A 71,774-nucleotide genomic window follows, 5' to 3' on the forward strand; every position below is an offset into this window, starting at 1 on the left:
GAGTCATCTTTTTAGGGGTGAGTGACACACACACACTTTCACTCCCTCCGTCTCTCGCTCTCTCTGGTCATAAACCACTCAGTCAGTCATCATGTGTCTCAGCAGGTCACCTTTACTCCACATCATGTCAGAATGGTGGCAAGACAGAGTGTGTGGGTGACTCCACTCTCAAACTGCAGTGGCCTTAGGTAGGTAATGTCATAGCACCCTATTCCCTACATAGTGAACTACTATTCAAAAGTAGTGCACTATGTAGGGAATAAGGTGCAATTTAGGGCACAGCTCTCGTTTCAGGTGGTCTTTTGAGGAACCACCTCGGAGACGGGCATAGTGGAAAGGAAACACACTGTCTGTGTGTAGGTGTACGACCCGGTCCATGTGGTACCTTACCTTTTGTCAGAAGCTCGCAGAACTTTGGCAAAAACCTCCAGCTCACAGAACTCCCCTCCCAGCTGGCATAGCTGGCCCTGTTGGTATAGCTGAGAGCAAGAGAGGAGAGAAACCTTTGAGGTGAAGAAACCAAATGGGATGCAGGAATGCCCACGTGCAGGAACGCCCTGAATTGCAGGCTGCAGTTGCACACTATAGCTGTTTTTGTCCAGACAGCATCAGATACAGTGCATTCGGAAAGTATTCAGACCCCTTGACTTTTTCCACATTGTTACATTACAGCCTCATTCTAAAACGTATTAAAATTCGTTATTTCCCATCAATCTACACACAATACCCCATAATGACAAAGCGAAAACAGGTTTAGACATTTTCGTAAATGTATTAAAAATTTCTTATTTACATAAGTATTCAGACCCTTTGCTAGGAGACTCAAAATTGAGCTCAGGGGCATCCTGTTTCCATTGATCATCCTTGAGATGTTTCTACAACTTGATTGGAGTCCACCTGTGGTAAATTCAATTGACTGGACATGATTTGGAAAGGCACACACCTGTCTATATAAAGGTCCCACAGTTGACAGTGCATGTCAGAGCAAAAACCAAGCCAAGAGGTCGAAGGAATTGTCCGTAGAGCTCTGAGAAAGGATTGTGTTGAGGCACAGATCTGGGGAAGGGTACCAAAACAATGTCTACCGCATTGAAGGTCCCCAAGAACACAGTGGCCTCCATCATTCTTAAATGGAAAAAGTTTGGAACCACCAACACACTTCCTAGAGCTGGCCGCCCGGCCAAACTGAACAATTGGGAGAGAAGGGCCTTGGTCAGGGAGGTGACCAAGAACCCGATGGTCACTCTGACAGAGCTCCAGAGTTCCTCTGTGGAGATGGGAGAACCTTCCAGAAGGACAACCATCTCTGCAGCATTCCACCAATCAGGCCTTTATGGTAGAGTGGCCAGACGGAAGCCACTCCTGCGTAAAAGGCACATGACAGCCCGCTTGGAGTTTGCCAAAAGGCACCTAAAGACTCTAAGACCATGAGAAATAAGAATCTCTGGTCTGATGAAACCAAGATTGAACTCTTTGGCCTGAATGCCAAGCATTACTTCTGGAGGAAACCTGGCACCGTCCCTACGGTGAAGCATGGTGTTGGCAGCATCATGCTGTGGGGATGTTTTTCAGCGGCAGGGACTGGGAGACTAGTCAGGATCGAGGGGAAAGTAAAGAGAGATACTTGAGGAAAACTTGCTCCAGAGTGCTCAGGACCTCAGATTGGGGCAAAGGTTCACCTTCCAACAAGACAACAACCCTAAGCACACAGCCAAGACAACGCAGGAGTGGCTTCGGGACAAGTCTCTAAATGCCCTTAAGTGGCCCAGCCAGAGCCCAGACTTGAACCACATCAAACATCGATGTAGAGACCTGATAATAGCTGTGCAGTTGACAGAGGTTGAGTGACCTGCAGAGAAGAATGGGAGAAGCCCCAAATACAGGTGTGAAAAGCTTGTAGCGCTATACCCAAGAAGACTCAAGAATGTAATCTCTGCCAAAGGTGCTTCAACAAAGTACTGAGTAATACTGAATACTTATGTAAATATGATTTCCGTTTTTTTTTAAATATACATTTGCAAAAATGTCTAAAAACCTGTTTTTGCTTTGTCATTATGGGGTATTGTGTATAGATTGATGAGTGGAGGAAACAATTTAATCAATTTTAGAATAAGGCTGTAACAACAAAATGTGGGAAATATCAAAGGGTCTGAATACTTTCTTAATGTCCTCTGCCTCCACGACGATTGCATTATTATTAGCGGCACCTGTATTTTTACTAAAGAAATGCGTTAACATTGAATTTTAACTGAAAAATGTCTCATCTTTTCTTTTCTCTGCCCCGCTCCGAAAGCACCTCATTGCTGCAACTTAATCTCAATGAAAAACACGTTTGCAATCACATCGTGTTAAACAATGCACGGGCGGTGCCATTGATTGTGTACCAGTCTGTGCGTGATTAATGACATTTGTTCTTACTATTATGAAAAACGTGGAATATATTAAAATTATGAAATGATTGATCTATTATGAAGTATTATTTCTGACTGTAACGTTATTTGTTTTTCAACAATGTGGCACAGACTTTGCTGCTGCGGAACCAAATAAAATTGTGAAAACACTTCAGCAAGTGAAGTTCTTTATTTGACAAAATGTGAAGCATAATGTCTGTCTCCTAGCAAGCTTTTTAGAGTAAACAACTAGCGAGCTAATGTTAGCTAACTAGGCACAATAACAAACAAGAAACTGAGCTAGCTAATTTAGCTAACGGTAGCAAACTAAAATCACAATAGACTAACTAGCTAAAGTTTGACCAAACAGTGACAGTCCTTACCTTATAGTACACATCAAACCGTATATTTTCAGGAAGGGAGCGAATGTCCCTTCTAGATCGACTGTAGTTGTCCACCACTGCAGATATAGCAGTGTTGTACAGTGTTTCAGGGATCCATTCTAGCTCCACGGCCGCCATATTGTTTTCCTTCTTCAGCAACAGACTACTTCAAACCACAGATAGAATAACGAGACAGATATTTCACCACATGTATAAATGGGAAGCACCCGCTTGGCGTTTCCGCTCACTACCAAATATGGCAATGAGAAGAAGCCCAGAGACTGGCAGTGGGAGAAGATGGAACGAGATGGATTTTGGCTGAAATCCTGCTAATTTTCTCATCGATTAAACATTTGATCGGAATACCATTTTCTGTTCCCAAAACTAGAATCTGTTACGAACAGAGTGGATTTAGTTTTGTAGATTTTACCCTTTGTCAAAGTTTTCAAAAATTGCGTTGTTTAGAAGGCGTGAAAGGGCAAATTAGTTATTGCACACGCGTACTTCAGAGTAGGCGTTCCCTAATGGAAATATGCAAAAATAATACCAGACCGCGCCAATAGGATCTCGCTAACTCGTCCTTGCTTGTTCTGCCCACTATGACTCATTTGTTACCATTTGAAACGACGGGCTGTGGTCTATCTTGGTTTAGTTTTTAAAATCTTCGTTCCAAACTCTTACTACATACTCTTCACTACCTAACTGGTGTAAAAACACTTTCTCTGCGACTCCTCATACACCATTTTGCTACCAACTCAGAGGAAAACAGAGAACGATTCAAGGGGATTGCACAAACACAACCACTGGCTGTTATAATCCCATGTTTTGTCCCTCATTCCAGATCATTTGCAAGACTCCCCCCTCCTCCTCCTCCTCCTCCTCCTCTGTACTGCGCTCTCTCTCTGCTCCCGACCGATGAGGGGGTTCGATTAATCGCGCCCGTGTGTGCGTGTATTGCATGGCTAAACGTTTATTGCATTCGATTTGGAACTGGGCTGCCTCCTGGGCGTGAGCCAGGTGTCCTGCTCTGTCCGATGTTGAAGTCAGCTCAAAACAACAGTGACGTAATTAAGCACGTGTAGTAATGAGTAGGGTTTTGGGTTTTCACATGTTTTTTTTTTAATAAAAACGCTTTAGCTGGCTTCCCAATTAAAACTAGTTAGAAAATTCTAAAATGTATTTTATGGAAAATAAATGTATGTTTCTGGACGATGCACCATGCTGCCTTGTTGACAACATGACGGTGCGGCGCGGGTTACTGTTGACGTCACGTCCCAGTGCCTTTCCGCTCAGCAGAATCAAATCCGCCCAAAAAACGGTATTCGAAGCTCCCGACCAATACCGAGCAATGGGCGATAGATTTTTTGGAATGGTTGCCACCTTCTGTCGGGTACTAGTACAGGCACAGGTCACTTTGGTAGAGGATAGGTATAATACAATGCATTTGGTACAGGACAGGTATAATACAATGCATTTGGTACAGGACAGGTATAATACAATGCCGTTGGTACAGGACAGGTATAATACAATGCCGTTGGTACAGGACAGGTATAATACAATGCCGTTGGTACAGGACAGGTATAATACAATGCCGTTGGTACAGGACAGGTATAATACAATGCCGTTGGTACAGGACAGGTATAATACAATGCCGTTGGTACAGGACAGGTATAATACAATGCCGTTGGTACAGGACAGGTATAATACAATGCCGTTGGTACAGGACAGGTATAATACAATGCCGTTGGTACAGGACAGGTATAATACAATGCCGTTGGTACAGGACAAGTTAATACTATATCTTTGGCACAGATTAGGTGGCGTTCTTGGTTTACTTTTTTGCAGTCTCGCTGGTCATTGGGAATAGAGTGCCATTCGTGACGTACGTACGCTTTCTTCCGGGACAGTTTGTGCACATATTTATGCAGTGATATGCACATATTTAATGTCTTTAATCTGGTCTCATGCTAAAATGTGTTGTAACTGGTATTCTTTCAACTAGGTTTCAATCTTAAATTCCATGTTGCTAAAAGGGTATATCAAATTAAATCAAATTGTTTTTGTCACATGCGCCGAATACAACAGGTGTTGACCTTATAGTGAAATGCTTACTTACAAGCCCTTAAACAACAATTACGTTTTAAGAATAAAAAATGTATTTTTGTAATAAAAACAAAATATCATAAATAGAAAAAATAGAAATAACTAATTAAAGAGTAACAATAGTATGTTGACCGTATAGTGAAATGCTTACTTACAAGCCCTTAAACAACAATTACGTTTTAAGAAGATTTTTTAAATATTTTTGTAATAAAAATAAATATCATAAATAGAAATATAACTAATTAAATAGTAACAATAGTATACAGTAGTTGTTGATATGTATAAAAGCTGGAGATTGAGGAAATATGAATCACAACATCCACTTGATCTACTGTACGTTGTGTACGTTGCAACCCCCCAATAAGTCAAGAAGACACCACTCAGAAAACATTTTTATTTCTCATATTTTCAATTCAAATTCTCCACATGAACACTGTACACATGCACTAGTTGCTGTCAGTGCCAAGCGGAACAGGGTGGCATAACAGAATGAACCTGTAAAATGACTCACTTCACCTGGAAAAACAAAGGACACATCTCAAAAAATATATATATATATGGCAGTACTTTTGACCAGGGTTCCGGTCAAAAAGTAGTGCATTACATCTAGAATAGGGTGTGATTTGGGACACCACCAAAATAATGTTAATAAAAACATTATCCACAAAACAATCCCCAACAAAGTAACAGACACCAGTATCACTTCACCGTTTTTTCTTCTCAATCCAGTTAAAACATTAAAAAAAGGATATATAACTAATATTGGCCTACTAGGAAATACAACAAACACAAAATGTTACAAAATGTCATAAAAATTGCACTTTGGTCTAGAAAAACAAAAACTACATACTGTATGACTAAAGATAATGAATCATTTAACGAGAACTGTTCGTCAAGCAAATGTGGCAGTCGGCAGACCTTTCTAAAAACACTAGCACTGCTAAAAAGTCTGATGCACTGTAAAAAAAAAAAAAGAAGAAATCACAACAGCAGCTAAAATGAGGACAAACAGGTGAAATAATGAAACAATGCTTGAACTTAAAATCCCATCATTCATACAGGAAAGTAATATCCGTTTAGGTAACTGAAGACGAAGCGTCTGAATGCTTTTCAAATAGAACATTCATATCATTTCAAAAGATGTCAACAAGTCATAAGTAGCCTATCGGTCAGATTCCAAGTCAATCAACATGAGAATAAAATTTAAGTTTTTAGCTTATGATCCCCCCCCAACCAAGTACTCTTCCTGAATTCAAACCCCTCTAAACGAAGAAACACAACAACCCACACAGAGTGTACAGAACATTATCAACACCTGCTTGTTTCCATGACATAGACTGACCAGTGCAACTCTAAATGAGGAAAGTGTTCATGTTTTGTACACTCAGTGTTTTGACATCTAGCTAGTTTCCCCACGACCACTTCCTCTTATAAGACCACTGCACCAGAACTCATATTTTGGGCCATGACAGTCTAGTACAAATCAGTCTGACAGTACTTTTGACAGTATTTCAATCTGAACAAAGTATGGTTTGAAGTGACTGAAATGCTTTAGAAAAAGGTATTGTGGGAAGTTCAGAAGATCATTAGCCAATCATGTTGTATGTTCTTCTGTGTAGAACACAACATCATCATTGATGTCCCCCCCCCCCAGTCTGATTTAGTGGCTGGTCTTGTCCACTCTGTTGTAATGAGGCTTGTGGACATTGCAGAGGGAAACAGAATACATATTCCTGAGAGTCATATCTTTCAGTGACAGGGTCATAATATTTTGTAGCTTAAACGGTCCATAAAATAGAGCAACACTTGTAGGAAGAAAACAGAAACGGCTCCGTCTATTACAACCATATCTGACGTAACCCTGGTTCTATGAACCAAACCCGATTTTATTTTCTCTCGTAACCCCATTTTTCAAATCAGGAGACCCTACAAATGGGGTCGTGACCTCTAGTTTTGGAAACGCAGGCCTACACAGTTAATTGTCTGCATTTGGGACGTGGGTATTGTTGTTGGGGGTAAATACAGCAAAAGGGAAAAATAGGCAAATAATTGCAATTACAGGTAATGGCCACAAGGTGTCGTCTGATCTCATCGGACAGTGGGAACAACAACATCCTGACTGACTATATTACACAGTTCACCTTCATCAACTATTAATTAATTATTACATTGAACAAAAATATTAAAACGCAACATGTAAAGTGTTGGTCCAATGTTTCATGAGCTGAAATAAAATGTCCCAGAAATGTTCCATACTCACAAAAAAAAAAACGGTTTCTCTCAAATGTTGTGCACAAATTTGTTTATATTCCTGTTATGAAGCATTTCATTTCTCCTTTGCCAAGATAATCCATCCACCTGACAGGTGTGGCATATCAAGAAGTTGATTAATAAACAGCATGATCATTACACAGGTGCACCTTGTGCTGGGGGACAATAAAAAAATACCACTCTAAAAAATGTGCAGTTTTGTCACAACAACACAATACAACAGATGTCTCAAGTTGAGGGAGAGTGCAGTTAGCATGGTGACTGCAGGAATATCCACCAAAGCTGTTGCATCATCGTTTTAGATCATTTGACACTATACGTCCAACTGGCCTCAGACCACGGTGTAAGGCGTCGTGTGGGCGAGCGGTTCTTTTATTATTAGATTTTTTTGAGGTTGTATTTTTACCCCCCTTTTCCTCCCCAATTTCAATCTTGTCTCATCGCTGCAACTCCCCCAATGGGTTTAGGAGAGGTGAAAGGTCGAGTCATGCGTCCTCTGAAACATCACCCGCCAAACCGCTCTTCTTAACACCTTCCCGGCTTAAAATTTTAACCCGGAAGCCAGCCGCACCAATGTGTCGGAGGAAACACAGTTCAACTGACGACCGAGGTCAGCCTGCAGGCACCCGGCCTGCCACAAGGTGTCGCTAGAACGCGATGAGCCAAGGAAAGGAGGAAAGCTCCCCCCCCCCCCCCAAACTCTCCCCCAAACCGGACGACGCTGGGCCAATTGTGAGCTTCCCTATGGGACTCTGGTCACAGACAGTTGTGACAGCCTGGGATCGAACCCGGGTGAGCGGTTTTCAGATATCAACGTTGTGAACAGAGTGCCCCATGGTGCCAGTGGGGTTATGGTATGGGGCAGGCATAAACTACGGACAACGAACCATTGCAATTTAAATCGATGGCGATTTGAATGCACAGAAATACAGTGACGAGATCCGGAGGCCCATCTTATTTTAAGGTATCTGTAACCAGATGCATATCTGTATTCCCAGTCATGTGTAATCCATAGATTAGGGCCTAATTTATTTATGTCAATGGACTGATTTCCTCATATAAAACTGTAACTCAGTAAAATCTTTGAAATTGTTGCATGTTGCGTTTATATTTTTGTTCAGTAAAGTTAATTTCGGTTACTGGTTTAACATAACAGCACCTTCAGTTAGGGATGAATGTTCAATTGATCTCATTAAAATGTCAGTAAAAAAAAAAAAAACACACAATAGAAAACACAACACATTTAAATGACATGTAAAAACCAGGATCAGAATAGTAAGTCATGAAGGATAGAGGGATTGAATGCTGTGAGAGAATATCAAGATGATGACAAATATCAAGAGAATAGAGATAACTAGGTCAAAGGGTGAATTTAGGAGATGGTGGAAACTAATCCAAAATGGTAGGCTATTCTCTTCTATAGCTTCTACAATAGTAAAATAAAACAATGTATAAAAAATATATTGCTTTACTTAAAGTAAGTAACACATGTACTTATCAATGAACCCACGTCAAGATTATATTTACAGATTGGATAAATTCATACTTTGGGATGATTTTCTGTCCACAAAACAGCACTGAACAAAATCAATCCTTACTTCACATCAAAGTGAGAGAGATACAGTATCCTGTAACTTTATGTGGACTTAAAAACTGGGGAAATGTGTTTCATGTGATGCAATCACCAGACGTGGAAGTCCAATCTCTGTTTGGAAATGTTTTGGACCCCAACACTTTGTACGTGTTGCAAGAGCCGTTTTGCAGCCAGAAAATGTTACCCTTCGTTTGCATCACAGAGTTACTTACAGGTGTTAAAAAATTATTTAAAATGACAGACCACCACTTAAAAATCATTCTCCACCATCCGGGGGAACGGAGTAAGACAAAAGATAACAGAGACAAGTGAACTAAATGCCCACACTGGACTGACATGGACAAATGGTATGATGACCTCATTGTAGTGACCTTACTGAAAGTGACCGGTCTCTCAGTCAGGAGCGACCGGTCTCTCAGTCAGGAGCGACCGGTCTCTCAGTCAGGAGCGACCGGTCTCTCAGTCAGGAGCGACCGGTCTCTCAGTCAGGAGCGACCGGTCTCTCAGTCAGGAGCGACCGGTCTCTCAGTCAGGAGCGACCGGTCTCTCAGTCAGGAGCGACCGGTCTCTCAGTCAGGAGCGACCGGTCTCTCAGTCAGGAGCGACCGGTCTCTCAGTCAGGAGCGACCGGTCTCTCAGTCAGGAGCGACCGGTCTCTCAGTCAGGAGCGACCGGTCTCTCAGTCAGGAGCGACCGGTCTCTCAGTCAGGAGCGACCGGTCTCTCAGTCATTTGTAAAAAGTTCGGCGAAGCAGCAGAATGTTACTGTCTGTCTTGTATCCCTGTTTGTATGTATGGTGAGGAGGGTCCATCCGTCTGCAGAGTGAGTGTGTGTGTGTGTGTGTGTGTGAGAGAGAGAGAGAATGTGTGTGTGTCTCTCAGCACACACACACGGTGGTCTTGCCGTGTTGCTGTTGGAGTAGCGCAGGGGGCGGAGAGATGGTTTCTGGTCCTTTCCTCCACCGTCTTTTGCCCCCGCCACCCCCGCCGCCGCTCCCACCGGTGTTGTCTCGCCATTCTTCCTCCGGCTCCTCTTGACGGACGGGACGGGGTTGGGCGACGTCTCAGCCAGCGTCCGTTTGCCGCCGGGCGTCCTGGCATTGACATCACTAAGCTTCTCCCCCGGGGCGGGGCTGTCGGTCATCAAGGGAAACCTGGTGCGGGAGTCGTCATCCGAGTCAGAGAGGGGCGGGCCGAAGGGATCTGATAGGGCCAAGGCGTACAGGCTGCTCCCTGATAGGCCGTTTCGTCTCTCCAGGGTCGGGAGGAGCTCACACACAGCAGACGACATGTCCATGTCTGGAACCTAGAGAGAGAGAGACAGGGAGATTGACAGAGAGAGACAGAGAGAAAGAAAGAGAGACAGAGACAGAGAGAGAAACAGAGAAACAGAGACAGACCGAGAGAGAGAGACACAGAGAGAGAGACAGAGACAGACCGAGAGAGAGAGACACAGAGAGAGAGACAGAGAGAGACAGAGAGAGACAGAGAGAGAGAGAGAGAGACAGAGAGACAGAGAGAGAAACAGACCGGGAGAGAGAGACACAGAGAGAGACCGAGAGAGACAGAGAGAGACAGATAAATACATTTAATACAGTAGTAATAAAGTAGTAATTATGATTTAGCATGTGTCCCAGATTGCACCCTATTTTCCCCCATAGGACTCTGGTCAAAAGCAGTGCACTATATAGGGAATAGAATGCCATTTGGGACACAACCCTTACAAGTCCCTCTGCTCTGTACCTTGATGAGTGGTGTGTTGGAGCGGGAGTCCGATGCGGGGCCACAGTGTTGTCCCTCGGCCAGGTTCAGCAGCACCTCCTCATGGTGGAGGGGTTCCTGAGGGACACCCGGCTCCTGCAGGGCGATCACGATGGCCGACGTGTTGTCCGCACGCAGCATCCTCTGGCGCCACCGCAGGAGGGCGTGGCTCACCAGCTGGCGAGCGCTGGACACCCCGCACGGCGCCTAGGAGAGAGGTATTTACAGTAGTTAAATCAGACCTGGCTGAACACAAGCCTCGGTGGCCCAGTTAGAAAAGCCATGAGCCGGGTTCAGTAGGGAGGGAAAAGAAAGTTTCAAAACAGAGTGAATCAGGGGAGGTGCCACCTAAACCAATAAGAAACACTATTATATTTGCTACGGTGTGCCCTACTGAACAGGGCATCACAACTCACCATGGCCTCATCGTTGTCCTGGCACATGGAGACGGCGTCCTGGGGGGGCACCATGTTCCACAGCCCGTCACTGCCCAGGATGATGTACCGGTGTTTATTGGGGTCAAGGGTCAGAACACAGGTGTCTGGCTCTGGGGACACTACAAACTCTCCGCTGTAGAAGTCATAGCTCCACAGGTCCCCTATAGGGACAGAAGATCATTCAATAAAAAAGGTTATTTATCTCACAAGGGAACACTGGATAACAAGGGGAAAGGAGAAGTGAAGATGAGGGTTTTACACACATCCACAATATTTTACAGTAACTGGACAAAAAACAAGATGACATGCAGAGAAAAAAGGGAACGCCCAACTGCCTCATTGCCAGTCTTGCTGTTCCCAACTGACCCATTGCCCGTCTTGCTGCTCCCAACTGCCCGTCTTGCTGCTCCCAATTGCCCGTCTTGCTGTTCCCAACTGCCCCATTGCCCGTCTTGCTGCTCCCAACTGCCCGTCTTGCTGCTCCCAATTGCCCGTCTTGCTGTTCCCAACTGCCCCATTGCCCGTCTTGCTGTTCCCAACTGCCCCATTGCCCGTCTTGCTGTTCCCAACTGCCCCATTGCCCGTCTTGCTGTTCCCAACTGCCCCATTGCCCGTCTTGCTGTTCCCAACTGCCCCATTGCCCGTCTTGCTGTTCCCAACTGCCCCATTGCCCGTCTTGCTGTTCCCAACTGCCCCATTGCCCGTCTTGCTGTTCCCAACTGCCCGTCTTGCTGTTCCCAACTGCCTCATTGCCAGTCTTGCTGCTCCCAACTGCCTCATTGCCAGTCTTGCTGTTCCCAACTGCCCATTGCCCGTCTTGCTGCTCCCAACTGCCCCATTGCCCGTCTTGCTGCTCCCAACTGCCCCATTGCCCGTCTTGCTGTTCCCAACTGCCTCATTGCCCGTCTTGCTGCTCCCAACTGCCTCATTGCCCGTCTTGCTGCTCCCAACTGCCTCATTGCCAGTCTTGCTGCTCCCAACTGCCCCATTGCCCGTCTTGCTGTTCCCAACTGCCTCATTGCCCGTCTTGCTGCTCCCAACTGCCTCATTGCCAGTCTTGCTGTTCCCAACTGCCCCATTGCCCGTCTTGCTGTTCCCAACTGCCCCATTGTCCGTCTTGCTGCTCCCAACTGCCCCATTGTCCGTCTTGCTGCTCCCAACTGCCCCATTGCCCGTCTTGCTGCTCCCAACTGCCCCATTGCCCGTCTTGCTGTTCCCAACTGCCCCATTGTCCGTCTTGCTGCTCCCAACTGCCCCATTGCCCGTCTTGCTGCTCCCAACTGCCCCATTGCCCGTCTTGCTGCTCCCAACTGCCCCATTGCCCGTCTTGCTGCTCCCAACTGCCCCATTGCCCGTCTTGCTGCTCCCAACTGCCCCATTGCCCGTCTTGCTGTTCCCAACTGCCTCATTGCCCGTCTTGCTGCTCCCAACTGCCCGTCTTGCTGCTCCCAACTGCCCCATTGCCCATCTTGCTGTTCCCAACTGCCCCATTGCCCGTCTTGCTGCTCCCAACTGCCCCATTGCCCGTCTTGCTGTTCCCAACTGCCCCATTGCCCGTCTTGCTGTTCCCAACTGCCCCATTGCCCGTCTTGCTGCTCCCAACTGCCCCATTGCCCGTCTTGCTGCTCCCAACTGCCCCATTGCCCGTCTTGCTGTTCCCAACTGCCCCATTGCCAGTCTTGCTGCTCCCAACTGCCTCATTGTCCGTCTTGCTGTTCCCAACTGCCCCATTGCCCGTCTTGCTGTTCCCAACTGCCTGGCTTGCTGTTCCCAACTGCCTGTCTTGCTGTTCCCAACTGCCCCACTGTCAGTCTTGCTGCTCCCAAACATAGTTATATATGGGTTCTTTATGTTTGGAAACAGCAATACAGTGATCAGTGAGTCAAGTAGTTAGAGGAGGAGTAAGCTCTTTCAGAAGCTAACAGATTCATTACCCGCCGACACTACTCCCCGCCGACACTACTCCCCGCCGACACTACTACTCCCCGCCGACACTACTACTCCCCGCCGACACTACTACTCCCCGCCGACACTACTACTCCCCGCCGACACTACTACTCCCCGCCGACACTACTACTCCCCGCCGACACTACTACTCCCCGCCGACACTACTACTCCCCGCCGACACTACTACTCCCCGCCGACACTACTACTCCCCGCCGACACTACTACTCCCCGCCGACACTACTCCCCGCCGACACTACTCCCCGCCGACACTACTCCCCGCCGACACTACTCCCCGCCCACACTACTCCCCGCCGACACTACTACCCGCCCACACTACTACCCGCCCACACTACTACCCGCCCACACTACTACCCGCCGACACTACTACCCGCCGACACTACTACCCGCCGACACTACTACCCGCCGACACTACTACCCGCCGACACTACTACCCGCCCACACTACTCCCCGCCCACACTACTCCCCGCCCACACTACTCCCCGCCCACACTACTCCCCGCCGACACTACTACCCGCCGACACTACTACCCGCCCACACTACTACCCGCCCACACTACTACCCGCCCACACTACTACCCGCCGACACTACTACCCGCCGACACTACTACCCACCCACACTACTACCCGCCAACACTACTACCCACCGAAACTACTACCCAACATTACTTACCAACAACAGCTGCAGAAAAAGCCGTGGGGTCAGAGTGCAGTCCCACTGGCCACACACTGGTGGAACCAACGTTGAATTGACGTCTGTGCCCAGTGGGGTATTTATTTAGTTTGCTAGCAAGTCTCTCACACTATGAAACATCTGCACAACATAATCCCATGATCAGACCGAACAGCTCGAAGGCTTTGAAAAAACAAATCTGATTTCAGCTAATAGGGAGAAGTATTTAACAAAATAACTACATGATGGAATTCACTCATCATAAACTATTTACATATCATAGAAATACATTTGTGGAAGTTACGGAAACTTTGCGACAACCACAACAACATACCTAGAGCTCTGGCCACAGCCAGGAACGGTATCTGGTCGATGACAGTGCTCCTCCGGACGGGCCCGTTATGAGTCAGCCTGGGTCTCTTCCACACCACCCGGTTCACACCAGACTTCTTTATCACACTGGAGATAGGAGGGAGAGACAGACAGGACAGTTATCACACTGGAGATAGGAGGGAGAGAGACAGACAGGACAGTTATCACACTGGAGATAGGAGGGAGAGAGACAGACAGGACAGTTATCACACTGGAGAAAGGAGGAAGAGAGACAGACAGGACAGTTATCACACTGGAGATAGGAGGGAGAGAGACAGACAGGACAGTTATCACACTGGAGATAGGAGGGAGAGAGACAGACAGGACAGTTATCACACTGGAGAAAGGAGGAAGAGAGACAGACAGGACAGTTATCACACTGGAGATAGGAGGAAGAGAGACAGACAGGACAGTTATCACACTGGAGATAGGAGGAAGAGAGACAGACAGGACAGTTATCACACTGGAGATAGGAGGAAGAGAGACAGACAGGACAGTTATCACACTGGAGATAGGAGGGAGAGAGACAGACAGGACAGTTATCACACTGGAGATAGGAGGGAGACAGACAGACAGGACATGAGGGAGAGAGACAGGCAGGACAGTTATCATAGGCCTTTAGTAAGGTAGTAATGATGTACTAGTTATGGTTTAGCCGTAAATTTAGTAAGGTAAAAGGCATCCTATTACCTTAATAGCACACCTGTCCATCCCTCTAGTCTAGTCACCCAGTCAGTTCTACAGTAGTCTGTCCATCCCTCTAGTCTAGTAACCCAGTCAGTTCTACAGTAGTCTGTCCATCCCTCTAGTCTAGTTACCCAGTCAGTTCTACAGTAGTCTGTCCATCCCTCTAGTCTAGTTACCCAGTCAGTTCTACAGTAGTCTGTCCATCCCTCTAGTCTAGTAACCCAGTCAGTTATACAGTAGTCTGTCCATCCCTCTAGTCTAGTAACCCAGTCAGTTCTACAGTAGTCTGTCCATCCCTCTAGTCTAGTAACCCAGTCAGTTCTACAGTAGTCTGTCCATCCCTCTAGTCTAGTTACCCAGTCAGTTCTACAGTAGTCTGTCCATCCCTCTAGTCTAGTAACCCAGTCAGTTCTACAGTAGTCTGTCCATCCCTCTAGTCTAGTAACCCAGTCAGTTCTACAGTAGTCTGTCCATCCCTCTAGTCTAGTAACCCAGTCAGTTCTACAGTAGTCTGTCCATCCCTCTAGTCTAGTTACCCAGTCAGTTCTACAGTAGTCTGTCCATCCCTCTAGTCTAGTAACCCAGTCAGTTCTACAGTAGTCTGTCCATCCCTCTAGTCTAGTAACCCAGTCAGTTCTACAGTAGTCTGTCCATCCCTCTAGTCTAGTTACCCAGTCAGTTCTACAGTAGTCTGTCCATCCCTCTAGTCTAGTAACTCAGTCAGTTCTACAGTAGTCTGTCCATCCCTCTAGTCTAGTAACCCAGTCAGTTCTACAGTTCCCTCTAGTCTAGTTACCCAGTCAGTTCTACAGTAGTCTGTCCATCCCTCTAGTCTAGTAACCCAGTCAGTTCTACAGTAGTCTGTCCATCCCTCTAGTCTAGTAACCCAGTCAGTTCTACAGTAGTCTGTCCATCCCTCTAGTCTAGTTACCCAGTCAGTTCTACAGTAGTCTGTCCATCCCTCTAGTCTAGTAACTCAGTCAGTTCTACAGTAGTCTGTCCATCCCTCTAGTCTAGTAACCCAGTCAGTTCTACAGTAGTCTGTCCATCCCTCTAGTCTAGTAACCCAGTCAGTTCTACAGTAGTCTGTCCATCCCTCTAGTCTAGTAACCCAGTCAGTTCTACAGTAGTCTGTCCATCCCTCTAGTCTAGTCACCCAGTCAGTTCTACAGTAGTCTGTCCATCCCTCTAGTCTAGTTACCCAGTCAGTTCTACAGTAGTGTGTCCATCCCTCTAGTCTAGTTACCCAGTCAGTTCTACAGTAGTCTGTCCATCCCTCTAGTCTAGTTACCCAGTCAGTTCTACAGTAGTCTGTCCATCCCTCTAGTCTAGTTACCCAGTCAGTTCTACAGTAGTCTGTCCATCCCTCTAGTCTAGTAACCCAGTCAGTTCTACAGTAGTCTGTCCATCCCTCTAGTCTAGTTACCCAGTCAGTTCTACAGTAGTCTGTCCATCCCTCTAGTCTAGTTACCCAGTCAGTTCTACAGTAGTCTGTCCATCCCTCTAGTCTAGTTACCCAGTCAGTTCTACAGTAGTCTGTCCATCCCTCTAGTCCAGTTAACTTTCTGACTGACTGGGTTTTCTGTTATTTTCCACCAAGCAGCAGGCATACAGCAGGACAGACACTGATTGTGAGCTTGCAGTAGCGTAGAGTAGACAATGCAGACAGAGAGAGAGAGGTTCTCTTTGGCTCGAACCCATTCCCCTGTCACAGGGGCTGTTGTTTTGAATGCACGGTCACATGAGAGTACGGCTGTGGTTGTGTTGTGGTTGTGCTACGGTTGGGGGCCCTAGTACAATAGTATGTGTCGGTTAGGCTAGTCCGTCAGACAGACTAAACATTACAACGTTGAGTTAGTTAGTTCTCCAGTTGGCTGGCTAGACAACCTAGTTGGGTAGTATGTGTTGGTCAGTCTTACCTGCCCCCCAGCCCTTCGATGCGCTCTCTCTCCTTAGGCAGCTCAGGCTTGTGGTCCTGTGTAACCTCCACGGCCCTGATGAACTGGTCCGTGGGGTCATCCTGGACCCCCAGCACTATGGCAGAGTCTCCTACGTGGGCCACGTACATTCGGTCCCCCCGGATGACCACTACACTGGCCGTGGTGCCTGAGGTGCTGGGTAACCCTGTGAAAGTCTTGGGCCATTCGGCTGCAGAGAGAGGGAGGGAGGAAAAGAGAGAGAGAGGAAAAGACAGGGAGGGAGAGAGAGAGGAAAAAAGAGAGAGACAGAGAAAGATGAAGAGAGAGACAGAGAGAGAATGACAAGAGAGAGAGAGGAAGAGAGAGAGAGAGAGAGAGAGAGAGCGAGAGGAAAAGAGAGAGAGAACATGTTAAAATATTGGAAGCTGCCCAGCCTTAGAAGAAGCGTTCAGAGTCGGACAAAAGCTTCTTACCTGAGGTCTCTGCCTGCAATAACATGTTCCCTGACCACAACAACAGTTTAGGAAGAACCTCCACTTTTAAAAAGGTCCCGAACAGTTATTCTGGAAAGTACTTTCTGAAACGACAGGCTGAGTGGGCGCGAGGAGCTTATATTTATGCGGTCGCCTTGACTGACAGCTTGTCTGAAACACCTACGGCAAGCAATTTGGATGCAGTGAATAGTGTTGCAGTCATTTTATCTCAAGCTAATTTGGTGATACACAAAGCAACTGAAAACATTGAAATTGCATCAATGATATAATAAAATGTCAAATGTAAAATTATATAACAAAAAAAAAGAATTTTTTTTTACATTCTATTATATCATTGATGCAATTTCAGATTATATATATATATATATATATATATATATATATATATATATATATATATATATATATATATACATATTTTGTTTGTTTCTTGTGATGACGTTCACAGCAGCACTGGCGGATATGTTGACTTGACAACAGCGTCAGAGTTTTGAACGACCAATCCCCTGCTTTTGTTCCATGCTGGCTGAAGACCTAGCTAGCCAGCAGGTAGCGAACACCAGACACAGATGAAGACCTAGCTAGCCAGCAGGTAGCGAACACCAGACACAGATGAAGACCTAGCTAGCCAGCGGTTAGCTAACACCAGACACAGATGAAGACCTAGCTAGCCAGCGGTTAGCTAACACCAGACACAGATGAAGACCTAGCTAGCCAGCAGGTAGCTAACACCAGACACAGATGAAGACCTAGCTAGCCAGCAGGTAGCTAACACCAGACACAGATGAAGACCTAGCTAGCCAGCAGGTAGCTAACACCAGACACAGATGAAGACCTAGCTAGCCAGCAGTTAGCTAACACCAGACACAGATGAAGACCTAGCTAGCCAGCAGGTAGCTAACACCAGACACAGATGAAGACCTAGCTAGCCAGCAGGTAGCTAACACCAGACACAGATGAAGACCTAGCTAGTCAGCAACTAGCTAACACCAGACACAGATGAAGACCTAGCTAGCCAGCAACTAGCTAACCAGACACAGATGAAGACCTAGCTAGCCAGTAACTAGCTAACACCAGACACAGATGAAGACCTAGCTAGCCAGCAACTAGCTAACCAGACACAGATGAAGACCTAGCTAGCCAGCAAGTAGCGAACACCAGACACAGATGAAGACCTAGCTAGCCAGCAAGTAGCGAACACCAGACACAGATGAAGACCTAGCTAGCCAGCAAGTAGCGAACACCAGACACAGATGAAGACCTAGCTAGCCAGCAAGTAGCGAACACCAGACACAGATGAAGACCTAGCTAGCCAGCAAGTAGCGAACACCAGACACAGATGAAGACCTAGCTAGCCAGTAACTAGCTAACACCAGACACAGATGAAGACCTAGCTAGCCAGCAACTAGCTAACCAGACACAGATGAAGACCTAGCTAGCCAGCGGTTAGCTAACACCAGACACAGATGAAGACCTAGCTAGCCAGCAAGTAGCGAACACCAGACACAGATGAAGACCTAGCTAGCCAGCAAGTAGCGAACACCAGACACAGATGAAGACCTAGCTAGCCAGCAGGTAGCGAACACCAGACACAGATGAAGACCTAGCTAGCCAGCAGGTAGCTAACACCAGACACAGATGAAGACCTAGCTAGCCAGCAAGTAGCGAACACCAGACACAGATGAAGACCTAGCTAGCCAGCAGGTAGCTAACACCAGACACAGATGAAGACCTAGCTAGCCAGTAACTAGCTAACACCAGACACAGATGAAGACCTAGCTAGCCAGCAAGTAGCGAACACCAGACACAGATGAAGACCTAGCTAGCCAGCAGGTAGCTAACACCAGACACAGATGAAGACCTAGCTAGCCAGTAACTAGCTAACACCAGACACAGATGAAGACCTAGCTATCCAGTAACTAGCTAACACCAGACACAGATGAAGACCTAGCTAGCCAGCAAGTAGCGAACACCAGACACAGATGAAGACCTAGCTAGCCAGTAACTAGCTAACACCAGACACAGATGAAGACCTAGCTATCCAGTAACTAGCTAACACCAGACACAGATGAAGACCTAGCTAGCCAGCAAGTAGCGAACACCAGACACAGATGAAGACCTAGCTAGCCAGCAAGTAGCGAACACCAGACACAGATGAAAGGGGAAACACATAAGAATCTTTGCCATAGATGAATAGGGTAAACGTTTTATTATATTTGCCGACACCCTACAGTCAAATGTTGGCACCAGTGAAGCAGCCATCTAGCTATTATAAACCACACCCCTCTGCAAACCCTTCTCCGATGTTGGTTACAAGGCAGTACTTATTTCAATTAGGTAAAAGAATATCCGGTTACCATTGGTGTATTTAAAATTAGAGTTAAGGTGATGTCACCTTGTGCCCTTAATAATGAATCATAGTGTTTGACATGGGGGGAGGGGACCAGTAACTTCATGATCAAACTTCATCAATGTGGAAGCAACAGTCATTTTTCAAACTTTGATCTGGTTTCCTTCAAATATCACATTTCTTGAAAAAACATGATAGACTGTTCATGACCTTTAAACTAAAAAGACGCAACTTTGTCTGCCATCTTCACAGACCCGACACCAGGCCAGTGAGATCAGAGGAACACACGACAGGGTCAGGATGAGAGACTGATGCTTCTCCAGATTACAAACACAGACCCAGACAGACCTTTTATCAACACCTGTGACAAGTCTGGGCATGTGCAAGTAGTAGTGAATTATGGCTGTCTGGAGAGCTACACTCCTGTAGGTTTTAACTCCAACCCTATTCCTGGAGAGATACCCTCCTGTAGGTTTTAACACCAACCCTGTTCCTGGAGAGATACCCTCCTGTAGGTTTTAACTCCAACCCTGTTCCTGGAGAGAGACCCTCCTGTAGGTTTTAACTCCAACCCTGTTCCTGGAGAGATACCCTCCTGTAGGTTTTAACTCCAACCCTGTTCCTGGAGAGATACCTTCCTGTAGGTTTTAACAGGATTGGAACAGGAACAGGGTTGGAGTTAAAACCTACAGGAGGGTATCTCTCCAGGAACAGGGTTGGAGTTAAAACCTACAGGAGGGTATCTCTCCAGGAACAGGGTTGGAGTTAAAACCTACAGGAGGGTATCTCTCCAGGAACAGGGTTGGAGTTAAAACCTACAGGAGGGTATCTCTCCAGGAACAGGGTTGGAGTTAAAACCTACAGGAGGGTATCTCTCCAGGAACAGGGTTGAGCAGCCCTGGTATAGGGTATCATTAGTGACACATCCATTGGCATAACAAATAGTTGCTGCACATGTTTGTTCCAGGTCAGCACTCAGCACTAACAAACACATGACTCAACTAATCAAGGACTTGATTTAGTTGAGTTAATACTGGGCTCAAAGAAAAATGCACATCCTTGAGTTTCCCCAGGACTAGATTGCAGTTTGGATCCACTGTGTCACCGTGACTTGACGGGGCAGTCGAAAGAACCAGAGCGAATCGCTGATGACCGCCCTAAATACAACTGCCCTCACAGCTGATAAGCCAAGAGACTCGTTCATCAAATGATAAGAGAAGGGGGAACAATCATCATACCTCAGCGGGGGGGGGGCTAGGTCTTTCCAGATCCAATAGGATATGCTGCTTCATACAGACTCTCCTTCACAACCAACGATATCAGATCTCACATGCTGCCTGGCCTGCCTCGTCCAGCAATAAACCTGATGTGTTACGTCATCGAGGTCAAACAACCGCCGTCAACTCTTTCCAAACACGCAGCTGAACCGTTGTCATGTGTATCGAAAGCAAAACAGAGGAAGAGGCACTATGGGAAAAATCCCATTCGCGGTAGTGATGTGCCGTTCGTGAACCATTATTATTTTTTTAAACTTATCTTTTTACTGACCCAAGGAGTCAAAAAGTCGTTTTTCTGAGTGACTCGTTCATTTGAAGTTTGTTTGGCCTGCTTGGAGCTGTGCCACCCCCCCCAAAAAAATACAGTTCATTATTTCATTATCTGTTTGCAATGCACAGCAGTGACATCTGCTGGTCAGCAATAAATAGCAGCGTGTGATTATCAGAAAGACGTTTTTCCTCCACTCTTTTCATCAAAAGTCAGTAGGTCGTTGGCTTCAGTAGCCTATAATCAGTTGGAACACCAGGCTCACATCTTACTTCCCCTTTTGATGCGTTCAAGGTGACTATTTTTCAAAAACAGAATCTATGTTATTATTTATGGATTCTTAAGACAGAAGCTTTATACTATACTAAATAAAACAAATTATTTAAACCACATACCCTCATGTCCCTGAATGTTTGTGCAAAGTTCCCTACGCTAAGCTACCGTCAAGAGAAACTTCTAGTACAAAAATCCTAACTATATTTGTAAGTACGGTGTGCAGTAGAGGTCGGTGTTTTAAATCAGCTTGGAATCGAATAAAACACCGGAACTACGACGAAATCAGTGGGATCTCATATGTTACAACACACAGTTTGAAAAAGCACGTGATCAAATAAATATTTCCAACTTCAGTGTTTTCAAAACAAACAGGAACTGAATTATTTATTTATTTTTATCGAAAAAAGCTCCAACTGGGAAAATTCGATTTGAACGATCATCCAACTCAGAATTCCAACTCGGGAACTCGGGCCTCTTTCTAGAGCTCCAACTTTCTGACCTGAAGATCACTGACGTCACGATTTGACCTCGTATTTTTCTGAGTTCTCGGTTGTTTTGAACGCAGCATTATCTGCTTCACGATTTCGAAGTATTCCTCAGAGCTCTTGTATAAAACGTAACATCACTAGCCATAAACACTCACATTGGTGCCACAAAAAAAGAGAAGATGATGACATGCAGGTATGCTGGGGGGGGAAACGTGCCGTTTTTAGTTCAAGATTATTTGTTTCCAATATGTCATCTATAGCCTAAGAGCGCTTTATAAACTGTTGATTGATTGTGGGGTTTGAATAGTGTGAGAAGACAACAACATATTTAGTGAGAATCACAACATAAAAGTACAAAATAATTTCTAGCTCTTAACTAATGTCGATGTCCAGGCCCCAGGGGAAATCCAAATAGCATAATAAAACAAAGGTAATATAACCCCTCGGTGTAACGGTGAGACTCTCATGACCACGTACATGCCGGTTGTTTTGCTCTGGGTCCTCCGGTACCAGTTGAAAAAAAGAAATGGACGTAAATACGGAGACTGTTTACTGACAAAAATGTTTAAAAAATTCATTAAAATGTTTCCTGGTCTTTCTCTCAGATATGACAGACACTTCAGAACAAACTTCCTTAAATATTGTTTGGTGGACTATCTGTTATTCAATGTGTTTCTATTGGCTAATAGCAGTAAGGGATTATCTGTTATTCAATGTGTTTCTATTGGCTAATAGCAGTAAGGACTATCTGTTATTCAATGTGTTTCTATTGGCTAATAGCAGTAAGGACTATCTGTTATTCAATGTGTTTCTATTGGCTAATAGCAGTAAGGACTATCTGTTATTCAATGTGTTTCTATTGGCTAATAGCAGTAAGGACTATCTGTTATTCAATGTGTTTCTATTGGCTAATAGCAGTAAGGACTATCAGTTATTCAATGTGTTTCTATTGGCTAATAGCAGTAAGGACTATCTGTTATTCAATGTGTTTCTATTGGCTAATAGCAGTAAGGACTATCTGTTATTCAATGTGTTTCTATTGGCTAATAGCAGTAAGGACTATCAGTTATTCAATGTGTTTCTATTGGCTAATAGCAGTAAGGACTATCTGTTATTCAATGTGTTTCTATTGGCTAATAGCAGTAAGGACTATCTGTTATTCAATGTGTTTCTATTGGCTAATAGCAGTAAGGACTACCTGTTATTCAATGTGTTTCTATTGGCTAATAGCAGTAAGGACTATCAGTTATTCAATGTGTTTCTATTGGCTAATAGCAGTAAGGACAAATAAAAATGTTCATCAACATTTTTTTTTAGATACTTCAAGGGGTCTTAAAATTCAAAATAAAATAGCAAAATTATCCTTGGTATGACCTTCTTAAAACAATTCCATATAGCTTAGTAGTTCACTTTATTAAAGAGGACTGGGATAGGTTATTTTATATTAGGATTAACACAGGCTCCTCCGACTCAACGGCTCCATACACCTGATCAGACTACCAACTGTCATATGCCCACATGAGCATCAGTGCAGAGCTGCAGCAGAGCTGTTTTGCATGTTATTTTGGCATTAATACATGTCACATATCAGTTTAAAAACAATGTAAATAAATAAATAAATACTAAATGGAGTTAATAAAGCCTCCATACAAACATGGTCTCTTTTATGCTTTGTTGAGTAAGGCAGCGTCAAAATACATGTGTTTCAGCCTAGCTCAGTGCTTTCTGTGGTGGTGGGGCAGCCAGCGGGAAAATACGGAGCGTAGGGGTTGGTAATGTTCTCTAGTTGCCCCGTGATTGGCTAAGTGTTCTGTCACTCATGGGGACACTACCTAATTGCCAAATCTAAGAGTAGAGCTTGAAAATTCAAGCCCCTTGGATGCTGCCATAGTTACACATTACAAGTGCCCATCCAAGAAGGCTCAAGATCATTGATCACAGATAAAATGACGTCAAATCACGTTATATTTACAATAGCTTTGATTGGACTGATCACGTCAACATCATACTTTCAAAATCTTAGCTAACAGTCATCATCATGAATCAAGTCGACAATCTACTGCGCTTTTTAATCCTGGTCATATGAAGAGAAATTAGAGATAAAATGTATCGGTGCTCATCAGCCATTGGTCATAAACATTACACAACAAGTTGGGAATCGCAAATTCAACAATGAGTGGTTTGGAAGGAATCAGTGGCTATCTGCAAGCGTTGCAGATAGCAAAGCAATCAATCACTAGCCTGCTATTCAGTGGAGTGGGTGTGTGCTCATCACCCTCACTGCAGCTCAGTACTCATCGAAGGCAAGCAATACATTCAAGAGTCGTTCATAATCTAGTTCGGTTGCGGACACAACTAGAGCTCGTTTCAAATGTATCAAGAAATATTCTTATTTGTATGCCTAGTAAATCAACACATGTACATTGTTTAAACCACACGTTTACAAGTCTATCACAAATGACAGCTCCAGTAAGAAAAACCCCTATGGTGAAGGACATGTGGGGCGGCAGGTAGCCTAGTGGTTAAGACTAGTAACCGAAAGGTTGCAAGATCGAATCCCCGAGCTGACAAGGTAGAAATCTATCGTTCTGCCCCTGAACAAGGCAGCTAACCCACTGTTCCTAGACCGTCATTGTATATCATTATTTGTTCTTAACTGACTTGCCTAGTTAAATAAATGTGAAAGAGAGGCTTGTAGAATCATGATTCTTTCTCGAGTTTTCAGTTCGCCGGTAGGGCATTACTTACTCGAACGAAATGAGTCGATAGACTCGCTCTTTTGACTTAACGAGTCGAAAAGATCCGAGTCAGTGAAAAGAGCTCAACTTCCCCATCACTAATTCACGGAGCCCCCCTCGCCCGCTTGAGTGTGACCTGATAGGTTGGGGGTTTAGAAAATAATCGTGAGATGTCTCTTTCTTTGCTCTACAGACAGATGGCAAGCCGTGGTATGTTTATTTTGCTAGCCAAGCCTGAGAACCCAAACCACATATTCAGCCTGTGGTGGCCATTTAATTCTTAGCGTTTGCACGTTTAGAGGCTTGTTAGTTAAATGCACTAGAGGCATTTAGAAAACACAAAAACACAAATCCCAATGTACAAAGCTAGCTAGCTAGACGCATGGATGATTATTTAACTTACGTAGCTTTTTCCACATGGCATGGTGGCAGGCAACGAAACCTTTCCGAATAGCTGCACACACTTCCTCGTCATCCTTGGACCAAAAGCCCCGCTGTTTCTTGATGAATTCCCACAAATAGTCCCTTGCGAATTGCGCTGCTTCGCGGCCTCCGTGGCCATCAAACACCGCGAAGAAAGCCACTGAGCGCTGGGGGTGGTTATCGCTCTTGGTCGCAGCCGGAGTACTCTCCACTTTCGATCCTGCCAGTGCAGCAGCTGCAAAACGTTGGTTCCCATTTTGTACATTTTGTGTCCATGTAACTGTAGTGGATGCAGAGGCAGATAGAGGATCGTTCAGTGCGTTGTGTGCAGTCCGATCTTGCTGCTCGTTTTCAGGCTTTTCCGGCACAATGTCGGCCGTCGAGCTATTCCCTTTGGTCTCATCTTGTTCGTCCGAGTTCAGCTCGTCTTCCCCCGGCTCAGGCTCCATTACTACCTCGGTAACATCCTCCATGTATTTTCTGCCTCCCTGATCGGAAAAAACACTCACTCGCATCAACAATGCGTTTTCCATGGCTGTAGAGACGTCTTTCTTCAGATGCTGGGGGTTTGTAGTACCTAAAAATGTCTTCAAAAGTATTTTAAGTTAAGTTTATGGCAGCTTAATGATCAATCGCCCGCTTTCAGTCTTTGTTTATTTTCAAGCCTTGTAGGCATGCTCAGGAACGCATTGACGTCAGAGCTATATCAACTGGGGGTAATGTCCGGAAAAATGCACCAGTGCGCCTCCTACTGGATGTGTAAATCAAAATGTATTTGTCACATGCTTCAGAAACAACAGGTGTAGACTACATGCTGACCAGACCGGACACGTCGCCTCGCAAAATAAGTTTAGAAATCCATGTTATTCAATTATTGCACCCACACTGCTTGCGCGAGCCAACGAGCGTCTGTGACGCCAAGGGCTAAAATAGAAGTCGTTCCTATTTCTGACGCAGATCGCGCTGAAAGTCATCTCCTCATTGGTTTATAGAAGCAGGTGCCCACGTGCCATCTCCTCATTGGTTATACCCACGTGGGTGACTGAAAGACGAACTTTGTTGCCGGTTGTCGTGGTAATACTATGAAAGTTTAGATGGATCACCATATAAATTCAAAGATGAAAAAGCCTGGAAGAAGGAGAGATGACTAGAAACGATTCGGTTGGCCGTTTTATGTGTGGATTAATTGTCGGAGTAGAGGTCCTTGTGCATTTCAGGTAAAATAACAACAACAAATGTTTATATCACAGGACAAATTAGCTAGCAACAGCAAGCTAGCTAAATAGGACAAATTAACGTTAGCTAGCAAGTGCAAGCTAGCTAGCTAAATTGCCATACATGTTTAATGCTTTTCGACCTGTCCCCAAATTAATGTAATTGGTTCAGAGTTTGTTTTGATATTTTAACTTGCGTGTCGTGATTGCATTTGGTGTGGGGGGGCAAAATACATTTATGCACGTTAGCGCACGATGGCGCACGGGCGCAGCCGGTTTGGGTTCCATGTAATAATAGTGGATCAGATCGCTTATTTACGGCCCTTCTCAACAATGCAGAGAGAAAAATTATTCCAAGAGTATATATATATATATACAGGCCTACACAGTAACAATAGCTTGGCTATATACACGGTGTACCAGTACCGAGTGGATGTGCAGGGGTAAGAGGTAATTGAGGTAAATATGTATGTACACACAGCAGTGGAGGCCACTCAGTGGAAAGGGAGGACCATCCTCAGTGAATTTCATAAAAATAATGAAACATTAAAAAATATATATTTTTAGATAAAACTATACTAAATATATTCACGTCACCAAATTATTTATTAAAACACACTGTTTTGTAATGAAGGTCTACAGAAGCCTTAATAGCACCATGGTGTAGCCTGAGGACAGCTAATTTCTGTCCTCCTCTGGGTACATTGACTTCAATACAAAACCTAGGAGGCTCATGGTTCTCACCCCCTTCCATAGACTTACGCAGTAATTGTAATTATGGAAACTTCCGGAGGACGTCCTCCAACCTATCAGAGCTCTTTCAGCATGAACTGACATGTTGTCCACCCAATCAAAGGATCAGAGAATGAATCTAGTACTGAAAGCATAAGCTACAGCTAGCTAGCACTGCAGGGTATAAAATGTAGTGAGTAGTTGACTCAAAGAGAGAAAGACAATAGTTGGAACAGTTTTGAACAAATGTATTTATTTTAAAAAATGAAGGAGAAGCGAGAGAGAGAGCTATATTTCGTTCTTAGTATTTTTTTTCACTAGAGAATGAGAGCTAGCTAGTTTAGTGTACTAAAACACCCGGCTCAAACAGAGAGGGATGCTATTTTAGCTAGCTGGCTATGGCTAGCCAATGATGGAACTCTTCCAAGTTCGGGTAAGCTTTTGGTTTTATTAATTTATTGCCACAGGGCCGGCCAGTGTAACTGCTGAACTGCTTGCTGCTGACTGCACACTACTGCATGATTGTAGCGGGTTTACTAACGCATTAGTTCTAGTAGCTATGTTGCCTATGACACTAATATGGTGACAACAATGTAAACTGTGTGTACCGGTTAGCGGTTATGATATGAAGGTTTGGCTTGGAAAGGTTTTTTCGCCTGGTTATAGACAGCTGATGTGTTGTGCACTGAAGTCCACAAGCGAAAGGAAAAGGTGAGAGGAGGAGAGCACATAGATACGAGAAGTAATTATACAACGATCAAAAGATCATGCTCTTTGTATGTGGCTGCTATAGTGAACTGTGTTTGCGTGTGATCAGAGGTGTATTCATTCGGCAGATTCTGTTGAAAAACGTTTCTTAAACGGAAGCGAACTGAATGAAAAGGGGATAAGCATACCTGAATTTGTCCAATAGAAACTTTAATTTGCAACTCTTGGTCTAATGATTGCACCCTAGACGCAGGCAAGAGTGTGCAAGGCGGTATCGAATGTGTCACCGTCTGTCACCTTGATTACTTAAATTTCTCTCGACCTGTGCTCCTACGTTGTAAACTTTCATTCATAGGCTAGGTTGTAGCAACCTCATGGTGGGTATAGGGAACATTCTAGTATCATGTAGTAGCCTAAACCTATCGCTGTTACATTGAACAAGGTGAATATGAATGACAGTCATCCAATATGTTGTAATAGAAATAAGGCCATGCAAAGAAATTATAATAATCATCCTCCCTCATCTTAAATGGCACTGACCGCCACTGACATATAGGTTGAGGTAAAGTGACTAGGCAACAGGATAGATAATAAACAGTAGCAGCAGCATATGTGATCAGTCAAGAGAGTTCCTGCAATAGGGTCAATACAGATAGTTCGGGTAGCTATTTGCTTAACTATTTAGCAGGATCGGGGGAAGGAAAGGGGGATACCTAGTCAGTTGCACAACTGAATGCATTCAACCGAAATGTGTCCTCCGCATTTAACCCAACCCCTCTGAATCAGAGGGGTGCGGGGGGCTTCCTTAATCGGCGTCCTCAGCGCCCAGGCCTTCCTCTGACTTCGCCTGGTATAGAGGTCCTGAATGGCAGGGAGCTCGGCCCTGGTGATGTACTGGCTGTACGCATTACTCTCGAATGCCTTGCGGTTGGATGCCAAGCAGTTGCCATACCAGTGATGCAGCCAGTCAGGATGCTCTCGATGGTGTAGCTTGAAGAACTTTGAGGATCTGAGGGCCCACTCCAAATCTTTTCAGCCTCCTGAGGTGGAAGAGGCGATGTCGTACCTTCTTCACGACTGTGTTGGTGTCGTGCGTGGCCACGCAGTCGTGGGTGAGCAGGGAGTCCAGGAGGGGACTAAGCACGCACCCCTGAGGGGCCGCCGTGTTGAGGGTCAGCGTGGCGGGTGTGGTGTTACCTACCCTTACCACCTGGGGGCGGCCCGTCAGGAAGTCCAGGATTTAGTAGCAGAGGGCGGTCCCAGGGTCCTGAGCTTAGTGATGAGCTTGTAGGGCACTATGGTGTTGAACACTGAGCTGTAGTCAATGAACAGCATTCTCACATATGTGTTCCTCTTGTTCAGGTGGGAGAGGGCAGTGTGGAGTGCAATAGAGATTGCATCATCTGTGGAACTGTTGGGGCGTTATGCAAATTGGAGTGGGTCTAGGGTTTCTGGGATAATGGTGTTGATGTGAGCCATGAACAGCCTTTCAAAGCACTTCATGGCTACAGACGTGAGTGCTATGAGTCGGTAGTCCTTTAGGCAGGTTACCTTAGTGTTCTTGGGCACAGGGACTATGGTGGTCTGCTTGAAATATGTTGTTATTACAGACTCAGTCAGGGACAGGTTGAAAATGTCAGTGAGGAGACTTGCCAGTTGGTCAGCGCATGCTCGGAGTACATGTCCTTGTAATCTGTCTGGCCTTGCGGCCTTGTGAATGTTGACCTGTTTAAAGGTCTTACTCACATCGGCTATGGAGAGCGTGATCACACAGTCGTCCAGAACAGCTGATGCTCTCATGCATACTTCAGTGTTACTTGCTCTCGAAGCGAGCAAAGAAGTAATTTAGCTTGTCTGGTAGGCTTGTGTCACTGGGCAGCTTGCTGCTGTGCTTCCCTTTGTAGTCTGTAATAGTTTGCAAGCCCTGCCACATCCGACGAGCGTCGGAGCCGGTGTAGTATGATTCAGTCTTAGTTCTGTATTGACGCTTTGCCTGTTTGATGGTTCGTCGGAGGGCATAGCAGGATTTTTTTTATAAGCTTCCGGGTTAGAGTCCCGCTCCTTGAAAGCAGTAGCTCTACCCTTTAGCTCAGTGCGGATGTTGCCTGTAATCCATGGCTTCTGGTTGGGGTATGTACGTATGGTTACTGTGGGGACGACGTCATCGATGCACTTATTGATGAAGCCAGTGACTGTTGTGGTGTACTCCTCAATGCCATCGGAAGAATCCCTGAACATATTCCAGTCTCTGGTAGCAAAACAGTCCTGTAGCTTAGCATCTGCTTCATCTGACCACTTTCTTATTGATCTAGTCACTGGTGCTTCCTGCTTTTGTTTTTGCTTGTAAGCAGGAATCAGGAGGATAGAATTATGGTCAGATTTGCCAAATGGAGGGCGAGGGAGAGCTTTGTACGCATCTCTGTGTGTGGAGTAAAGATGGTCTGGAGTTTTTTTGCCCCTCTTGTTGCACAATTAACATGCTGATAGAAATTAGGTCAAATGGATTAAAGTTTCCCTGCATTAAAGTCCCCGGCCACTAGGAGTGCCGCCTCTGGATGAGCATTTTCCTGTTTGCTCATGGCCGTATACAGCTGGTTGAGTGCGGTCTTAGTGCCAGCATCGGTTTGTGGTGGTATATAGACAGCTGCGAAAAATACAGATAAACTCTCTTGGTAAATAGTGTGGTCTACAGCTTATCATGAGATACTCTACCTCAGGCGAGCAGAACTTTGAGACTTCCTTAGATTTCGTGCTCCAGCTGTTGTTTTCAAATATACATAGATCGTCGCCCCTTGTCTTACCAGAGGCCGCTGTTCTATCCTGTCGAAAAAGTGTAAAATCCACTAGCTGTATGTTATTAATGTCGTCGTTCAGCCACGACTCGGTGAAACATAAGATATTACAGTTTTTAATGTCCCGTTGGTAGGATATAGGTGATCGTAGTTAGTCTATTTTATTATCGATTGATTGTACATTGGCTAATAGGAACGATGGTAAAGGTAGCTTACCCTCTCGGCGTCAGATCCTTACAAGGCACCCGGATCTTCGTCCCTGATATCTCCTTCTCTTTCTCCTGCAAATGACGGGGATGAGGGCCTTGTCGGGCTTCTGAAGTAAATCCTTCCCGTCCGACTCATTAAAGAAAAATGATTCCTCCAGTACGGGGTGAGTAATCGTTATCCTGATATCTAGAAGCTCTTTTCAGGTCTTAAGACACGGTGGCAGAAACATTATGTTCAAAATAAGTTACAAATAACGTGAAAAAAACACACACAAATTAGCACAATTGGTTAGGGGATCGTAAAACGGCAGCCATCTCCTTCGGGGGCCATTCTAACTGCAGGAGCTGCTGGATGAGCGATATTGCTAGATTATTGTTGTGTTTAGGAAATGTAGTTTCCACAGCTTTTACTAGATGCAGTGCTAGTGCCAGAACATCTGGTGGCTCACTATCTGGCTTTTCTCTCTCTGAAATGACCTACTTTGACAATATGATTGTGTTTAGGAAGTGTAGTTTATAAAAAAAAACACCTCGTGACAGTAACCCATCCATCCGTTCTCTTCTTAAAGTCAGATGATGTACGGTCAACTTTATTTTGCTCCATCTCAGACATGGCCTTTTTGACAAATCTCTGTACTGACACTGGTGTCAGCTTGGTATTATTCAGCCCTTGTCTGTGACAGCAGAATCAACATGTCTGTGTTTCTGTACCTCCTCAGGGTTGGCCAGGGAGAAAGGCAGTGGGAGAGGCTCATCTCTCCAGACCCAGTCCCCGCTTTAACTCCTAACCAGAGGAACAGGGGGGAGGAAGGAGAGGTAGAGAGACGAGAGGAGGAGAAGTGTACCCCTCACCTCAGTGCTTTCTTCACACACTGGAAGTCTGTCTACCCATCTACCTGTCTGTCCCCCCCCCCCCTCCCCTGCTCTCACTTGGGGCCAAAGCCAGGCCACTGGTACTTTACAGCCTGCATTTACATAACAATGACTAACTGAACTTTAACACCTCAATAAGCAACTGTTTTGATGATACAGAGGTTGTTAATTCTGCTCTTCACAAATCCTCACTGTCAGTGTAACGCAAGGGTGTAAACCACTAGTTTAACATAAGGGTGTAAACCACTAGTATAACATAAGGGTGTAAACCACTAGTATAACATAAGGGTGTAAACCACTAGTTTAACATAAGGGTGTAAACCACTAGTTTAACATAAGGGTGTAAACCACTAGTTTAACATAAGGGTGTAAACCACTAGTATAACATAAGGGTGTAAACCACTAGTTTAACATAAGGGTGTAAACCACTAGTTTAACATAAGGGTGTAAACCACTAGTTTAACATAAGGGTGTAAACCACTAGTTTAACATAAGGGTGTAAACCACTAGTATAACATAAGGGTGTAAACCACTAGTATAACATAAGGGTGTAAACCACTAGTATAACATAAGGGTGTAAACCACTAGTTTAACATAAGGTTGTATAGACTAGTATAACATAAGGGTGTATACACTAGTATAACATAAGGGTGTATAGACTAGTATAACATAAGGGTCTCTGCAGCACTCCACCAATCAAAGCTTGAAAGGATCTGCAGAGAAGAATGGGAGAAACTCCTCAAATACAGGTGTGCCAAGCTTGTAGCGTCATACCCAAGAAGACTCAAGGCTGTAATCGCTGCCAAAGGTGCTTCAACAAAGTATTGAATATAGCGTCTGAATACTTATGTAAATGTGATATTTCATTTATTTATTTATTTTTGTAATACATTTGCAAAAATTTCTAAAAACCTGTTTTTGCTTTGTCATTATGGGGTATTGTGTGTAGATTGATGGGGGGGGGGGGGGGGCCCACGATTTAATCTATTGTAGAATAAGAATGTAATGTAACAAAATGTGGAAAGAGTCAAGGGGTCTGAATACTTACTGACTGCACTGTATGTCGTAGCGTTAGAATGACGACTCAGGAGTGTACTTTATTGCAACGTCAGTGAATCTTACTCGTAATAACTCCGCGAACCTTATCACAGGTTCCAAAGTCTAAACGTGCTGTAATTCCAACTTCATTTGGTTCTTTGCAGCATAGCTATTCATATCCCACTGTAGATACAAATTTTTATACAAAACTATAATTATTATGGAGAAGCTCACCGATGACCTGGTCAAGTACAAGGACTATGTTTTTGCGAAGGATTTGGTCAACGCTGAGCACATTGACTCCCTGCAGACCTTTGAGATCCGGGACAGTGACATCTTTCTGGTCACTTACCCTAAGTCAGGTGAGTGACAAATCTATTGGATGGAAAAACAGCGTTTGAGATGGTCTAGAGACATTTATCATACTTGGGGATGCTAGCCATGAAAAAGGTTGCGATTTCGGCTCTGTTTAGGTAATCAATGAGGAGAGCATTTTAGAAAGTTAAAGGGAAATCCGGGATTGGAACATCCATCTTTGGACTTTTAAATTAGTGATATCCATTGATTATTGAAAAATATAACTTATATCCGAAAGTGGCGCAGCGGTCTGGGCACTGCAGTGCTCGAGGCGTCATTACAGGGTTCGATCCCGGGCTGTGTCGCAGCCGGCCGCGACCGGGTTAGGGGAAGGTTTGGCTGGCGGTGATGTCCTTGTCCTATCGCGCTCTAGTGTTTCCTCCGACACATTGGTACGGCTGGCTTCCGGGTAAAGCGAGCAGTGTGTCAAGAAGCAGTGCGGCTTGGCAGGGTCGCTTTTAGGAGGACACACGTCCTCCTAAAAGCGACCCTGCCAAGCCGCACACAATATTTTTATTTAGAATTTGGGAGAAATGTTGTCAGTAGTTTATAGAATAAAACATAAATGTTCATTTTTCCCAAACACAGACCTATAAATAGTCAAACCAGAGAAACTGATAATTTTGCAGTGGTCTCTTAATTTGTTCCAGAGCTGTATATATACAGTACCATTCAAAAGTTTGGACACACCTACTCATTCCAGGGTTTTACTTTATTTTTACTATTTTCTACATTGTAGAATAATAGTGAAGACATCAAAACTATGAAATAACACATATGGAATCATGTAGTAACCAAAAATGTTTTAAACAAATCAAAATATATTTTATATTTGAGATTCTTCAAAGTAGTCACCCTTTGCCTTGAGGACAGCTTTGCACACTCTTGGCATTCTCTCAACCAGCTTCATGAGGTAATGACCTGGAATGCATTTCAATTAACAGGTGTGCCTTGTTTAAAGTTAATTTGTGGAATCATTCCTTCTTAATGCGTTTGAGCCAATCAGTTGTGTTGTGACAAGGTAAGGGTGGTATACAAAAGATAGTGTAACGACCTGGGTGTCGGGGGGTGCGAAGTCAGACGCAGGAACAGCAGAGCTTCAATATGTTGAGTCTTTAATGCCCAACTGGCAAACAAAATGTCCAACACGGACTTACTGGGTGTCATACACAACGGTCCAACGACACGAGAAACAAACCCAGTCCACAATAACAATATACACTCCCGAAATCCAAAAGCTACAATATAACAATCCCGCACAAAGAAGCGTACGGGCTGGCTGACTAATAAAGCCACACTAATTAACAACTAACTGAACACAGGTGATACAAATAAACACATAAGGAGGGGGAGGAAAAAGAGTCAGTGGCAGCTAGTAGGCCGGTGACGACGACCGCCGAGCGCCACCCGAACGGGAAGGAGAGCCTGCCTCGGTTGAAGTCGTGACAGATAGCCCTATTTGGTAAAAGACCAAGTCCATATTATGTCAAGAACAGCTCAAATAAGCAAAGAGAAACGACAGGCCATCATTACTTTAAGACATGAAGGTCAGTCAATCTGGAAAATGTCAAGAACTTTGAAAGTTTCTTCAAGTGCAGTTGCAAAAACCATCAAGCGTTATGATGAAACTGGCTCTCATGAGGACAGCCATAGGTAAGGAAGACCCAAAGTTACCTCTGCTGCAGAGGATAAGTTCATTCGAGTTAACTGCACCTACGATTACAGCCCAAATAACAGAGTTCAATTAACAGACACATCTCAACATCAACTGTTCAGAGGAGACTGCATGAATCAGGCCTTCATCAAATCAGATGTTATTGGTCACATACACGTGTTTAGCAGATGTTATTGGTCACATACACGTGTTTAACAGATGTTATTGGTCACATACACGTGTTTAGCAGATGTTATTGGTCACATACACATGTTTAACAGATGTTATTGGTCACATACACGTGTTTAACATATGTTATTGGTCACGTACACGTGTTTAACAGATGTTATTGGTCACATACACGTGTTTAGCAGATGTTATTGCGGGTGTAGCGAAATGCTTGTGTTTCTAGCTTCGACGGTGCAGTAATATCTAACAAGTAATATCTAACAGTTTCACAACATATACCCAATACACACAAATCTAAGTAAAGGAATGGAATTAAGAATATATAAATATATAGACGAGCAATGTCAGAGTGGCATAGACTAAGATACAGTAGATAGTATAGAATACAGTATATACATATGAGATGAGTAATGCATAGACTAAGATACAGTAGATAATATAGAATACAGTATATACAGATGAGATGAGTAATGCAAAATATGTAAACATTATTAAAGTGACTGGTGTTCCATTTATTAAAGTGGCCAGTAATTTCAAGTCTGTGTATACAGGCAGCAGCCTCTCTGTGCTAGTGATGGCTATTTAACATTCTGATGGCCTTGAGATAGAAGCTGTTTTTCAGTCTCTCGGTCCTAGCTTTGATTGACCTGTACTGACCTCGCCTTCTGGATGATAGCGGTATGAACAGGCAGTGGCTCGGGTGGTTGTTGTCCTTGATGATCTTTTTGGCCTTCCTGTGACATTGGGTGCTGTTGGTGTCCTGGAGGGCAGGTAGTTTGCTCCCGGTGATGCGTTGGGCAGACAGCACCATCCTCTGGAGAACCCTGCGTTTGTGGGAGTTGCAGTTGCCGTACCAGGCGGTGATACAGCCCGAAAGGATGCTCTCAATTGTGCATCTGTAAAAGTTTGTGAGGGTTTTAGGTGACAAGCCAAATTTCTTCAGCCTCCTGAGGTTGAAGAGGCGCCGTTGCGCCTTCACCACACTGTCTGTGGGTGGACCATTTCAGTTTGTCAGTGATGTGTACGCCGAGGAACTTGAAGCTTTCCACCTTCTCCACTGTGGTCCGGTCGATGTGGATAGAGGGGTGCTCCCTCTGCTGTTTCCTGAAGTCCACGATCATCTCCTTTGTTTTGTTGACGTTGAGTGAGAGGTTATTTTCCTGGAACCACACTCCCAGAGCCCTCACCTCCTCCCTGTTGGCTGTCTCGTCATTGTTGGTAATCAAGCTTACTACAGTTGTGTCATCTGAAAATTTGATGATTGAGTTGGAGATGTGTGTGGCCACGCAGTCATGGGTGAACAGGGAGTACAGGAGGGGGCTGAGCACGCACCCTTGTGGGGCCCCAGTGTTGAGGATCAGCGAAGTGGAGGTGTTGTTTCCTACCTTCACCAGCTGGGGGCGCCCTATCAGGAAGTCCAGGACCCAGTTGCACGGGGCGGGGTTCAAACCCAGGGCCTTGAGCTTAATGATGAGCTTGGAGGGTACTATGGTGTTGAATGCTGAGCTATAGTCAATGAACAGCATTCTTACGTAGGTATTCCTCTTGTCCAGATGGGATAGGGCAGTGTGCATTGCGATGGCGATTGCATCATCTATTGGGGCGTTAAACAAATTGAAGTGGGTCTATGGTGACAGGTAAGGTAGAGGTGATATGATCCTTAACTAGTCTCTCAAAGCACTTTATGATGACAGAAGTGAGTGCTATGGGGCTATAGTCATTTAGTTCAGTTACCTTTGCTTTCTTGGGTACAGGAACAATGGTGGCCATCTTGAAGCATGTGGGGACAGCAGACTGGGATAGGGATTGATTGAATATGTCCGTAAACACACCAGCCAGCTGGTCTGCGCATGCTCTCAGGACGCGGCTAGAGATGCTGTCTGGGCCGGCAGCCTTGCGAGGGTTAACACGCTTAAATGTCTTACTCACGTCGGCCACGGAGAAGGAGAGCCCACAGTCCTTGGTAGCGGGCCGTGTCGGTGGCACTGTGTTATCCTCAAAGCGGGCAAAGAAGATGTTTAGCTTGTCCGGAAGCAAGACGTCGGTGTCCGTGACGTGGCTGGTTTTCCTTTAGTAGTCCGTGATTGTTTGTAGACCCTGCAACATACGTCTCGTGTCTGAGCCATTGAATTGTGACTCCATTTCGTCTCTATACTGACGTTTTGACTGTTTGATTGCCTTGCGGAGGGAATAACTACACTGTTTGTATTCTGCCATATTCCCAGTCAACTTGCCATGGTTGAATGCGATGGTTCGCGCTTTCAGTTTTGCGCGAATGCTGCCATCTATCCACAGCTTCTGGTTCGGGTAGGTTTAATTAGTCACAGTGGGAACAACATCCCCTATACGCTTCCTGATAAACTCAGTCAACGTATCAGTATATTCGTCAATACTATTCTCGAAAGCTACCTGGAACATATCCCAGTCCGCTTGATCAAAACAATCTTGAAGCGTTGATTCCGATTGGTCAGACCAGCATTGAATAGTCCTTAGCACGGGTACTTCCTGTTGGAGTCGTGGTCAGATTTGCCGAAAGTAGTGCGGGGGAGGGCCTTTTTGCATCCCAGAAGTTGGAGTAGCAGTGGTTGAGTGTTTTAGCAGCGCGAGTACTACAGTTGATGCGTTGATAGAACTTCAGCAGCCTTTTCCTCATGGTCAAATTGCTGCAAAGAAACCACTACTAAAGGACACCAATAATAAGAAGAGACTTGCTTGGGCCAAGAAACACGAGCAATGGACATTAGACCGGTGGAAATCTGTCCTTTGGTCTGAGTCCAAATTTGAGATTTTTGGTTCCAACCGCCGTGTCTTTGTGAGACGCAGAGTAGGTGAATGGATGATCTCTGCATATGTGGTTCCCACCGTGAAGCATGGAGGAGGAGGTGTGATGGTGTGTGGGTGATTTGCTCTTGGCACTGTCAGTGATTTATTTAAATTTCAAGGCACACTTAACCAGCATGGGTACCACAGCATTCTGCAGCAATACGTCATCCCATCTAGTTTACGCTTAGTGGGACTATCATTAGTTTTTCAACAGGGCAATTACCCAAAACACACCTCCAGGCTGTGTATTGTCTATTTGACCAAGGAGAGTGATGAAGTGCTGCATCAGATGAACTGGCCTCCACAATCACTCGATCTCAACCCAAATGAGATGGTTTGGGATGAGTTGGACCGCAGAGTGAAGGAAAAGGAGCCAACAAGTGCTCAGCATATGTGGGAACTCCTTCAAGACTGTTGGAAAAGCATTCCTCATGAAGCTGGTTGAGAGAATGCCAAAAGTGTGCAAAGCTGTCATCAAGGCAAAGGGTAGCTACTTTGAAGAATCTAAAATCTAAAATATATTTTGATTTGTTTAACACATTTTTGGTTACTACATGAAAATAAAAATAAAGATAAACCCTTAAATGAGTTGGTGTGTCCAAAACTTTTGACTGCTACTTATATATTATATAGTTATACAGTGGGGAGAACAAGTATTTGATACACTGCCGATTTTGCAAGTTTTCCTACTTACAAAGCATGTAGAGGTCTGTAATTTTTATCATAGGTACACTTCAACTGTGAGAGACGGAATCTAAAACAAAAATCCAGAAAATCACATTGTATGATTTTTAAGTAATTAATTTGCATTTTATTGCATGACATAAGTATTTGATCACCTACCAACCAGTAAGAATTCCGGCTCTCACAGACCTGTTAGTTTTTCTTTAAGAAGCCCTCCTGTTCTTCACTCATTACCTGTATTAACTGCACCTGTTTGAACTCGTTACCTGTATAAAAGACACCTGTCCACACACTCAATCAAACAGACTCCAACCTCTCCACAATGGCCAAGACCAGAGAGCTGTGTAAGGACATCAGGGATACAATTGTAGACCTGCACAAGGCTGGGATGGGCTACAGGACAATAGGCAAGCAGCTTGGTGAGAAGGCAACAACTGTTGGCGCAATTATTAGAAAATGGAAGAAGTTCAAGATGACGGTCAATCACCCTCGGTCTGGGGCTCCATGCAAGATCTCACCTCGTGGGGCATCAATGATCATGAGGAAGGTGAGGGATCAGCCCAGAACTACACGGCAGGACCTGGTCAATGACCTGAAGAGAGCTGGGACCACAGTCTCAAAGAAAACCATTAGTAACACACCATGCCGTCATGGATTAAAATCCTGCAGCGCACGCAAGATCCCCCTGCTCAAGCCAGCTTATGTCCAGGCCCGTCTGAAGTTTGCCAATGACCATCTGGATGATCCAGAGGAGGAATGGGAGAAGGTCATGTGGTCTGATGAGACAAAAATAGAGCTTTTTGGTCTAAACTCCACTCGCCGTGTTTGGAGGAAGAAGAAGGATGAGTACAACCCCAAGAACACCATCCCAACCGTGAAGCATGGAGGTGGAAACATCATTCTTTGGGGATGCTTTTCTGCAAAGGGGACAGGACGACTGCACCGTATTGAGGGGAGGATGGATGGGGCCATGTATCGCGAGATCTTGGCCAACAACCTCCTTCCCTCAGTAAGAGCATTGAAGATGGGTCGTGGCTGGTTCTTCCAGCATGACAACGACCCGAAACACACAGCCAGGGCAACTAAGGAGTGGCTCCGTAAGAAGCATCTCAAGGTCCTGGAGTAGCCTAGCCAGTCTCCAGACCTGAACCCAATAGAAAATCTTTGGAGGGAGCTGAAAGTCCGTATTGCCCAGCGACAGCCCCGAAACCTGAAGGATCTGGAGAAGGTCTGTATGGAGGAGTGGGCCAAAATCCCTGCTGCAGTGTGTGCAAACCTGGTCAAGAACTACAGGAAACGTATGATCTCTGTAATTGCACACAAAGGTTTCTGTACCAAATATTAAGTTCTGCTTTTCTGATGTATCAAATACTTATGTCATGCAATAAAATGCAAATTATTTACTTAAAAATCATACAATGTGATTTTCTGGATTTTTGTTTTAGATTCCGTCTCTCACAGTTGAAGTGTACCTATGATAAAAATTACAGACCTCTACATGCTTTGTAAGTAGGAAAACCTGCAAAATCGGCAGTGTATCAAATACTTGTTCTCCCCACTGTATATATATATAACTTAAACATTTCTCATGAGGAAATAGTTCAACTGTCTTAATGCTTGTTTTACTCCAGCCCTTTCAGCTCTGGCAGGGTGGCCGCTTTGTTGTTTTTCGAATCCCCTTTCCACCAAGTCGGCCCCAAGCGCTTTATGACTGACACCTTTCCTAACCTGCAGGAACAATCTGGGCACAGCAGATCATCACTTCTATCTGCGAGTCAGAGATGGGTGATATCTATCCCAACAACTTGGAGATGATGCCATGGCTGGAGTATATTGACAAACGCCCTGACTATTCCTTACGCCCTAACCCGCGGCTATTCGCCTCCCACCTCACCCCTGTACTCATGCCCCCAGGCCTGAGGGACAAGAAGGCAAAGGTAGGCAAAGGAGGGTAGAATGAGAATGGTAATGGAGCTACCCTACATGGAGGCCCGTAGGGCTGTAAATATCTCTCTTATTCTCAGATGATCTATGTGATGCGGAACCCAAAGGACAACGTGACTTCCTACTATCACTGGTGTGTTAACTGGGCCATGTTTGAGACTCCAAAGTGCTTCGAGGACTTTCTGGACCAGTGGTTAGCAGGGAATGGTAGAGTAAAGACATCATTCATAAAACACCATGGTTGTGTCCCAAATGAATACCCTATTCCCTACATAGTGAACTAATTTTCACCATGGCCAATAGGGCTCTGGTCAAATAGGGAATAGGGTTCCATGTGGTACTCAACAGCCTGTTATTACATACTGAGACAAGGCTGTTATGACCCCGACCCCGACAGCCTGTTATGACCCCGACAGCCTGTTATGACCCCGACAGCCTGTTATGACCCCGACAGCCTGTTATGACCCCGACAGCCTGTTATGACCCCGACAGCCTGTGTCCTAAATATTCACAGTTACACTACTTTTGACCAATCCATGAATACTGTATTGACCTTGGTGACACAGCCTGTTATGACCCTGTTATTTGCCCTACAGTTGGTGCTTCGTCCTGGTTTGACCACATCAGAGAGTGGCACAGTAAGAGAGACCAGTACAACATCCTGTTTCTTACCTATGAGGACATGATCATGGTAAGATATTACAGACTCATCTGACACCCGTATGACCTCTGACCTGGATAGCTAGCTAGAGACAACCAACCAGCCTGACTTTACCTATCCCTCAATATTTCCACCTAATTTTCCGATTTTATTAACAAGGATGGACATGAAATGAAGAGAGAGACAGACAGAGGACAGAGTGTGTAGAAGTTCTGTGGGACTGGCATGTGATCCCACACAGGCAGGGGATTGTTAATGTCCCGAAGGGCAGTGGCCTTCACCACTTGACCAACCCCAGGGCACAGGGTTCCATCTTTAAATGGACATGCTTTTCCTTTCTCAGGATCTGAAGACAGCCGTGACGAAGATCTGCCGTTTCCTGGAGAGGGACCTGACTGAAGCAGACATCAACAAGATCGTGGAAAAAGCCACGTTCAAAAACATGAAAAACGACCGCAAGGCCAACTATGAGTTCATACCAGAAGACATTCTCAAAAAGGGGCAGTTCCTGCGCAAAGGTCAGGCCCTGATCTAGGATCAGTTCTGCCTTTCAGATCATAATGAATAAGATCACATGGGACACAGTGGCCTGATCCTAGATCAGCACTTCTACTCTGAGACGCTTCATGAATATGGGCCTGAGATTGGGGGAGAAGAAAAAATAAACTGTTTATAAATAAACTGCATATTAACCATTTTATAATGTTCCTACTCTGAATAATGACATGTTGGTTGTGCTGTGGCAGGTAAAATCGGGGAGTGGAAGAACGTGTTCACAGTGGCCCAGAGTGAGAGGTTTGACCAGGTCTATAAGGAACGGATGAAAGACATGACTCTGAAGTTCATCTGGGACATGGCTCAACAATCAGAGTGATGAGAGCCTCAGCTCGCTGGCTTCCTCTACCCGGGACATGGCTCAACAATCAGAGTGATGGGAGCCTCAGCTCGCTGGCTTCCTCTACCTGGGACATGGCTCAACAATCAGAGTGATGAGAGCCTCAGCTCGCTGGCTTCCTCTACCTGGGACATGGCTCAACAATCAGAGTGATGTGAGCCTCAGCTCCCTGGCTTCCTCTACCTCCTCACGTTCAGGAGTTCCAACAGATGATTCCAGACTTGGAAGGATGACAATGCAAGTCTACAGTGATAGAAGGGCGGAGCCTACAGCTCTGCCGCCACAAACCTCCCAGTGGACACTCTGCTAACGACATTCATGTCAGTTATCTGTTGAATATACCAAAACTTGACAATTCCTAAACCATTTTTTTTTTTTTGTATTGATGAGGAATTAAATGAAACAATACTGTCAGACTCAGATCTTTCATTTGAATGAATATTTATTTATTTATTTTGAGGTAAAGAGAACGCTCGCCGACAGTACAGCCGAGCCCGAAGGGCGGGGAAGATGGAGGAAGATGCTGAGTTGGAATCAAGCAGTGGGTCGAGTAAATTAGACGAATGTTCTGAGTGGACAACAGTAGTATCGAAAACTGGAACAAAATGGAAATAGTCTAAAACTGGAGTGGAGGAAACGTGTGTTAAACAATAATGAATCGCGTCTTATTGGGATGCGTTTTTTTTTGAGTAAGGATGCATATGTGGGAAACCGGTTTGAGGTGTCGAAAATGGTGAAGTATGAGCTTGGAAAAGTGGAGTATTGTCAGAGTGACTAGGAGTGGTCTTATTCCGATTTATTGTATTTCTGAAGAACAGAGGGTGATTGCAGTGAGATTCAAAAGAATCCAGAAAACAGAAGTTTTGTGTTTTGAACTTCGGAGTAGAGCGCCCGTTCAAAGGAGTCATCTCAGGGGTGACGACGGATGTTCAGGTTTAATACCTGAAGATATTTCCTGGTGTGGTTGGTGCCCGGCGTCTGACCCGCTGGGTGAATGGAGAAAAATAAGGAAGTCTGTCGGTCCCGTTGTTTTTCTTTTTGATAAAGAGCAAATACCTACGCATGTGAAGCTTGGTTATGTAAAATACGATGTAAGAGCTTTCGTCCTCAAATCACTGCAGTGCAAGAATTGTAAAGGATTTGGCCTTGTTTCAAGTGTGTGCAGACGAACGGAGTATACTGAAGAACCGGTGTGTAGAAGGACGACTGTGTTGCAATTATGGTGTTGATCATGATCCTGAGTTCCTGTAGAGCCCTGTAAGGGTGAAGGAAATTAAGGTGGGGATCATGATCCTGAGTTCCTGTAGAGCCCTGTAAGGGTGAAGGAAATTAAGGTGGGGATCATGATCCTGAGTTCCTGTAGAGCCCTGTAAGGGTGAAGGAAATTAAGGTGGGGATCATGATCCTGAGTTCCTGTAGAGCCCTGTAAGGGTGAAGGAAATTGAGTTGGCAAAAAGTTAGAGCGGTCATTCGAATCTCCTACGCGGAGGCCATTAAAATAATTGAGAAAACAAGTGATTCTAGTGAAGAGATGTTAATGGGAACACCACAGCCTGTAGTAAATGTTTGCTGCCAGACAAAAGATACCCTGGATGTTATAAAAGTGGATTTTGTTCCACTCATTGCCACAGTTATAAACTGTACAGCACAAGTCTCAAAGAAGTCAAAGAAACGGGACATTATTGTGGCTCCGACAGAATAGTTTTTTGGGACTCAAGGATTCTGAAGAATTGCAAGGGGTACTGGCACCGGAAGACCCGCCCTCCCTGGTTCCCCTTGAGCCTGTGTAGGGATCAGATCGGTTTTATTTATTTTTAACAGAAAAGTTGTTTGATTTCCAACCTGCATAGTAGGTGCATTTGCTCCTGTCAGATCATTGGAAATCCGTCTATTCACACACACACACACACACACACACACACACACACACACACACACACACACACACACACACACACACACACACACACACACACACACACACACACACACACACACACACCATGTATTAATTTATAAGTATAACATAAGGGTGTATAGACGAGTATAACATAAGGGTGTATAGACGAGTATAACATAAGGGTGTATAGACTAGTATAACATAAGGGTGTATAGACTAGTATAACATAAGGGTGTATAGACTAGTATAACATAAGGGTGTATAGACGAGTATAACATAAGGGTGTATACACTAGTACAACATAAGGGTGTATAGACTAGTATAACATAAGGGTGTATAGACTAGTATAACATAAGGGTGTATAGACTAGTATAACATAAGGGTGTATAGACTAGTATAACATATGGGTGTATAGACTAGTATAACATAAGGGTGTATCCACTAGTATAACATAAGGGTGTATAGACTAGTATAACATAAGGGTGTATAGACTAGTATAACATAAGGGTGTATAGACTAGTATAACATAAGGGTGTATCCACTAGTATAACATAAGGGTGTATAGACTAGTATAACATACGGGTATATACACTAGTATAACATAAGGGTGTATAGACCAGTATAACATAAGGGTGTATAGACCAGTATAACATAAGGGTGTATAGACTAGTATAACATAAGGGTGTATAGACTAGTATAACATAAGGCTGTATAGACTAGTATAACATAAGGGTGTATACATTATTATAACATAAGGGTGTATAGACTAGTATAACATAAGGGTGTATTCACTAGTATAACATTAGGGTGTATAGACTAGTATAACATAAGGGTGTATAGACCAGTATAACATAAGGGTGTATAGACTAGTATAACATAAGGGTGTATAGACTAGTATAACAGAAGGGTGTATACACTAGTATAACATAAGGGTGTATAGACTAGTACAACAAAAGGGTGTGTAGACTAGTATAACATAAGGGTGTATAGACTAGTATAACATAAGGGTGTATAGACTAGTATAACATAAGGGTGTATAGACTAGTATAACATAAGGGTGTATAGACTAGTATAACATAAGGGTGTATACACTAGTAATCGCTCCTCTTTCACCCCAGCTGCCAAACTAACCCTGATTCAGATGACCATCCTACCCATGCTAGATTGCTGTGTTGTTGTCTTAGATCTCTTTTTATGTAGTGTTATGTTGTCTTTCTTGTCGTGATGTGTGTTTTATCCTATATTTTTATTTTATTTTCTATTTTAAATCTCAGGCCCCCGTCCCCGCAGGAGGCCTTTTGCCTTTTGGTAGGCCGTCATTGTAAATAAGAATTTGTTCTTTACTAACTTGCCTAGTTAAATAAAGGTTAAATAAAAACAAAATAAAAATAGTATAACATAAGGGTGTATCCACTATTATAAACTGGGTGGTTCGATACCTGAATGCTGAATGGCTGACAGCCGTAGTGTATCAGACCGTATACCATGGGTATGACAAAACATAATTACACTACATGACCAAAAGTATGTGGACACCTGCTCGTCAAACATCTCATTCCACAATCATGGGCATTAATATGGAGTTGGTTCCCCCTTTGCTGCTATAACAGCCTGCAGTCTTCTGGGAAGTCTTTCCACTAGATGTTGGAAAATTGCTGTGGGGACTTGCTTCCAATCAGCCACAAGAGCATTAGTGAGTTCGGTCACTGATGTTGGGCAATTATGCCTGGCGTGCAGTCGGCGTTCCAATTAATCCCAAATGTGTTTGATGGGGTTGAGGTCAGGGCTCTGTGCAGGCCAGTCAAGTTCTTCCACACCGATCTCGACAAACCATTTCTGTATGGACCTCGCTTTGTACACTGGGGCATTGTCATGCTGAAACAGGAAAGGGCCTTCCCTAAAGTTGGAAGCACAGAATCCTCTAGAATGTCATTGTATCCTGTAGCTTTAAGGATTCCCTTCACTGGAACTAAGGGGCCTAGCCCGAACCATGAAAAACAGTCCCAGACCATTATTCCTCCTCCACCAAATTTTACGGTTGGCACTATGCATTGGGGCAGGTAGCATTCTCCTGGCATCCACCAAACCCAGATTAATCTGTCGGACTGCCAGATGGTGAAGCGTGATTCATCACTCCAGAGAACGCATTTCTACTGCTCCAGAGTCCAATGGAGGCGAGCATTAAAACACTCCATCTGACACTTGGCATTGCGCACGGTGATCTTAGGCTTGAGTGTGGCTGCTCGGCCACGGAAACCCATTTCATGAAGCTCCCGATGAACAGTTCTTGTCCACATACTTGTGTATATGTACTGTGTGTTGATAACCAGTTTATAATAGTAATAAGCCACCTCGGGGGTTTGTGGTATATGGCCAATATACCACGGCTAACGGCTGTATCTGGGCACTCCGTGTTGTGTCGTGCTTAAGAACAGCCCTTAGCCATGGTATATTGGCCATATACTACACCTCCTTGGGCCTTATTGCTGAAGTGTAACACTGGTGTGACAGTGGAAAAGGAGCACATTTTTTCCCCCCCAGACATTTTTATGGACAGATTCAGAATTGAGATAAGTGTGCAATATTGACTTCCATGTAAATCATTAACTTATGTCAGACTTGTGTGGTTCTCAAGTCAGAATACAGCCAAGTGTGCATACTTTGGAAAACAGGGTTCACTTGTAAAATGGAGACCTCATTATTGTGCATCTGAATGTTGTAAAATATGTTGTCAATGATACATACAGCTGGTAGCCAATGTTACATACAGCTGGTAGCCAATGTTACATACAGCTGATTGTCAATGTTACATACAGCTGATTGTCAATGTTACATACAGCTGATTGTCAATGTTACATACAGCTGCTTATAATAGTTCTGAAGAGTTTAAGTCACAACTTCATCAAACCACATCACTGTCCCAAATGCCATATCCTGCCGTTGTGTCCTTGAGTAAAGCACTTAACCCTTAAAACTGTTATTTGGACGCTACATTGGCTGCCCTCTGCTCCAACGTGTGTGTCTTTCAGAGGGGTTGGGATAAAGCAGAAACCTGATCAATCAAATATTCTCCATCAGATCACAGATCAGGCAGAATTCCTTCATGATTTCTTGAACTTTTTGGAACTGAGCTCTGCCCAGAAAATAAAAATAAATAGCATTAAACAAATGCAAGTGGGAAACTATTTTCCAATTCAGTGAGTCCCAACAATTAGCTTGATCAGTTATCCCCCTTTCAGGTTCTAGGCAAAGCATCATACATGCTCATCTGTCTGTAAAACATAACCTGAAATACACAATATTGAGGAACTTGATGGAATGAGACTGAAAGGAACATTTACTTGGGTAGACTGACTGAGCGGGACATGAAAGTCAAAATGACAAACAGGAATCCCACAAAAGCAGCCAGACTGATCCAGAATAGGATCAAGTCTATCAAGTCTGAAGAGTTGACAATGTTAGTATCGCTGCATTACACTAACGCTTCATCCCAAATGGCACCCTATTTCCTTTGTAGTGCACTACTTTTAACCAGGGCCCTATGGGAATAAGGTGCCTGTCACGTTCCTGACCTGTTTTGTATTTGTTTTAGTTGGTCAGGGCGTGAGTTGGGTGGGTTGGTCTAGGTTTGATTTTCTATGTTGGGATTTTGTGTTCGGCCTGGTATGATTCTCAATCAGAGACAGCTGTCAATCGTTGTCCCTGATTGAGAATCATACTTAGGCAGCCTGGGTTTCACCTGTGTTTTGTGGGTGTTTGTTCCTGTGTCAGTGTTTGGGCCACACAGGACTGTTTCAGGTTAGTCACGTTTGTTGGTTGTTGTATTTTGTAGTGTTTGTTGTTTTCCCATTAAAATATGAATACTTACCAATCCGCATCTTGGTCCGAGCCATGCTCCTCCTCGTCTGAGGAGGAGAACGACTACGACAGCCGTTACAGAAACACCCACCATAACAGGACCAAGCGGATTGGAGAAGGAAGGCAAGTACAACAGCAATGGGGAAAAGAGGAATGGACTTGGGAGGAAATCCTAGACGGGAAAGGACCCTGGGCAGAGCCAGTGGAGTGTCGCCGCCCCAAAGCGGAGCTGGAGGCAGCGAAAGCGGAGAGGAGGTTTTATGAGGCGAAAGCAAGGCAGAGCGGCTGGAAGCCCGAGAGGCTCACCCAAAAATTTCTTGGGGGGGGGGGGGGGGGCTAAAGGGGAGTGTGGCGAAGCCGGGTTGGATACCTGAGCCAACTCCCCGGGCTTACCGTGGAGTGAGAGGGCGTCGTACTGGTCAGACACCGTGTTATGCGGTGGAGCGCACGGTGTCCCCAGTACGCGTGCTTAGCCCAGTGCGGGCTATTCCACCTTGCCGTACTGGTAGGGCTAGGTTGGGCATCGAGCCGGGTGCCATGAAGCCGGCCCAACATATCTGGCCTCCAGTACGTCTCCTCGGGCCGGCGTACATGGCACCAGCCTTACAGGTGGTGTCCCCGGTTCGCCTGCATAGCCCAGTGCGGGCTATTCCACCTCGCCGCACTGGCAGGGCTACGGGGACCATTCAACCTGGTAAGGTTGGGGAGGCTCGGTGCTCAAGAGCACGTGTCCTCCTTCACGGTCCGGTATATCCGGCGCCACCTTCCCACCCCAGCCCAGTACCATCAGTGCCGACACCACGCACCAGGCTTCCAGTGCATTTCCAGAGCCCTGTTCCTCCTCCACGCACTCTCCCTGTGGTGCGTGTCTCCAGCCCAGTGCCTCCAGTTCCGGCACCACGCACCAGACCTACTGTGCGCCTCAGCAGGTCAGAGTTGGCCGTCTGCTCAACGCCGCCTGCGCTGCTTGCCTGCTCAGCGCAGCCCGTGTCTGAACTGCCTGCCTTCCCAGCGCTGTCTGAACTGCCTGCCTTCCCAGCGCTGTCTGAACTGCCTGCCTTCCCAGCGCTGTCTGAACTGCCTGCCTGCCCAGCGCTGCCCGTCTGTCCATAGCCTTTAGAGCCGTCCAGCCAGGACCAGCCAGAGCCGTCCAGCCAGGACCAGCCAGAGCCGTCCAGCCAGGACCAGCCAGAGCCGTCCAGCCAGGACCAGCGAGAGCCGTCCAGCCAGGACCAGCCAGAGCCGTCCAGCCAGGACCAGCCAGAGCCGTCCAGCCAGGACCAGCCAGAGCCGTCCAGCCAGGACCAGCCAGAGCCGTCCAGCCAGGAGCCAGAGCCGTCACCAGCCAGAGCCGTCCAGCCAGGATCAGCCAGAGCCGTCCAGCCAGGATCAGCCAGAGCCGTCCAGCCAGGAGCTGCCAGCCAGCCAGGATCCGCCGGAGCAAGCCAGCCAGGATCCGCCGGAGCCTTCCGCCAGCCAGGATCAGCCGGAGCCTTCCGCCAGCCAGGATCAGCCGGAGCCTTCCGCCAGCCAGGATCAGCCGGAGCCTTCCGCCAGCCAGGATCCGCCGGAGCTTTCCGCCAGCCAGGATCCGCCAGAGCCTTCCGCCAGCCAGGATCCGCCAGAGCCTTCCGCCAGCCAGGATCCGCCAGAGCCTTCCGCCAGCCAGGATCCGCCCCTCGGTCCGGTGCTGCCCCTCGATCCGGTGCTGCCCCTCGGTCCGGTGCTGCCCCTCGGTCCGGTGCTGCCCCTCGGTCCGGTGCTGCCCCTCGGTCCGGTGCTGCCCCTCGGTCCGGTGCTGCCCCTCGGTCCGGTGCTACCCCTCAGTCCGGTGCTACCCCTCAGTCTGTTACTGCTCTTTAGAATAGTGGGATTGACATGGAGGGTGGATATTGGGAGGAGGCCACGGAAGCGGGGGTTGACTATGGTGGGGTGGGGACCACGACCAGCGCCAGAGCCGCCACCGTGGACAGACGCCCACCCAGACCCTCCCCTAGACTTTGTGCTGGTGCGCCCGGAGTTCTCACCTTAAGGGGGGGGTTCTGTCACGTTCCTGACCTGTTTTGTATTTGTTTTAGTTGGTCAGGGCGTGAGTTGGGTGGGTTGGTCTAGGTTTGATTTTCTATGTTGGGATTTTGTGTTCGGCCTGGTATGATTCTCAATCAGAGACAGCTGTCAATCGTTGTCCCTGATTGAGAATCATACTTAGGCAGCCTGGGTTTCACCTGTGTTTTGTGGGTGTTTGTTCCTGTGTCAGTGTTTGGGCCACACAGGACTGTTTCAGGTTAGTCACGTTTGTTGGTTGTTGTATTTTGTAGTGTTTGTTGTTTTCCCATTAAAATATGAATACTTACCAATCCGCATCTTGGTCCGATCCATGCTCCTCCTCGTCTGAGGAGGAGAACGACTACGACAGCCGTTACAGTGCCATGTGGGACACACCACTGCACACTAAGACCTCATCTCAACTATTCATGTAAAAGTAAAACAATGAGTGGCTCATAATAATGACGCAGGAGGAGATGGCTGCCGTTTTACGATCCCCTAACCAATTGTGCTAATTTGTGTGTTTTTTTTCACGTTATTTGTAACTTATTTTGTACATAATGTTTCGTGTCTTAAGACCTGAAAAGAGCTTCTAGATATCAGGACAGCGATTACTCACCCAGTACTGGAGGAATACTTTTTCTTTAACGAGTCGGACGGGAAGGATTTACTTCAGACGCCCGACAAGGCCCCCATCCCCGTCATTTGCAGGAGAAAGAGAAGGAGATATCAGGGACGAAGATCCGGGTGCCTTGTAAGGATCTGACGCCGAGAGGGTAAGCTACCTTTACCATCGGTCCTATTAGCCAATGTACAATCAATGGATAATAAAATAGACTAACTACGACCACCTATATCCTACCAACAGGACATTAAAAACTGTAATATCTTATGTTTCACCGAGTCGTGGCTGAACGACGACATTAATAACATACAGCAGGCGGGTTATACATTCTACCGGCAGGATAGAACAGCAGCCTCTGGTAAGACAAGGGGCGACGGTCTATGTATATTTGAAAACAACAGCTGGAGCACGAAATCTAAGGAAGTCTCGAGGTTTTGCTTGCCTGAGGTAGAGTATCTCATGATAAGCTGTAGACCACACTATCTACCGAGAGAGTTTTCAACTATATTCTTCGTAGCTGTCTATTTACCACCACAAACCGATGCTGGCACTAAGACCGCACTCAATGAGCAAACAGAAAAACGCTCATCCAGAGGCGGTGCTCCTAGTGGCCGGGGACTTTATGGCAGGGAAACTTACATCCGTTTTACCTAATTTCTACCAGCTTGTTAAACGTGCAACCAAAGGGAAAAAAACTCCAGACCATCTTTACTTCACACACAGAGATTCGTACAAAGCTCTCCCTCGCCCTCCATTTGGCAAATCTGACCATAATTCTATCCTCCTGATTCCTGCTTACAAGCAAAAATTAAAGTAGGAAGCACCAGTGACTTGGTCAATAAAAAAGTGGTCAGATGAAGCAGATGCTACGCTACAGGACTGTTTTGTTATCACAGACTGGAATATGTACCGGGATTTTTTCCGATGGCATTGAGGAGTACATCACATCAGTCACAGTGACCGTACGTACATACCCCAACCAGAAGACATGGATTACAGGCAACATCCCCACTGAGCTAAAGGGTAGAGCTGCCGCTTTCAAGGAGCGGGACTCTAACCCTGAAGTTTATAAGAAATTCCACTATGCCCTCCGACGAACCATCAAACAGGCAAAGCGTTAATAGATGACAAAGATTAAATCGTACTACACCGGCTCCGACGCTCGTCAGATGTGGCAGGGCTTGCAAACTATTACAGACTACAAAGGGAAGCACAGCCCTAAGAATATTACTCCTGCTTATTATGAAGAAAAAATACATCTATTTAACTTTGTAAACTAAAGGTGTGTTGTCACGATCGTCAAAGGGTGTGAAAAGAATCAGACGCAGAGAGAGAGCCGCTTGGAAAAAACTATTCCTTTTACTGCTTAACAAAATATGAAGCCCGAACATACAGGGCGCAGAAAAACACTTGCAACAACCCAACATACAACGCACGTAACAAAAAACAATCCCGCACAAAACAAGGGCGGGTCAAACTCCTAAATATAGGGAAGCTCATTACGTATCAAAAAAACCACAGGTGCAAATAATCAGAAAACACAAACAGACAAACGAAAAAGGGATCGGTGGCGGCTAGTAGGACGGTGACGACGACCGCCGAGCACCGCCCGAACAGGCAGGGGAGCCAACTTCGGCGGAAGTCGTGACATGTGTTTAGAATTATTTTTGTTGTATTAATGCTATTTAATCTCTCCTCAGACTAATATTATTCTGTTTGTCCTGTGGGTACCTTTGCCACTGTTCCACCCCTTGTGTATTGCGCTGTCATGGTGTATTTGCTGCCGAGTGACACAAGCCTACCAGTCAAGCTAAATTACTTCTATGCTCGCTTCGAGAGCAAGTAACACTGATACATGCATGAGAGCGTCAGCTGTTCCGGACGACTGTGTGATCACACTCTCCATAGCCGATGTGAGTAAGACCTTTAAACAGGTCAACATTCACAAGGCCGCAAGGCCAGACAGATTACAAGGACATGTACTCCGAGCATGCGCTGACCAACTGGCAAGTCTCCTCACTGACATTTTCAACCTGTCCCTGACTGAGTCTGTAATAACAACATGTTTCAAGCAGACCACCATAGTCCCTGTGCCCAAGAACACTAAGGTAACCTGCCAAGATGACTACCGCCCCGTAGCACTCACTTAGGTAGCCATGAAGTGCTTTGAAAGGCTGGTTATGACTGACATCAACAGTACCATCCCGGAAACCCTAGACCACTCCAATGGACTAAAGGAAAAGGAGGACCAAGCACGCCCCCGTTCTCATCGATAGGGCTGTAGTGGAGCAGGTTGAGAGCTTCAAGTTCCTTGGTGTCCACATCACCAACAAACTATCATGGTACAAACACACTAAGACAGTCGGGAAGAGGGCACGACAAAGCCTATTTCCCCTCAGGAGACTGAAAAGATTTGGCATGGATCTTCAGATCGTCAAAAGGTTCTACAGCTGCACCATCGAGAGCATCCTGACTGGTTGCATCACTGCCTGGTATGGCAACTGCTCGACCTCCGACCGCAAAGCACTATTGAGAGAAGTGTGTACTGCCTAGTACATCACTGGGGCCAAATTTCCTTCAATCCAGGACCTCTACACCAGGCGGTGTCAGAGGAAGGCTGTACAAATTGTCAAAGACTCCAGTCACCCTAGTCATAGACTGTTCTCTATGCTACCGCATGGAAAGTGGTACCAGAGCGCCAAGTCTAGGTCAAAAAGGTTTCTTAACATATTCTACCCCCAAGCCAGAAGACTCCTGAACAGCTAATCAAAGGGATACACAGACCTCTCTTTTAATTTTTAAAAATGTATTTCACCTTTATTAAACCAGGTAGGCCAGTTGAGAACAAATTCTAATTTACAACTGCGACCTGGCCAAGATAAAGCAAAGCAGTGCAACACATACAAGAACACAGAGTTACACATGGAATAAACAAACGTACAGTCAATAACACAATAGAAAAGTCTATATATAGTGTGTGCAAATGAAGTAAGATTAGGGAGGTAAGGCAATAAATAGGCCATAGTGGCGAAATAATTACAATATAGCAATTAAATACTGGAGTGATAGATGTGCAGAAGATGAATGTGCAAGTAGAGATACTGGTGTGCAAAGGAGCAAAAAAAACCAAAAAACAATATGGGGATGAGGTAGTTGGGTGGGCTATTTACAGATGGGCTATGTACAGGTGCAATGATCTGTAAACTGCTCTGACAGCTGATGCTTAAAGTTAGTAAGGGAGATATGAGTCTCCAGCTTCAGTGACTTCATTGGCAGCAGAGAACTGGAAGGAAAGGCGGCCAAAGGAGGAATTGGCTTTGGGGGTGACCAGTGAAATATACCTTCTGGAGCGCGTGCTATGGGTGGGTGCTGCTATGGTGACCAGTGAGCTGAGATAAGGCGGGGCTTTACCTAGCAAAGACTTATAGATGACCTGGAGCCAGTGGGTTTGGCAACGAATATGAAGCGAGGGCCAGCCAACGAGAGCATACAGGTCGCAGTGGTGGATAGTATATGGCGCTTTGGTGACAAAACGGATGGCACTGTGACAGACTACATCCAATTTGCTGAGTAGAGTGTTGGAGGCTATTTTGTAAATGACATCGCCAAAGTCAAGGATCGGTAGGATAGTCAGTTTTACGAGGGTATGTTTTGGCAGCATGAGTGAAGGATGCTTTGTTGCGAAATAGGAAGCCGATTCTAGATTTAATTTTGGATTGGAGATGTTTAATGTGAGTCTGGAAGGAGAGTTTATAGTCTAACCAGACACCTAGGTATATGTAGTTGTCCACATAAGTCAGAACCGTCCAGAATAGTGATGCTAGATGGGCGGGCAGGTGCTGGCAGCGATCGGTTGAAGAGCATGCATTTAGTTTTACTTTCATTTAAGAGCAGTTGGAGGCCACGGAAGGAGTGTTGTATGGCATTGAAGCTCGTCTGGAGGTTAGTTAACACAGTGTCCAAAGAAGGGCCAGAAGTATACAGAATGGTGTCATCTGCGTAGAGGTGGATCAGAAACTCACCCGCAGCAAGAGCGACATAATTGATCTATACAGAGAAAAGAGTCGGCCCGAGAATTGAACCCTGTGGCACCCTCATAGACTGCCACAGGTCCAGACAACAGGCCCTCCGATTTGACACACTGAACTCTGTCTGAGAAGTTGTTGGTGAATCAGGTGAGGCAGTCATTTGAGAAACTAAGGCTTTTGAGTGCCGATAAGAATGCGGTGATTGACAGTCGAAAGCCTTGGCCAGGTCGATGAATACGGCTGCACAGTATTGTCTTTTATCGATGGCGGTTATGATATCGTTTAGGATAATTTTAGAAAGAGAGGGTCCAGATTATCTAACCCAGTTTATTTGTAGGGGTCCAGATTTTGCCGCTCTTTCAGAACATCAGCTGGATTTGGGTGAAGAAGAAATGGGGGAGGCTTGGGCAAGTTGCAGAGCTGTTGACCGGGGTAGGGGTAGCCAGGTGGAAAGCATGGCCAGCCGTAGAAAAATGCTTTTTGAAATTCTCGATTATCGTGGATTTATCGGTGGTGACAGTGTTTCCTAGCCTCAGTGCAGTGGGCAGCTGGGAGGAGGTGCTCTTATTCTCCATGGACTTTACAGTGTCCCAGAACCTTTTTGGAGTTTGTGCTACAGGATGCAAATTTTTACGCTGCTGCTACTCTCTGTTTATTACCTATGCATAGTCACTTTAACTCTACCTACATGTACATATGACCTCAATTACCTCGACTAACCGGTGCCCCCGCACATTGACTCTGTACTGGTACCACCTGTATATAGCCTTGCTATTGTTATTTTACTGCTGCTGTTAAATTATTTGGTTCTTTTATTTTTTACTCATCTATCTTTTACTTAACACTTATTTTTCTTAAAACTGCATTGTTGGTTAACGGCTTGTAAGTAAGCTTTTCACTGTAAGGTCTACCACACCTGTTGTATTCGGCTCATGTGATTTGATTTCTATGGGGTGGTTTATCTTGGGTTTGTGAAGTATCACATAATTTTCTTATTTTCTTTTTACAGCTTTCTTGTGTTGTCCACTACCCTTGAAATCCACATCGATCTTTATGATTAGCATCATTGATTTATCGATTTATCATCATATCGCCATCCTCAACTTCTGAGAAACACTTGAATAGCAACCTGACCCCACTGCTCACCCCTGTGGCGTGTTGTTGCAGCAATCCAGTCCTGGCCTCTTCTAATCTGTCTCGCGAGAATTTGGTTCTGTGTTCCCGAGACGTGTTTCCCTCGGAAACGTTTTGGCCACACCTATTATCGCAAAGCGGATAGATGGGTTAGCAATGCAAGCGAATGTTTGCGACTACATAAACATAGTCAGCTAAATGAACGCGTATTATTAATTTAAAACGGTAATTTTGTCGGCATATCAACATATAATTATGGATTCCGTCAACGCTTTCAACTTGGAGGTAAAACATGAAGCTGTCGGTTAGCTAGCTACGCAGCTATTCTGCTAGCTAATCTAGCTAATGTTAGCTAGTTGAACTGTCGATGTATTGTCCAAATATGTCATAATTTAGCCAACTGTATGTCATGTTACTAAAATGATGTAGCCCAACAGAAGGACAATGTGTTTATTAAATGTAATAGCAAATCAAACGTTAGCTAGCTAAGCTACCCACTTTTCGACCTTCCAATCTACAACTCAAAAATGACTAACGTTACGCAGCTAACGATAAAAATTTAAAGGCTATCATGCAAGATGAATGCGAACTTTGCCCTTGTTGTTGACCTAAGAAGATGGAGCATCAACCTCGAGCGTTTTCTGGCTCAACTGGTCTGCCATTAATGTATAACTCATGCCATAAACTGCTGATAGTGTGAACGCTATTGCACGGCCAGTTTTCTGTTTTGTTGTGCTGATAGGGTCAGCTTGTTATTGACAAATACGCCAATGGTGGCTAATTTAGCTAACTAACCTGAGTTGGTTTTGTTGTAGGAAATGCAGAAGCACATGGTTATGTCACTAAAAGTTTGATAATGTTAGTTGCCCAGTTGTTTCTATGTAAAAAGTTGGTTATGTCTTCCTGAAAAATACAACGTTACGTGAATATAACTAAAGTGTTATGGGGTAACGTTAGCAAGCGTTATTCTTGTTAGATAGCTGTCTTCCTCTTGCAGGTGACTAACGTTAGCCGTTAATTTTTTTTAGCCTAATCGGAAATCTGCAGTTTTTCCTTTCTTCACGTTGTGTATGTTATTCTGTATTTGCACCATGTGTTCAGTGTAGAGGCATCAGTGTTTCCCCCCCGTGAACACGGCCTGTCTACCCTCAATCCCTCAGTTCTGGTCTAACTGCTTATAAAAACAAATGTGCATTTGGGATTTATGTGGAGTCTGGATTAGATGACCTCGTTTAGGTGCTAGCTAAAAGTACTCTTCGTTTTCCTCCTTGTCCAGTTATTCTCCATGATTGACATGAAGCCTCCGATATCACGAGCAAAGATGATGTCAGTCACTAAATCAGCAATAAAGGCTATCAAGGTAAGTTCGGCCAACATTAGAGCAACGTGTGTGAATGTTTCTCATTGGGAAATGAAATATGTCATTTATTTTAATGACAAAATGTGACATTTGATCCTGTTTCCACTTCTTGTCCCCCTCTCAGCTATACAAGCATGTCGTCCAGATTGTAGAGAAGTTCATCAAGAAGGTAAGTCATGGAAACACAACCAAGGAACTATTATCAATAGGGGGTCACTTTGCTTTCAGACAATACCAGTAGCTTTCAAAAGCATATAACAAAAACAAACTTTTTTTTTTTACCCTTAATGTAATTTTGTAGACCAGTGATAATGTGGAAAGACCAGTGATGATAACATCTGTTACTTGTTACTCCAGTGTAAGCCAGAACTGAAAGTTCCTGGCCTATACGTGGTGGATTCCATTGTCCGACAGTCCCGACACCAGTTTGGAGTGGACAAGGACGTCTATGGACCCAGGTTCCAAAAGAACTTCACTCAGACCTTCCAGAACCTCTACCTCTGTCCACACGATGACAAGGTGGGTTATTACTGTAGCTGTTTCAGGGATGCAGCGATAACACACTAATCAGCGGTTAAATCATTGATGTTTGTATAAATTTAATCAACGGTCAAATCATTGATGTTTGTATAAAATTAATTAGCGGTTAAATCGTGGATGATTGTATTAAATTTAAGCAGCGGTTAAGTAGTGGATGATTGTATTTAATTAATCAGGGGTTAAGTAGTGGATGATTGTATTAAATTTAATCAGCGGTTAAGTATTGGATGATTGTATTAAATTTAATCAGGGGTTAAGTAGTGGATGATTGTATTAAATTTAATCAGGGGTTAAGTAGTGGATGATTGTATTAAATTAATCAGCGGTTAAATCGTGGATGATTGTATTAAATTTAATCAGCGGTTAAGTATTGGATGATTGTATTAAATTTAATCAGGGGTTAAGTAGTGGATGATTGTATTAAATTAATCAACGGTTAAATAGTGGATGATTTGTATTGACTTAATCAGTAGTTGGGTCGGGTGTGGCTGTATTGGGTCGGGTGTGGCTGTATTGAGCTGATACAAAAATTAAGAGTTGAAACCTTACTCTTTCTGATATTCTTAAGGGCCAACTAAAACAACATAACTGTAAACCTCTCTCATTACGGATTCTTATTCCTCCCCTTTCTGTCTCCCTTTCCCTCTCTCCCTGCAGAGTAAAATCATCCGTGTTCTCAACCTGTGGCAGAAGAACGCTGTATTTGAGATGGACATCGTCCAGCCCCTGTTGGACATGGCTGCTGGCTCCTTAGTCCCTGCTCCCTCCCCCGAGGAGGACCCCCAGCCCCAGGTGCCCAGTGCCTCTATAGCATCAGTCCAGTCCCCAGTCTCCAGTTCTTCCATAGCAGCAGCCCTGCCCCAAGTCTCCAGTGCCTCCATAGCAGCAGCCCTGCCCCAGCTCCCCCCACAGCTCCAGAACCCTGAGGCCCTGGCTGCTGTGGCACAGCTTTTCCAGTCTGGACAGGGACACGAGGTGAGAGCTATATAGAATGAAAGTATGCATCACAATACCAGGTCAGCCATGATGAGTGCACCCTACTTCTGTGAAGTTAAATTGCCATTGTCAGTGGTTCTATTCCAGTTATACTCATTCTAAGTATTTTGTTATAGTTACACTATTACACACTACTAGCTCATATACCCCAGAACAACATGACTGTGACAGAAATTCACCATTGCTCTTTCTTGACCAATCCATTTAGCTGTTTACTGTAAACTAGTAAATTCTTCTGAAAATAAAGGTATATACCAGCCCAATAAAGGATAAATGCATAGTATCTTGCTTGTCACCAAGGTAGTAACTGATTGGGTGGATTAAGTGTAATTCTGCTGTATTCCTTCCTGTCTGTCCAGCTTCAGAAGATCCTCCAGAGGTTCCAGCCAGGGCAACAGACTCCACCTATGGTTCCCAACACCATGGCTGAACAGAACCACCCACAGATGGTCCAAGGCCAGCATAATACACACCATCCACTGTTGAACACACACCAGACACATCCTACGGAGCAGAAGAACTCACTAGCTAAGGTAATGCATTTTTGTACTTTAGGCATATTTTTGACCAACAGACCATTTAAGAGGCCTAATCAAACAGGACAGCTTTTGATTTCTGATTTATTAGGATCGTAATTAGCGACAACTAGTCTTACTGGGATCCAACACATGTCACATATCAAATTTATTTCAAGCCCTTTTTACATCAGCTGATGTCACAAAGTGTTTATACAGAAACACAGCCTAAAACCCCAAACAGCAAGCAATGAAGATGTAGAAGCACGGTGGCTAGGAAAAACTCCCTAGAAAGGCAGGAACCTAGGAAGAAACCTAGAGAGGAACCAGTCTGAGGAAGGTGGCCAGCCCTCTCTCTGTGCCCGGGTGGAGATTATAACAGTACATGACCATTAAGGCCCAATCATTCTTCCGGATGTTCAAACGTTCATAGATGACCAGCAGGGTCAAATAATAAGCACAGTGGTTGTAGAGGGTGCAACATGTCAGTACGTCACAAGTAAATGTCAGTTGACTTTTCATAGCCGAGCATTCAGAGGTCGAGACAGCAGGTACGCTAGAGAGAGAGTTGAAAACAGCAGGTCTGGTGAACATGTCAGGGTTCCATATCAGCAAGCAGGTGAAACAGGAGCAGCAGCACAGCCGGGTGGACTGAGTACAGCCGGGTGGACTGAGTACAGCCGGGGTGGACTGAGTACAGCCGGGGTGGACTGAGTACAGCCGGGGTGGACTGAGTACAGCCGGGGTGGACTGAGTACAGCCGGGGTGGACTGAGTACAGCCGGGGTGGACTGAGTACAGCCGGGGTGGACTGAGTACAGCCGGGGTGGACTGAGTACAGCCGGGGTGGACTGAGTACAGCCGGGGTGGACTGAGTACAGCCGGGGTGGACTGAGTACAGCCGGGGTGGACTGAGTACAGCCGGGGTGGACTGAGTACAGCCGGGGTGGACTGAGTACAGCCGGGGTGGACTGAGTACAGCCGAGTACAGCCGGGTGGACTGAGTACAGCCGGGTGGACTGAGGCATGGTCCTACTGCTTAGGTCCTACTGGAGGGGGGAGAGAGAGAGAAATAGAGGGAGCATACTTAAATTCACACAGGACACCAGATAAGACAGGAGAATTACACCAGATATAACAGACTGACCCTAGCCCCCTGGCAGCATAGTTACTGGAGACTGGGGGGGGTCGGGGACACTATAGCCCCGTCCGACGATACCCCCGGACAGGGCCAACCAGGCAGGATATAACCCCACCCACTTTGCTAAAGCACAGACCCCACACCACTAGAGGGATATCAACAGACCACCAACTTACTATCCTGAGACGAGGCTGAGTATAGCCCACAAAGATCTCCTCCACCGCGCAAGACCAGACAGGAGATCATGTCAGTGATTCCACCCATTCAAGTGATGCAGGGACGGCATGGCAGAGCACTAGAAAGCCGGCGACTCAGCCAATGTAATAGGATCAAAGGCAGAGAATCCCAGTGGAGAGAGTGGAGCCGGCCAGGCGTTGACAGCAAGGGCGGTTCATCGCTCCAGTGCCTCGCCGTTCACCTTCGCACCCCTGGGCCAGACTACACTCAATCATAGGACCTACTGAAGAGATGAGTCTTCAGTAAAGACTTAAAAGGTTGAGATGGAGTCTGCGTCTCTCACATGGGTAGGCAGACCATTCCATAAAAATATAGCTCAATAGGAGAAAGCCCTGCTTCCAGCTGTTTGCCTAGAAATTCTAGGGACAATAAGGAAGCCTGTGTCTTGTACGTGTAGGTATGTACGGCAGAACCAAATCGGAGAGATATGTAGGAGCAAGCAAAGCCCACGTAATGCTTTGTAGGTTAGCAGTAAAACCTTGATCAGCCCTAGCCTTAACAGGAAGCCAGTGCAGAGAGGCTAGCACTGGAGTAATAGGATCACATTGTTTAGGTTCTAGTCAAGATTCTAGCAGCCATGTTTAGCACTGACTGAAGTTTATTTAGTGCTTTAGCTGGAGAGTAGGGCATTGCAGTAGTCTAATCTAGAAGTGACAAAAGCATGGATTCGCTTTTCGGCATCATTTTTTTACAAAAAAGTTTCAGATTTTTGCTATTGTTATGAAGATGGAAAAATGATGTCCTAGCTGTGTTCGTCAAAAGAGAGATCACGGTCCAGATTAACGCTGAGGTCCTTCAGTTTTATTTGAGACGACTGACGACATCAAGATTAATTGTCATATCATACAGCAGATCTCTTTGTTTCTTGTTACCTAGAACTAACGGTTTGGTCAGATAAAAAAAAAAAAAGTAAAACATTTGCCTCCCTTCACTTCCTTACGTCTGAAACACAGGCTTCCAGGGGAGGGCAATTTTGGGGCTTCACCGTATTTCATTGAAATGTACAGCTGTGTGTCGTCCGCATAGCAGTGAAAGTTGTCATTGTGTTTCCCGAATGACATCACCAAAAGGTAGAATATATAGTGAAAACAATAGTGTTCCTAAAACGGAACCTTGAGGAACACCAAAACTTAAAAATGATTTGTCAGAGAACAAATCATCCACAGAGACGAACTGATACCTTTCCCGACAGATAAGATCTAATCCAGGCAAGAACTTGTCCGTGTAGACCAGTTAGGATTTCCAATCTCTCCAAAAGAGTGTGGTGATCGATGGTGTCAAAAGCAGCACTACGGTTTGTCTGACGCCATTGAAAGGTTATTTACCACTTTAACTAGTGCAGTCTCGGTGCTATGATGGGGTCTAAAACCAGACGGGAGCTTTTCATATACTCTATTTGTCTTCGGGGAGACAGTGAGTTGCTGTACAACACCCTTTCCCCCAAAATTGAGAGGAATGGGATATTCAATATAGGCCGATTTTTATAGTTTTTTTATACATTTTCTGGGTCAAGGTTTGGCTTTTTCAAGAGAGGCTTTATTACTGCCACTTCTTTAGTGAGTTTGGTACACATCTGGAGGATAGGGAGATGTTTTTTATGTTCAACATAGTAGGACCAAGTACAGGAAGTAGCTGTTTCAGTAGTTGGAATATGGTCCAGTATGCAGCTTGATGGTTTAGAGGCCATGAATGTGTCGAGATACAGGATTTAAAAAAACTTGTCTCCATTGATCCTAGTTCCTGGCACTTCTGTGTAGACTCAGGACAACTGAGATTTGGAGAAATACTCCTCATAGAGGAGTCCGTAATTTTCTTTCTAATCATCGTTGTCTTTTCGTCGAAGCAGTGATGAATTCAGCGACTTCTGAAGTGAAAGCCATCCTCTCTTGGGGAATGCTGCTTTTTGGTTAGCTTTGTGACAGTATCAACAAATGTTGTAGTGTTCTTATTCTCCTCAATTAGGTTTGGAAAAATAGGATGATCGAGCAGCAGTGAGGGCTCTTCGATACTGCACGGTATTGTCTTTCCAAGCTTGTCGGAAGACTTCCAGTTTGGTGGAGCTCCATTTCCATTCCAATTTTCTGGAAGCTTGCTTCAGGACTCTGGTATTTTCTGTATATCAGGGCGCTAGTTTCTGATGACAAATGTTTTTTTTGTTTTTAAGGGTGCGACTGCATCTTGGGTTTTACACAAGGTTAAATTTAGATCCTCAGTTAGGTGGGTAACCAATTTTTTTTGTACTCTAACGACCTTGGGTAGGTGGAGGGAGAACGGCAGGGCATCTAGGAATTTTTGGGTTGTCTGAATTTATACAACGGCTTTTGATGATCCTTGGTTGGGGGTCTGAGCAGATTTAAATGTTGCGATTGCAAACGTAATAAAATGTTGGTCCTATTAGTCCATGATTATGAAGAAGAACATTAAGATCCACAATATTTATTCCACAGGACAAAACTAGATCCAGGGTATGACTGTGGCAGTGAGTAGGTCCGGAGACATGTTGGACAAAACCCACTGAGTTGATGATGGCTCCGAAAGCCTTTTGGAGTGGGTCTGTGGACTTTTCCATGTGAACATTGATGTCACCAAAAATGTGAATATTATCTGCCGTGACTACAAGATCCGATAGGAATTCAGTGAGGAACGCTGTATACGGCCCAGGAGGCCTGTAAAAAGTAGCTATAAAATGTGATTGAGTAGGCTGCATATATTTCATGACTAGAAGCTCAAAAGACGAAAACACACTTTTCCCCCCCCTTTGTAATTTGAAATTTGTCGTAAATGTTAGCAACACCTCCACCTGTGCTGGATGCGTAGAGGATATGGTCACTAGTGTAATCAGGAGAAGAGGCCTCCAGGGGCTCCAACCCCCCCCCCCACCCCCCCATCCCTATAGTTCCCAGCACCATGGCTGACCAGACATTACAATTTGCATAGTGTGTGTGTGTGAATCTATCAGTTACACATACATGTCAGTACATACACACAACAAATAGGTCGCGTGGGGTAGAGGCGTTCTGCCGTGGTTTTCTTAAAGCCTCCTGGAGAGGGATGGTCAGTCACAGATATTACGTCTAGTGTGATTATTACGGATGACGAAGTAAATCATTGTACTCTGTTATGGATGTGTAGCTAAATTATGCATCTCTTATTGTTGTGTAGCTAAATTATGCAGGTCTTATTGTTATGGATGTGTAGCTAAATTATACATCTCTTATTGTTGTGTACCTAAATTATGCAGGCCTTATTGTTATGGATGTGTAGCTAAATTATACATCTCTTATTGTTGTGTAGCTAAATTATGCAGGTCTTATTGTTATGGATGTGTAGCTAAATTATACATCTCTTATTGTTGTGTAGCTAAATTATGCATCTCTTATTGTTGTGTAGCTAAATTATGCAGGCCTTATTGTTATGGATGTGTAGCTAAATTATACATCTCTTATTGTTGTGTAGCTAAATTATGCAGGTCTTATTGTTATGGATGTGTAGCTAAATTATGCATATCTTATTGTTGTGTAGCTAAATTATGCAGGTCTTATTGTTATGGATGTGTAGCTAAATTATACATCTCTTATTGTTATGTAGCTAAATTATACATCTCTTATTGTTATGTAGCTAAATTATGCATCTCTTATTGTTGTGGAGCTAAATTATGCATCTCTTATTGTTGTGGAGCTAAATTATGCATCTCTTATTATTATGGAGCTAAATTATGCAGCTCTTATTATTATGGAGCTAAATTATGCAGCTGTTTATTGTTATGGACCTAAATTATGCAGCTGTTTATTGTTATGGACCTAAATTATGCAGCTGTTTATTGTTATGGAGCTAAATTATGCAGCTGTTTATTGTTATGGAGCTAAATTATGCAGCTGTTTATTGTTATGGAGCTAAATGATGCAGCTGTTTATTGTTATGGAGCTAAATGATGCAGCTGTTTATTGTTATGGAGCTAAATGATGCAGCTGTTTGTTGTTATGGAGCTAAATGATGCAGCTGTTTATTGTTATGGAGCTAAATTATGCAGCTCTTATGTATGTGGAGCTAAATTATGCAGCTCTTATTATTATGGATCTGGAGCTAAATTAAGCTCTGCTCATTGTTATGGTTGTCGATCTTCAGAAACTCTTGGACCGTTTTGATTATGACGACGAACCAGAAGAAGTAAAGAGAGAGGAGATGAATCCCCTTGTTCCGGGGAACCAGTACGACGGCCATTTTCCTGGTCAGATGCAGCCCAGCCTGGAGCAACAGTTTCAGGGCCAGCCTGGCAGACAGCAGACGCCTGGTGGAGGATACCCTGGTGCGAACAAGGGCTCCAGCCAGAGCCAGCACACTGACCAGCAGAACCAGGACCAGGGAAACCCCAGAGAAAGGGAAGATCCGTCTGGGAGGAGGGAGGGGAGGCAGCGCGGCCACGGCAGGAGATCACGCTCCAGGTCTGGCTCTCGGTAAGAAGCTGGGCCCTATTGTTGATATTAGTTGGTTATGTTTAGGAGACCTCTAATGGAAACCTGTCTGTTCCCACCTTTTAGCTTGGCTTTTAGTCCGCCCTATTGCTGTGTTAGCTTTTAGTCCCACGTATTGCTGTGTTAGCTTGGCTTTTAGTCCACCATATTGCTGTTTTAGCTTTTAGCCCCCGTATTGCTGTGTTAGCTTGGCTTTTAGTCCACCGTATTGCTGTGTTAGCTTGGCTTTTAGTCCACCGTATTGCTGTGTTAGCTTGGCTTTTAGTCCACCGTATTGCTGTGTTAGCTTTGCTTTTAGTCCACCGTATTGCTGTGTTAGCTTGGCTTTTAGTCCACCGTATTGCTGTGTTAGCTTTGCTTTTAGTCCACCGTATTGCTGTGTTAGCTTTGCTTTTAGTCCACCGTATTGCTGTGTTAGCTTTGCTTTTAGTCCCCCGTATTGCTGTGTTAGCTTTGCTTTTAGTCCACCGTATTGCTGTGTTAGCTTGGCTTTTAGTCCACCGTATTGCTGTTTGAGCTTGGCTTTTAGTCCCCCGTATTGCTGTGTTAGCTTTGCTTTTAGTCCACCGTATTGCTGTGTTAGCTTTGCTTTTAGTCCACCGTATTGCTGTTTGAGCTTGGCTTTTAGTCCCCCGTATTGCTGTTTGAGCTTGGCTTTTAGTCCCCCGTATTGCTGTTTGAGCTTGGCTTTTAGTCCCCCGTATTGCTGTGTTAGCTTGGCTTTTAGTCCCCCGTATTGCTGTGTTAGCTTGGCTTTTAGTCCCCCGTATTGCTGTGTTAGCTTGGCTTTTAGTCCCCCGTATTGCTGTGTTAGCTTGGCTTTTAGTCCACCGTGTTGCTGTGTTAGCTTGGCTTTTAGTCCCCCGTATTGCTGTGTTTGCTTGGCTTTTAGTCCCCCGTATTGCTGTTTGAGCTTGGCTTTTAGTCCACCGTATTGCTGTGTTAGCTTGGCTTTTAGTCCCCCGTATTGCTGTGTTTGCTTGGCTTTTAGTCCCCTGTATTGTCGTTTGAGCTTGGCTTTTAGTCCACCGTATTGCTGTGTTAGCTTGGCTTTTAGTCCCCCGTATTGCTGTGTTAGCTTGGCTTTTAGTCCACCGTATTGCTGTGTTAGCTTTGCTTTTAGTCCACCGTATTGCTGTGTTAGCTTGGCTTTTAGTCCACCGTATTGCTGTGTTAGCTTGGCTTTTAGTCCACCGTGTTGCTGTGTTAGCTTGGCTTTTAGTCCCCCGTATTGCTGTGTTTGCTTGGCTTTTAGTCCCCCGTATTGCTGTTTGAGCTTGGCTTTTAGTCCACCGTATTGCTGTGTTAGCTTGGCTTTTAGTCCCCCGTATTGCTGTGTTTGCTTGGCTTTTAGTCCCCTGTATTGCCGTTTGAGCTTGGCTTTTAGTCCACCGTATTGCTGTGTTAGCTTGGCTTTTAGTCCCCCGTATTGCTGTGTTAGCTTGGCTTTTAGTCCACCGTATTGCTGTGTTAGCTTTGCTTTTAGTCCACCGTATTGCTGTGTTAGCTTGGCTTTTAGTCCACCGTATTGCTGTGTTAGCTTGGCTTTTAGTCCACCGTATTGCTGTGTTAGCTTGGCTTTTAGTCCACCGTATTGCTGTGTTAGCTTTGCTTTTAGTCCACCGTATTGCTGTGTTAGCTTGGCTTTTAGTCCACCGTGTTGCTGTGTTAGCTTGGCTTTTAGTCCACCGTGTTGCTGTGTTAGCTTGGCTTTTAGTCCACCGTATTGCTGTGTTAGCTTGGCTTTTAGTCCACCGTGTTGCTGTGTTAGCTTGGCTTTTAGTCCCCCGTATTGCTGTGTTAGCTTGGCTTTTAGTCCCCCGTATTGCTGTTTGAGCTTGGCTTTTAGTCCCCCGTATTGCTGTTTGAGCTTGGCTTTTAGTCCCCCGTATTGCTGTGTTAGCTTGGCTTTTAGTCCCCCGTATTGCTGTTTGAGCTTGGCTTTTAGTCCCCCGTATTGCTGTGTTAGCTTGGCTTTTAGTCCACCGTGTTGCTGTGTTAGCTTGGCTTTTAGTCCCCCGTATTGCTGTGTTAGCTTTGCTTTTAGTCCCCCGTATTGCTGTTTGAGCTTGGCTTTTAGTCCCACGTATTGCTGTGTTAGCTTGGCTTTTAGTCCGCCGTATTGCTGTGTTAGCTTGGCTTTTAGTCTGCCGTTTTGAGCTTGGCTTTTAGTCTGCCGTTTTGAGCTTGGCTTTTAGTCTGCCGTTTTGAGCTTGGCTTTTAGTCTGCCGTTTTGAGCTTGGCTTTTAGTCCGCCGTTTTGAGCTTGGCTTTTAGTCCCCTGTATTGCTGTTTTAGCTTGGATTTTAGTCCGCCGTATTATATTTTTTTGTCGTCTATCTCGTTTGCTTTTATATAGTCATTTATATGCTTTTATATATACAGAGCGCTACCCTCCTGTAGGTTTTCGCTCCAACCCTGTTCCTGGAGAGAAACCCTCCTGTAGGTTTTAACTCCAACTCCAGTTGTAACTAACCTGATTCAGCTTATCAACCAGGTAATTATTACAATCAGGTGCACTTGATTAGGGTTAAAGTGAAAACCTACAGGACGGTTTCTCTCCAGGAACAGGGTTGGAGTTAAAACCTACAGGATGGTAGCTCTTCAGGAACAGGGTTGGAGAGCCCTGATTTAGTGTGTTGTGATTTTAAAAGCATTTGAAATAAGATTTGATTTCTCCTAGTTCTCCCAGGAGAAAGAGGTCCAGGTCTGGTTCTCCCTCCCGGAAGCCCCGACACTCTTCACAGCGCTCTGGGTCCCGCTCCAGGGAAAGTCGCTGGAACTCCCCTCGCTCCCGCTCACAGGAGAGGAAGGAGAGAGAGAAGGACAAAGACCGTAGACAAAAAGGTCTGCCCAGCATCAAGAGCCAGACACTCAGTGGTACGTATTATCAGATACACAAGGACCTGCGTCACAAAATGGCTCCCTATTCCCTACTATATTTGACCAGTGCTCATATTGAATGTTTCCTTCGTTGTGTAGTTTGCACCACGACTCTGTGGGTGGGCCAGCTAGACAAGAAGACTTCTCAGCAGGACGTCATGTGTTTACTAGAGGAGTTTGGGCAGATAGACTCCATCAATGTACGTATGAAGCTGACACTGATCTACTCAATGACAACCTATTCCCTTTTTATAGTGCACTACTTTTCACTGGAGACACATAGGAAATAGTCTAGTAGGAGAGTGCTCTGTATAAGACACAGCGGGAGATTGACCCTGAAAAATACACTGGGCTGTTGTGAAAGGGAACAATTTAGGAGCTAAAACCAACCTTCTCCATCCCTCTCCCCTTCAGATGATCCCTCCTCGTGGCTGTGCCTACATAGTGATGGTCCACAGACAGGATGCCTACAGAGCTCTACACAAACTCGGCAGAGGATCCTTCAAGGTCAACCAGAAGGCCATCAAGGTACTTGTTGATTTATGTTAAACCAACTCTTTTTTTTTTATACTGTGGTGAAATTATTCTAATCAAAGGAGAGACTTTTAGACTTCCTGAAAACAGTCAAACCTAATTGAATTACTGCGGACATGGAGCTTGTCAACGACCCCACCCATAGGTGATTTGTTGAGAGCCCAACCAGCAGGGATAAGCCACAGCCCGGTTATAGCAAAGTTCATCCTCCTGGATGTTCATGACAAATCACAGATGAGAGAATTTATACCAAGGTACATTTTGCTCTCATGCAACAGACATCAAGATTTACATGGCGCCAAATATCTGTCTCTAGTTTATATACTGCTTGCTTATATAGGAATACTAATGCAAAGTAGACACTAGGTCATTTCCTTAAATAAACTGTAGATTGTGTCTCCCTGGCACCGACAGACAGGCACACAGACACTAACCATGGAATGTTGTCTTATCACCAAGCCGTCGTAAATCTACTGTCAACGTTACATCTGAGGCTTCTCTCTCTCTTCACACAGAAACATGAGTTCTAAACACACTATTCTGTTGCATCTAAGAAAAACAGACAGTTTGAGTACTAATATAGGATTACATTCTAATATTTTGAGGTGGCAGGCAGCCTAGTGGTTAGAGGCGGCAGGTAGCCTAGTGGTTAGAGGCGGCAGGCAGCCTAGTGGTTAGAGGAGGCAGGTAGCCTAGTGGTTAGAGGCGGCAGGCAGCCTAGTGGTTAGAGGCGGCAGGCAGCCTAGTGGTTAGAGGCGGCAGGCAGCCTAGTGGTTAGAGGCGGCAGGCAGCCTAGTGGTTAGAGGCGGCAGGCAGCCTAGTGGTTAGAGGCGGCAGGCAGCCTAGTGGTTAGAGGCGGCAGGCAGCCTAGTGGTTAGAGGCGGCAGGCAGCCTAGTGGTTAGAGGCGGCAGGCAGCCTGGTGGTTAGAGGCGGCAGGCAGCCTGGTGGTTAGAGGCGGCAGGCAGCCTGGTGGTTAGAGGCGGCAGGCAGCCTGGTGGTTAGAGGCGGCAGGCAGCCTGGTGGTTAGAGGCGGCAGGCAGCCTGGTGGTTAGAGGCGGCAGGCAGCCTGGTGGTTAGAGGCGGCAGGCAGCCTGGTGGTTAGAGGCGGCAGGCAGCCTGGTGGTTAGAGGCGGCAGGCAGCCTGGTGGTTAGAGGCGGCAGGCAGCCTGGTGGTTAGAGGCGGCAGGCAGCCTGGTGGTTAGAGGCGGCAGGCAGCCTGGTGGTTAGAGGCGGCAGGCAGCCTGGTGGTTAGAGGCGGCAGGCAGCCTGGTGGTTAGAGGCGGCAGGCAGCCTGGTGGTTAGAGGCGGCAGGCAGCCTGGTGGTTAGAGGCGGCAGGCAGCCTGGTGGTTAGAGGCGGCAGGCAGCCTGGTGGTTAGAGGCGGCAGGCAGCCTGGTGGTTAGAGGCGGCAGGCAGCCTGGTGGTTAGAGGCGGCAGGCAGCCTGGTGGTTAGAGGCGGCAGGCAGCCTGGTGGTTAGAGGCGGCAGGCAGCCTGGTGGTTAGAGGCGGCAGGCAGCCTGGTGGTTAGAGGCGGCAGGCAGCCTGGTGGTTAGAGGCGGCAGGCAGCCTGGTGGTTAGAGGCGGCAGGCAGCCTGGTGGTTAGAGGCGGCAGGCAGCCTGGTGGTTAGAGGCGGCAGGCAGCCTGGTGGTTAGAGGCGGCAGGCAGCCTGGTGGTTAGAGGCGGCAGGCAGCCTGGTGGTTAGAGGCGGCAGGCAGCCTGGTGGTTAGAGGCGGCAGGCAGCCTGGTGGTTAGAGGCGGCAGGCAGCCTGGTGGTTAGAGGCGGCAGGCAGCCTGGTGGTTAGAGGCGGCAGGCAGCCTGGTGGTTAGAGGCGGCAGGCAGCCTGGTGGTTAGAGGCGGCAGGCAGCCTGGTGGTTAGAGGCGGCAGGCAGCCTGGTGGTTAGAGGCGGCAGGCAGCCTGGTGGTTAGAGGCGGCAGGCAGCCTGGTGGTTAGAGGCGGCAGGCAGCCTGGTGGTTAGAGGCGGCAGGCAGCCTGGTGGTTAGAGGCGGCAGGCAGCCTGGTGGTTAGAGGCGGCAGGCAGCCTGGTGGTTAGAGGCGGCAGGCAGCCTGGTGGTTAGAGGCGGCAGGCAGCCTGGTGGTTAGAGGCGGCAGGCAGCCTGGTGGTTAGAGGCGGCAGGCAGCCTGGTGGTTAGAGGCGGCAGGCAGCCTGGTGGTTAGAGGCGGCAGGCAGCCTGGTGGTTAGAGGCGGCAGGCAGCCTGGTGGTTAGAGGCGGCAGGCAGCCTGGTGGTTAGAGGCGGCAGGCAGCCTGGTGGTTAGAGGCGGCAGGCAGCCTGGTGGTTAGAGGCGGCAGGCAGCCTGGTGGTTAGAGGCGGCAGGCAGCCTGGTGGTTAGAGCATTGGGCTAGTAACCGAAAGGATCTGGATCGAATCCCTGAGCCAACGAGGTAGAAATATGTTGTTCTGCCCTTGAACAAGGTAGTTAACCCACTGTTCCCCGGAAGGCCGTCATTGTTACTGATAAAATTCCTATTTACATCTCAAGACATCAGTCAGGAAGTTAAAGCTCGGTCTCAAATGGGTCTTCCAAATGGACAATGACCCCAAGCACACTTCCAATGTTGTGGCAAAATGGCTTAAGGACAACAAAGTCAAGGTATTGGAGTGGCCATCACAAAGCCCTGACGTCAATCATATAGAACATTTGTGGGCCGAACTGAAAAAGTGTGAGCGAGCAAGGAGGCCTACAAACCTGACTCAGTTACATCAGCTCTGTCAGGAGGAATGGGCCAAAATTCATCCAACTTATTGTGGGATGCTTGTGGAAGGCTACCCAAAACGATTGACCCAATTTAAACAATTTCCATGTTGTCTGTTGTCTGTAGCTTGTGAGGTGTGGAAACACTTTGTTGCTTTTATGGATTTTGTCTTGTTGCTTTTTTGTCCTATGTTGCTCTGTATGTATGCTACGTCTTGCTTGTCCTATGTTGCTCTGCGGGTGCTCATTGATTGTCTGTATTGTAATTGTTTTTAATAACCTGCCCAGGGACTGCTTTTGAAAATTAGCCGGCTGGCTAAAACAGGCACTTTTACTGAAACGTTGATTAATGTGCACTGTCCCTGATACTCAAACTCTTAACTCAATTTAAATGCAATGCTACCAAATACTAATTGAGTGTATGTAAACTTCTGACCCACTGTGAATGTGATGAAAGAAATATAAGCTGAGATAAATAATTCTCTCTACTTTTATTCTGACATTTCACATTCTTAAAATAAAGTGGTGATCCTAACTGACCTAATATAGGGAATTTTTACTAGGATTAAATGTCAGGAATTGTGAAACTGAATTTAAATGTATTTGGCTATGGTGTATGTAAACTTCCGACTTCAACTGTATGAATGTGTATGTATGTGTGTGTATTACTGCTCGACTAAAACGATCACGGTCGACCAATAGCCTAACGACCAAACAATCGATCAGTCAACTAATTGGGGTCAGCCCTAAGAACATCAATGTTTTATTTTCCTATTAGAAAAGTGAAAACCTGGAAACTCAATTTGGGGGGGGGGGGTGAATTTACCAAAATATATCAGATTTTATATGGCCCTACAACTGTAGACTGACATCAAAATTGCTAACAATAACCCCCCCTTTTTGAGATTGCGCAAAGGTTTAAAAAAAATCCCTCCAAACAATCAATGTAAATCTGATATTGTCAAGTTAAAAATGTAATTATTTGTGTATGGAGGGTGGATCATTATAAGATACTTGATCAGCCTGTTTCCCCAGGACAGTCGTCTTTTCATTCTGGCCAGTTAACACCGGCCCAGTGGCAAATTTACCTGAATGTCAAGGGCATGCTAATTTTAAAATATGTCCATTCATTATTAGCGTGTTTCTGTATG

General features: G+C 45.4%; 3 protein-coding genes and 1 pseudogene across 3 annotated transcripts in view; 2 read left to right on the forward strand and 2 right to left on the reverse strand.

The window, feature by feature from the left end:
- The window catches only part of LOC139548408 (amyloid protein-binding protein 2-like), a 16,855-nt gene extending 13,895 nt beyond the window's left edge, over positions 1-2,960 (reverse strand). Inside the window, exons 1-2 of the mRNA XM_071358088.1 lie at positions 2,774-2,960; positions 391-479 (exon numbers count right to left, since the gene is read on the reverse strand). Of these exons, the coding sequence (XP_071214189.1) occupies positions 391-479; positions 2,774-2,911 (227 nt within the window). The 5' untranslated portion in view covers positions 2,912-2,960. The remainder of the gene's footprint in view (positions 1-390; positions 480-2,773) is intronic.
- Positions 2,961-9,480: 6,520 nt separating this feature from the next.
- On the reverse strand, positions 9,481-25,557 carry LOC139548409 (protein phosphatase 1D-like; annotated as a pseudogene).
- A 7,002-nt stretch (positions 25,558-32,559) lies between these two features.
- sult3st1 (sulfotransferase family 3, cytosolic sulfotransferase 1) lies at positions 32,560-42,054 on the forward strand. Its single transcript, XM_071358089.1, has 6 exons — positions 32,560-32,795; positions 39,875-40,077; positions 40,165-40,291; positions 40,681-40,775; positions 41,089-41,263; positions 41,492-42,054. Exons 1-6 carry the CDS (start codon positions 32,654-32,656, stop codon positions 41,617-41,619), a joined length of 870 nt encoding a protein of 289 aa, XP_071214190.1. The 5' UTR covers positions 32,560-32,653; the 3' UTR covers positions 41,620-42,054.
- Positions 42,055-55,342: 13,288 nt separating this feature from the next.
- LOC139548414 (SR-related and CTD-associated factor 4-like) overlaps positions 55,343-71,774 on the forward strand; it is a 47,378-nt gene continuing 30,946 nt past the window's right edge. The window contains exons 1-10 of the mRNA XM_071358099.1: positions 55,343-55,516; positions 56,508-56,591; positions 56,716-56,760; positions 56,949-57,110; positions 57,789-58,106; positions 58,487-58,660; positions 64,145-64,473; positions 67,174-67,370; positions 67,473-67,573; positions 67,788-67,901. Coding sequence (XP_071214200.1) covers positions 55,487-55,516; positions 56,508-56,591; positions 56,716-56,760; positions 56,949-57,110; positions 57,789-58,106; positions 58,487-58,660; positions 64,145-64,473; positions 67,174-67,370; positions 67,473-67,573; positions 67,788-67,901 — 1,554 coding nt within the window. The 5' untranslated portion in view covers positions 55,343-55,486. The remainder of the gene's footprint in view (positions 55,517-56,507; positions 56,592-56,715; positions 56,761-56,948; positions 57,111-57,788; positions 58,107-58,486; positions 58,661-64,144; positions 64,474-67,173; positions 67,371-67,472; positions 67,574-67,787; positions 67,902-71,774) is intronic.

Source organism: Salvelinus alpinus, chromosome 21 (assembly GCF_045679555.1).
Source record: "Salvelinus alpinus chromosome 21, SLU_Salpinus.1, whole genome shotgun sequence".
Lineage (NCBI taxonomy): Eukaryota > Metazoa > Chordata > Actinopteri > Salmoniformes > Salmonidae > Salvelinus > Salvelinus alpinus.

Excerpts from the sequence above, each read along its gene's own strand:
- sult3st1 (XM_071358089.1), top strand. The coding sequence starts at position 32,654 with ATGGAGAAGCTCACCGATGACCTGGTCAAGTACAAGGACTATGTTTTT. Across the intron at positions 32,796-39,874 it reads GGTCACTTACCCTAAGTCAG|GAACAATCTGGGCACAGCAG; the intron begins GTGAGTGACAAA and ends CCTAACCTGCAG. Across the intron at positions 40,292-40,680 it reads CCAGTGGTTAGCAGGGAATG|TTGGTGCTTCGTCCTGGTTT; the intron begins GTAGAGTAAAGA and ends TTTGCCCTACAG.